This window comes from Mya arenaria, chromosome 11 (assembly GCF_026914265.1).
Source record: "Mya arenaria isolate MELC-2E11 chromosome 11, ASM2691426v1".
In the NCBI taxonomy this organism is placed as follows: Eukaryota; Metazoa; Mollusca; class Bivalvia; order Myida; family Myidae; genus Mya; species Mya arenaria.
The window spans coordinates 4,866,592-4,938,680 of NC_069132.1; the positions used below are offsets into that span (position 1 = coordinate 4,866,592).

The following is a 72,089-nucleotide window of genomic DNA, read 5'->3' on the forward strand; positions in this document are numbered from 1 at the left end:
TGGTAAAATAGTGAAAACACAAGACCTATGTGATTCAACAAACACGTATAATATTGAGAATTACGGCCATGCTGCATAGACTGCCTGTCTAGACCTAACATCTTAAAACAAGCAGTCTGGCAGGATGTCCGTTATTCTCAATAGTATACGTGTTTGAACGTTGACCTGAAAGGCACTCTTGTTTTTTCAATCGCAGGGAACATTGCAGTTTCATGACCGACCATTTGTAAGAAATGTTTAAAAAATCATCTCGAACCAGTGATTCTTATTTTTAGATTATTATTCTTGTCCGAATCGGTCTAAAATTCAAGGCTCAAATCTGATGATCAGTCATTAAATGTGCAGTTTTGTCGCTTAAGGTATCGTGTGGGATTGATGCAAAAACGTATAACAAGAATTGCTTCACGACCCCTGACACCCTACATGGGGAGAAAGTGACACTTGTGTACTATACATTAAACAACGTTAGAAAAAAGTAATTTTTTATATAAGAAAATTATAAATGGTTGAAAGTAATCACTGTGTATTCGATAAAGTGACCATATCCGGTTTAGGTCACGGTACACACAATGCGGTGGAAATGAAAACAAAAAAACTACTGTCAGCATATCTGTTATGTTTTCAGAGGCATTCGAGGGGTAAAGAGTTTAGCTATTTAATGATTGAACTTTAAAAACAAACATCATTAAAACACATCATTAACATGAAATCATACAATAAAGAACTTCAGTCCATAATAAGACCTTATGATGCCCTTCCAAAGTTTTTACCGAAAATTTCAAAACATATCCATAATTCTAATGCTTAAACTCTGGAAGCAGTTTAAAATGTCACAATTGTACTGTTTGGGGGAAAAAATAGTAATGCAACATATATTTTGGTCTTCCTTTTTGCACTCAACCCAGCCTATTTATGAAAATATCGTAAATAAATGTATTTTGATTTGGCAAAAAATGTGTAAAATGAAATTTTAAACGCATGTTTTGGTAACGAGTGCACTAGGTGTTCATAAAGTGTCAAAATGTATTTAAATCAACGTTCTATGAAATAAACAGGATAAACCTGTCTAATTGGCAATACATAGGATAGACGTCCACGAAGCCATAGGAAATAAAAGGACATATGCATATGCGAATCTTTTCATTTAGTAATTGATTCCGTAAAGGAATAAACCAATGTTACTATATTCGTTTCATTATGCCATATTTTGATAGTACAACACATTGTTCAGGACTACGTATTTTCTTACCATGTATTGTAACAGGATCTTGTTTCTTTACTATTCACAAGTATTGTCCACTTAACCCCTATTTTATATGCTAGCATATGCCTATACGGGCGGATTGGTCCACACAAATATTATTTTCGGGAAATGTTATAATACACATGCTATTGAATATACTTCATTTTACGATAGTATGTAAAATGATTCTTATGGCATTATTAAAAGCTCTATTTTCATGCAAAGCTTGTGTTACGTTCTAGGAGTTTTAGACACGACGTGTGACTTATTACAAAATACGTTTACATTGAACAATACACAAACTGTTTTTATTTCATACATAAACAGTACTTTTTGAAAAATAATAATTAATATGGAAACTTCTTGACAAGTTAACACGCCTACCTTTAACAAAGACCATGTTTAATGACACAATAATACGGTTAACAGACACTTAACGGGACACGCATCACCTGTAACCAAGACGAACAGAACACACATGGATACTACAATGATGGGGCCACGTCAACAAAAGATAAGCTCTGAGATGTTTGACTTTGAAAGCTCACATTGTCAATTATACATGTAAGTATTGCCAACTTATTATCAAAGTACTGCAGGGAACTGTTGGCAATGTGACATCCCGTGACCCGTTTCAATAAAGATTGTTATGCTAAAGATCGTTATTTTGGGCGTACGGCCATTCTACATGCGAACGGTTTAGTTAGATGACATACATCAGATACATGTACCAGGGTAAAATGGTTAGCTCTTTTCAAGAGTTTAAGTAAAGGATATAAATAGTACATTTTAAACAGCAAAGATGTAATTAGCATTATGTACATGGGAATTACAGCATGGTAGAGTAATGTGTAGCAGGTTCACAAATGCTATAATTTAATATTCAACGTTAGCTTGCATGATTATTTTGTTTTGGAAAAAATGCTAAGAGGAAGTACTTACTTTATCGTGTAATTTAAAGAACATTTTTTTTGCTGACAGTATCAGAACATGTACTGTACAAAGACATGGTTGCATCTATGATTGGGCAAATCCCTACCTACAGACAATTATCAATATCTGCCCAGTCACTGTCCTGACAGCAGTAATACCCCCCCCCCCCACACACACACACACACTTTTCTCTTTCAGTATACAAGTGAGATTTCGTGTCAATATGGTGCAACAAATATGCATAAGATACGCCTGGTACTATTTGAGACAATATTAAGCCAAACTGTTTCCCTTATACGGCTTTTTAAACGTATATATTTAGATCCTCTAACATTAAATCATTGTGTAACTATGTTTATTGTGTTCAAATTGAAATTATCTTAAAGAAATCGTTGTGGCAGTGATCGCGATAGCGATAACTTAAACTTTAAAGGGAAGTCACTGCTGCACCTTTTGGAAAGCGGCTGACCGTTTCGCTACTGCCTTTGCGTCTAAATACTCGAATTGTAAACAAGAACTAACGTTTTATCAATCAAACTTAAAATATATTTTAGTTAACCATTGAAACCTAAAAACAGTTTCCAAAATGATTGATCCAGACATGGAATCGAAGGAGGATAAAAGAAAAATGCCGAAAATAACAAAGGTTGGAAAATATTTCTCATTTACGTTTTATGTCATATGTTTTCGCGATGCAGGTCAATCTCTCAAAGATTGCAGTGGTTTAAAAGCCATATACTCATTTTTTTTAATGGAGAATTTTGATAAGTTTAATATGACGCCACCTCAAAATACATCATCGTCGTATGACACAGTTAGATTGTGCGGTATAATGAACATGGTGGAGCTACCAATGTATTGCACATTCAACAGGATCCCTGATAAACGTTGTTCCAGTTTGACAGTTACTGTTTTAGTGCTGAGATTATAACAGTGCTCCAGCTAGCCCATTTATAGGGTGCTCCCCCATGCCCCTTTGCCTATCACCCTGCCACCTTAAATCTTGGAAGTGCCCTTTTCACAATTGCTCTATTACCTTTTATCCCAGTATTTCTCTTTTTATTATTGGAATCATCACCAAAGATCATCAGCCCTGTAGTCCACTGTCATAATTTAGACATATTGCGCAATACAGGTGATAGTAATGTTTCCGCTAGGTGTTTTAAGCATGGCACCAGCATCATGATGTAGAATGCAGAAAATGTTCTGAGCTGGCATTTCACCTTTCCATGTGCCTTGTCATTGTGATGTCATATGGCAGCTTCTTGTGTATTTGTGTAATATGCAGACAAGAGGTGTTATCATAATCGGTAATCTACTAATCCGATAATTTGGTTGTGTCTGGGCCAATAAGTGGAACATCGCCAGTAGGCAGAGCTATTGAACGTCGGCCATTTAGAATGTACATTGAAAACGCTGTCATTAAATCATGAAAGTTCGTAAAATGAAAAATGTTGTCAAGCACTAATAAACCTTTTAAAAATAGTGATAAATGTATTGAACCAGACATGCAATTTTAAAAATTATTGCTTTTGAAGCAAACATTCATTGGAGGTATTTAGTAAACATTGGCTTGGTAGTATAAAGAAAATCAAATACTTCACCCTTAATTGACCGTATGGCTTAATGTTTCTTCATGAAAAAAATTGACATAAAAAAAAGTATATGCATGAAAAGATGTATAGTGCCAGTCAGATAAATCATGTTTTGATATTCACTTGAATGTTTTAAAAAAGGATTCAATTTGCGAATCTAAAATTGAATTTAGGTTTAGATAGTATTACTTTTTTTGGAATTGGATTTACAGTTAATTGATTGGCATTATTACTCAAATTATAAAAGTAAGTTCTAAAAAGTAATTCATTTCACAAGTGTTTTTTTAATGTTTTTCTATATTTTACACCTGCAGGTGAAGAACAAGATGCCGGCTCCTGTACAGATAACAGCGGAACAGCTGCTGAGAGAAGCCAAGGAGAGAGAGTTGGAGCTTGTTCCACCGGTATGACAAACATATGAACCAGTCTGTGTATTAAATAACCAGTAGGCTAAGAGACCAAGACTACCTGAATTTTATCCCAATTTGATAAATGCAGATTAGGCTATTGAATAAAAAAGCAATAAATATCTTGAAATATAAACAAAGTCTTGACAAGACTTACTTTCACAGCATAATGTATGCATAAAAAAGTTAATACATGTAAATTTGCCATTTTCCCCAAAATACACTTTTTTCCCAATTTGCAAGGCACAGGCGGTAAAAATAATTTAAAAAAAAATCACTGCTTACAAACTAGATAAATTTCATTTTCAGTCTGATATTAACAAGTGAAGGTACAATGAGAATGAATCTTAAAAAAAAAAAAAAAGCAGTTTATAATTATGAAATTTATTTTTGTCTCAATGATTAAATCTGACATTACTTAAGACTTCCCTCTCTTAGTTGTACAAACTCAAAGACCTATTTTCAAAAAATGTGTTCTGTTTCTTTTGACCACACCTGCTCAAAACTTTCACTTTCTTTTATTTGTATACCGGGGTATGCTGTTTTTTGGTGCAATTTATAATAATTTTGATTTACTTTCAAATAACTTCTTTTTGCTGTTTTAGCCTCCAAAGCAAAAAATATCTGATCCTGATGAGTTGCAAGCCTACAGACTTCGCCAAAGAAAGGTATGACCATTTCTGATATGATAGTTATTAATGGATAAATAGAAACAGAAGTTAACTCAATGGTGAAAATCTGTTTCATAACTGTTCTTTAACATAAATTAATGTTAAAAGACTTTATCAATTACCAGGCTGGTAATGTTATGAGTAATGCACTGGTAATATGTCTTCCTGGCTTGCTCAAATTCTGAATTTTATATAGCAGGGCATGTTAAAAAATTTGATGCCAAGCAATAGTATTGGAACTCGGGCTTGTTCATCCAAAAGTCTAATTCTGATGACTGTAGTAGACTATGGAAGATAAAGCGTAAGCACCAATACACTTTTTATTAAGGAGTTATCTGTAATTGAGGAAAACCAGTCTTTATGAGTTTAATTAATGAGTTACTAGTATTATAATAATATAAATACCTAAAACATGGTTGTATAACGACCACAATTTACTAACTAATCATTTATGACATCATGCCAAGAGTTATTATGCTATTTATTTATATGATGCTGACATCATTTATGAATGATATTAACTAGTTTATCCAGAAGGTAATAACCATTTCTACTTACTGCAGATGTTTGAAGACAATATTAGAAAGAACAGAGGGCAAATAACAAACTGGATCAAATATGGTGGATGGGAAGAGAGCCAGAAGGAAGTACAGAGGTAACATTTGACCCTTAAAAACGGACATTTTGTATGATCATTTTTTTCATTGATATTACTGTGAAGTATAAAATGTAAAAACGGAACATAAGTAGTTGGATTGGTCAATTTAGTCTAAGTTTATTTTATTTTGTCTGTAAAATGTTCAGTAAAATTCATAAATCTGATTAAATATTTATCTGAAATTCTTGGTATCACTACATTTTGTTTTACACTCATTGATAATGTGACCCTAAGTCTAATATGGCTTTTTGCTTTTGTTATATTTGAAGAATTAAATAACTAAGTTTTAACTCATTTGTGATAAATAATAATTGAATACTTAAAAGCTGCAAAGAGTTTGTCAATATATGTACTGTGTTATTTTCTTTTTCAGAGCAAGGTCGGTGTATGAGAGAGCGTTAGATGTTGATCATAGGAACATCACACTGTGGTTGAAATACGCCGAAATGGAGATGAGGTAATGGGGCATGCAATTGAACATTTACCTTTAAAGATGTTTAACACTTTGATTTTAAATTAGCATTAAAGTGATCTGTCCTGGGTTGTAATGCTACATAAAGTTTGTAGCGTTAACAGTTCCTTAATGGTTAATATTTAATTATGTTTATCATCAATATCCAAATCAAATCTATTCAGTCATCTATCATTCATCAAATTGCCTGACACAATGATTGCCAGAATGAGTGTTCTTCTTCAGAGTATTAATTATTATGCCCCCCTTCGAAGAAGAGGGATATATTGCTTTGCACATGTCGGTCGGTAGACCAAAGCTTGTCCGACTGATAACTCAACAATTTTTGAACGTATGGTCATCAAACTTGACATGAAGGTTGGGCTTGACCAGTAGATGACCCCTATTGATTTTAGGGCTCATCGGGTCAAAGGTCAAGGTCAGAGTGACCTTTAATGGTAAATAATTTTAAAGCTTGTCCAAGTGATAACTCAACAATGTCTACATCTATTGTCATCAAACTTGATATGGAAGTTGGGCCTGGCCAGTAGATGACCTCTATTGTTTTGGGGGGTCATTGGGCCAAAGGTCAAGGTCACAGTGATATTGAATGGTAAAAGGTTGTCCGAGTCAAAATTCGACAATGCCTGCACCCATGGCCCTCATACTGGACTTGGAGGTTGGGCCTGACCAGTAGATGACTTAGGGGTCATCAGGCCAAAGGTCAAGTTCATTTTGACCTTGAATGGTAAAACTAAAAAGGTTGTCATGTGATAATTGACAATGCCTGCACCCATGGCACTCAAACATAACTTGGAGGTTGGGCCTGACCAGTAGATGACCCCTATTGTTTTTAGGGGTCATCGGGCCAAAGGTTAAGGTCACTGTGACCTTAAATGCTAAAAGGCTGTCTGAGTGATAACTCGACAATTTCTGCACCCATGGCCCTCAAACTTGACTTGGAGGTTGGGCCTGACCAGTAGATGACTCCTATTGTTTTGGGGGGGTCAAGGTCAAAGTGACCTTGAATGATAAAAGGTTGTCTGAGTGATAACTCAACAATGCCTGCACCCATGGCCCCTTAAACTTGACTTGGAGGTTGGGCCTTACCAGTAGATGACCCCTATTGATTCTAGGGGGTCAAAGGTCAAGGTCACAGTGACATTAAAAGCAAACTTGATCATTCCTGGACCTATGGTCATCAAACTTGACATAAAGGTTGGGCCTGACCAGTAAATGACCCCTCTTGACTTTGGGGATCATTGGGTCAAGGTCACAGTAACCTTTAATGCAAAAAGTTAACAAATCTTCTCCCAGTGATATCTGAACAATGCCTGAACCTATGATCATCAAACTTGACATGTTAGTTGGGCCTGTCCAGAAGATGACCCTTATTGAATTAAGGAGTCATTGGGTCAAAGGTCAAGTTCACAGTGACTTTGAATGCGAAGATGTTTAGAGTGATAACTCGACAATGCCTGCACCCATGGCCCTCAAACTTGACTTGGAGTTGTGTCTGACCTCTAGACGACCCTTTATGATTTTAGCGGTCAAAGGTCAAGGTCACAGTGACCTTGAGCGAAAAAAGCTTTGTCTGTGTGATAACTTGTCAATGCCTGCACCCATGGCCCTCAAACTTGACATTTAGATTTTTGGTGATCAGCTGATGACTCCTATGGATTTTGAGGTCATAGAGTCAAAGGTCATGGTCATAACACACTCTATTCTCACACTTTGAATGGTCATAATCTTAAAACTGCCTCAATAGCATCCAATGTCAGTGACAAATCAGCATCATTTGGGTCAATGCATATTTCATTCATTTGTCCATATAATCCTGACAACATGGCGCTCAGGGGGGCATAATGTTTGACAAACATCTCATGTTATAAACTTGTAACTGTAAATCAAATGAATATGAATCCATGAATATATTGGTTCTGTGATGTACCTTGAATAGATTATAATTAGTTCTTTCCAACCATCAATAACAGTTTGTACAATAGCATTGTAAGAGCTCTTCAAATCTGGATGGATTAATTTTGTTTTTTGAAACTGAATGTTGACAGGATGAGACAAATCAACCATGCCAGGAATATCTGGGACCGAGCCATCACAGTTTTACCCAGGGCAAATCAGTTCTGGTACAAATACACATACATGGAGGAAATGTTGGGAAACATTGCAGGTACTCTCTAAACAAGGGACGCACTGTATACATGAACCTAAATTACCTGTAATGTATATATACAGGATAAATAAATGTTCAGCTAGAATCATAGCCCTTGACCATGCTTGAGGCTTGAATTTACCAGGTAGTTTAAACTTCTTTATTTTACAACAATTGTGAAACAAGTTATTGCAACATTATATTAATCACTCTTGTTGGCAAAATGTTATGCTAGAGAATGATCTTGTGTTGTGGAGGAAACCCACATGTCCGTGACCACAAATCAAACACACATGTGCCTGGGTTGGGAATCGAACCCGAGTTGTCTTTAGGTGAGCGAGTGCCCTAACCACTGCACTTACCAAGGTGGATCCCTCGCGCTCAAACTAAATATTTTATGAAAACAAATAAAACATTACTTGCTGAGTTAATATATGATTATGTGTTCAGTATTAGGATTTTTGTTGTAGTATTATACCAGGAAGAAACCAATGAAGATAGTTCTTGGATTGTGATCACAAAAATGTTACAGTTTTTCTCTGCTGCTGTCAAAGAGTCTACCTGATAAGCTGGATTACTCGACATAGGACCCTATTACCAATTATCATATTGTACAACCAATAAAGCTAGCACCTTTATTCAATATACAAATTAAGATAATTTTTTCATTTAAAGGGATTCTCACAAAGTGGGGTAAATGTTATGCTGACCCGAATATAAGTATCTTAGACTGTTATAGTAATAAAACGCAGAGTCAGAAAGCTTACACCACAGCATCAGAAAATGTCTATAAATGTCCAAAGCTTTCTTTAAAGTCATCAATGCAATTGGATTTCTATCGATCAATGAACCATGACATGCCACATGACTGCTGGTGCTTGTGCTAAGCTGAAAACAGTTTCCCTGTAAATGCTGATCATACTGGTATATTTATTTGGCCAAGATAAACAACATTTTAAAAGAACACTTTCAAATATGTCAATTTTGTGTGATTTATGTTGATTAAAATGATATTGTATTTAGCTGGAGTCCCTTAATTATCACAAAATGTGAAACTGTCACAACAATAACATTCCTATCAGGAGTATGTTGGAAATAAAAATAATATCACCTCTTTGTATAATGATTAACACCATTATAGAGAGAAATCAGAGGAAAATGATTATGAAATCAAAAATAGTTTGTTTTTAGAATTCTTATAGCAAAGCATTTTGTATACCTTTTTGTACATGCAGGTTGTCGCCAGGTGTTTGAACGCTGGATGGAATGGGAGCCGGAGGAGCAGGCGTGGCACTCATATATCAACTTTGAGCTACGCTACAAGGAGCTTGACAGGGCAAGGATGATCTATGAGAGATATATCCTTTATATTGAAATGGTTAATATTCTGAGTACATGAGTAATTGCAATCCTCTTGCTCATGGCGTTATTGATGCTCAAAAGGGTCAGCAATGCTCTTTTGCTTTTCTTTCATAATAATAAAATTAGAGTGTAGCAGGATTGCTTGATTAGATGGTTATTAGTTTAATATATTCATTTATTTCTTAATTCAAAATGGTTAAGAACACTAATTTTGAAAATATGGGTAAGATTTTTCATTAGTTACATTCCATTTGTGATGTAGTTGTTTTCACCATCCAAACTCCTTGTGGTGCTTAACTGAACAATTGATTCCTATCACATTTTATGGCAGACATCTGATAAACCTGCCCAGACTGGTGAACTTTGAAACTGTCTGTTAAAATGTTTGCCAATTTTACAGAAAAAAGGTAGAATTAAAATGACCTGGAATCATGCTAAAACTAGAGCGGGTTGTCTCTATCTGGCCTCTGGCCTATAACCTAGCTCAAAATTATGCCATGAACAGTTTGTATGTCATTCTTAATAATTCATCATCAAAAGATGCCTGTTGTTTCCTTAACTTTCCATACTTGTTATTATCCACCCTGAGGTAAAGAACTGGATAAAGTATGCCCGGTTTGAGCAGAAGAACAGCTATATCAACAGTGCACGCAGCATCTATGAGCGGGCGATTGAATACTTTGGGGAGGATAATATGGATGAAAAACTCATCATCGCTTTCTCAAAGTTTGAGGAGGGACAGAAAGAGGTATGTAAAGTTGCTGGAGTTTGGGACTAGAAAGCTGATGAACAAATAATGCAAATTGCTATCCTATTTCTTGATTGACATACAATCATTTCAGAATTTAGGAATATGTACTTATATAATTACAAAACTGTATTTAAATATTTCTGTTACCGAATTAAAGATTTTACCTTAGATATCTCTATGCAATATTAAGCCCATATTGATATCAGAGTGGTAAGAGTTTAAAGATATGTTTTAAATAAATCTTCAATTGTAGCATGAGAGAGCGAGAGTGATTTACAAATACGCCCTTGACCATCTACCGAAAGACAAGTGCCAGGAGATCTACAAGAACTACACAGTCCATGAGAAGAAGTTTGGATCTAGAGCAGCTATAGAAGATGTGATAGTTAGCAAGAGGAGGTTCCAGTATGAAGAGGTTAACACAATAGATACATTTCAGTGCCATGGATTGAATGATAAACTAGGTCCATATATCAATTATTTAGGTATTGACAGTGAGTGCAAAAATATTTTGAAATATGACAAGGATGGTTGTCATCCAGTCAGTTTTAAACATCTGACTTGCACAAACTAGCTATTAAAGTAAAACTATTTGAAAAAGCCAAGACTGTATCTTCCAAGTGTTACCTTGACAGTCTTTGATTAAACTCTGTTCAAGTGTTAAGACTTGCAATTTATTCAAATGGCAATCAAATGAACAATCGTATAAATAGGTCTCTATAAAAAATTGCGGGTGACCTATAATAATTACTCTTGTCAATCTGTTCGTCTGTTTGCCTGTCCACATATTTTTGTTTTCATGAGCCGTTCAAGATATCAAAATTCATACTTTCTAAACATGGTCACAGATAAGTTTTATTCAGCACATGATGTATGAAATTGGAATGTTTTATGTGTTACCAGGAGGTGAAGAGCAACCCATTAAACTATGATGCCTGGTTTGACTACCTCCGACTGATGGAAGATGATGGGAATGTGGACCATATCAGGGACACATACGAGCGTGCCATCGCCAACATACCCCCTGCCCAGGTCAGTATGGATATAGCTAGTTCATTATGGTATTGCTATTGGACACATACGAGCCCGCCATCTCCAACATACCACCTGCCCATGTCAGTATGGATATAGTTAGTTACGGTATTGCTATTGGACACAATAACGTATGAGCGTACCATCGCCAACATACCGCCTGCCCAGGTCAGTATGGATATAGCTAGTTCATTACGGTATTATGATTGGACATATACTAGCCCACCTTGGCCAATATACCACCTACCAGGTCAGTATGGATATAACTTAAACTAGATTATTATTCCCCCTTCGAAGAAGAGGGGGTATATTGCTTTGCACATGTTGGCCGGTCAACCGTACATGGGTAGACCAAAGCTTGTCTGAGTGATAACTCAACAATTCCTAGACCTATGGTCATCAAGCTTGACATGGTTGGGCCTGACAAGTAGATGACCCCTATTGATTTTAGGGGTCATAGGGTCAAAGGACAAGGTCACAGTGAACTTGAATGCTAAATGGTTGTCCGAGTGATAACTAGACAATGCCTGCACCCATTGCCCACAAACTTGACTTCGGCGTTGGGCCTGACCAGTAGATGACCCTTATTTATTTTAGGTGTCATTGGGTCAAAGGTCAAGGTCACAGTGACTTTGAATGCAAACTTGACAATTCCTGAGCCAATGGTCATCAGACTTGACCAAAGGTCAAGGTCACAGAGACCTTTAACGCAAAAAGGTTGACAGAGCTTCTCAGAGTGATAACTCAACAATGCCTGGACCTATGGTGATCAAACTTTACACAGAGCCTGGTTCTGACCAGTAGATGGCCCCTATTGATTTTAGGGATCATCGGGTCAAAGGTCGAGGTCATAGAGACCTTGAACTCAAAAAGCTTGACTTTGTGATAACTTGACAATACCTGCACCCATGGCACTCAACTTCACATTTAGGTTGGGAGTGACCATTAGATGACCCCTATGGATTTTGAGGTCATACAGTCAAAGGTCAAGGTCACAACTCATATAGGTCATTAAAATGTATGTCCTATTTCTTTATTTCTTTATTCTCTGCTGCTAACAGGATACATGTTTATCTGCAACTATCAGTCATCATCTGAACATGATTAAAAACTGTACCTACTAATCCTCACACTTTGAATGGTCATAATCTAAAAACTACCTCAAAGACACCCAATGTCAATGACAAATCAGCTGTCATTTCAGTCCATGCATATTTCATTCAATTGTCCAAATATTCCTGACAACATGGCGCTAAGGGGGGTATAATGTTTGACAAACATCTCTTGCTACTATTGGACACATACCAGCCTGCCATGTCCAATATACCGCCTGTATGTATCATTATGGTTTTGCTATTGGACAAATAAGAGGGTGTTATCGCATATATACTGCCTCCCCAGGTCAGTTTGTATATAACTACCGGTACTTCATTACAGTTTTACTAGTGGACACATACAAGCCTGCTATTGCCAACATATTGCCTGTAGAGGTCAGTATTTATGTTACTAGTTCCTTACGGTAATGCTATTGGACACATATTGCCTGCCCAGGTCTGTAGTGTAGGGATATTGACTAGTTCCTTACGGTAATGCTATTGGACACATACTGCCTGCCCAGGTCTGTAGTGTAGGGATATTGACTAGTTCCTTACGGTAATGCTATTGGACACATACTGCCTGCCCAGGTCTGTAGTGTAGGGATATGACTAGTTCATTACGGTAGTGCTATTGGACACATACAAGCTTTCCATCACAGCCTGCCCAGGTCAGCGTGCCATTGCCAGCATGTAATAATAATATCACTCGTTATGGTAATGGCTCATAGCAGAAATGTGCATAATCAAGGTCCTTGAAAATATTTCCAACTGATTTCATATAATATGACAAACAGTTACTGTATCTTTAATAAAATGAGATAGTCTGAAAGAGGAGTACTTGTTAAGTTCACAAATAATCTGGCTTTTATCTTGAATCTGGTCACTTATCTATGAAGTATTTGAAAATAGTGCTTCCAAATTCAATATTTGCTGTATTAATGTACACCCTTATTTATTGGCCACCGAGTATGGTCTAGTTGTTAAGGTGTCAGTCTCTCAACAAGAGGTTATTGGTTCAAGGGAAAGTTTCTGAAAGCCTTTGAAAATATACACCTGCACTGGTTTATATCTAGAAAATAGACTCTATAGTGACACATACCAGCTTAGAGCAGTTTTACTATCAAGCTAATATTAAATATTACGAACAAAACTCACTGTTTCTGTTCCATTATCCAGGAGAAGCGTTTATGGCGTCGCTACATCTACCTGTGGATAAACTATGCCCTATATGAGGAACTGGAAATGGAGGATGCGGAGAAAACCCGCGCCGTCTACAAGGCCTGTCTTGACATCATTCCACACAAAAAATTCACATTCGCCAAGATCTGGCTTCTGTTTGCGCAGTTTGAACTGCGACAGAAAAACCTTGTTAATGCTAGAAAAATTTTGGTAATTTTCCTTTATTTTTTGTTTCTTTAATTAGGGTATTGTTTATTCATTATATACTAACAGCATGATTCAAAGTATATCAAATATAATGTCAAGTATTTCAATGAGAACATTACTTTTGTTTCAATTATATTACAATTAGAATGGAATAGGGATACAGAGAGGTTCATTTATATGCTCAAATCATGACAGTTTTCCAAATAACTGACATTATCTTTAAAAATGAGAAATTGCTATTTCCAGGGTTGTTTAAGAACCAGTATAGTATTGCTTGCCCCATTTCTTTACTCTGCTAGTATATATTGGGTAAAAGTGATGATCATAATTTATTGTATTTGGAGAACTTTTATTTTACTTTGCTGTTTGTGTATCAAACAACATTTTCTTTAGATTGGCTTGTATATTATTATGTGTCTTTATAGGGTGTTGCAATAGGAAAATGTCCAAAGAACAAACTGTTCCGGGGCTACATAGACATGGAACTACAGCTTAGAGAGTTTGAGCGATGTCGGATATTGTATGAAAAGTTTCTGGAGTTTGGTTCAGAAAACTGCACAACATGGATGAAGGTACAGGAAGCTTTTGCAGATTTGGCTTCATGTTTTCATCCTTGCTAGCACACTTGTTTTCCAAAGAAAATACTTGGTCTATTTTAATAGCCTTAGTGTTGTCTGCATGCAAAAACAATGGCCATGAAACAAAATCTGTTCAAGATGTTTAAATGATGAAAATTGTTGCCAGAGACGGTGCACACATTTGTACCTCGGCATACAACTTAAGTTTTAATAAATTTTTAGTTGATCCTTCAGGTGTGCATGAACATATATATTATGGAGCTAGTTAGTAATTATACCCCCCACAAACAAAGTTTGAAGGGGGTATATTGGAGTCACCCTGTGGTCGGTGGGTCGGTTTGTCGGTCGGTCCGTTGCAATTTACCTTGTCCGGAGTATAACTTAAAAACTACTGGATGGAATTGGCTTAAGCTTCACACAATGGTAGAGCATAATGAGAGGAAGTGCAGTGTACAATAACCATAACTCTATTCTTGCTTATTACTGAGTAATTGCCTTTTGTTACTTTTTTTTTTGTCTGGAGTATAACTTGAAAAGTACTGGATGGAATTCATTGGAACTTCATACAATGAGAGGAAGTGCAGTGTTCAAGAACTGTAACTCTACTTTAGCTAATTACTGAGTTATTGCCCTTTATTTCTTTTTTTGCTGAAAGATCATTATGAGAGGGAGTGCAGTGTACAGGAACCGCAATTCTATTTCAGCCAATTACCGAGTTAATGCCCTTTGTTACTTTTTTCTTGTCCAGAGCATAACTTGAAAACTACGGGATGGAATGTAATAAAACTTTATACAATGGTACAGCACAATGAGAAGGAGTTCAGTGTACATGAATCATTACACTAATTTAGCAAATTACAGAGTTATTGCCTTTGTCTGTGTTTTTTTGTCAAACTTTTGTCTGGACAATAACTTGAAAACAACTAGATCAACAATTATAAAAGCGTTATTTTCTAATTTTAACAATAACAATCGGAAATTGTACAAAACAAAAATAACCCCATCCATAACATTTTATGTGTTTTCCTTTCTAAATATGTTTATATAAACCATTACATTTAAACTACTGGTATAAAAAAAGTAACTTAACTCATTAATAGATGGTCATAGGCAATCGTATATTCTGTGCTTTAGGACATCAAATATATCAGTAATAACATCTCAGTATTAGCATCACTGATATTGTTTTAAGCCTTTTTTCTAACTTTTAAAAACATAATCAAAAAATGAATAAATGACGATAGTCCATAAAGTAAAGTTGTCATTTATAGGTTGGCTTTCCAAATAGTTAACTGCAATTTCATATCAGGGCGGCGTTCGGGGGTATTAATCACCTTCAGTGATAGCTCTAGTTTTATTTTAAATTCACCTAACCATTAAGTGCTTGATGGACCATCCTTCAGCTCCAGCCAATTCAAAAATCCTAGTAGTAATCTTGTTCTATGAAGTAGTTAAAACAGTGCATTACTACCTTTGAAAAATCACTCCTAGGTAAGAGAGAGCTCCTAGGATTCTAGATGAAATGGCCCGCAGATGTTTATAGTAAACAAATTATTAGAATTTATTGATGTCTCCACATATACTGCAAGGCCATTTTCTTTGAAACCTGTCCTGAAGCTTCCTTGCATTGACCTCTCATTTATGTTTAAATGTTTCTGGCTCAGTGATGGTTATTCCATTAATAAATATACCTCATCCCATGAAAACAAAATATAGAAATTCTATAGGATTAAGTTCCTGTTTGTTATTTTGCTTCCAATAAGTTAAAATAAACTGCTTAAGGAGGACGGTCCAATTATGGGAAAGGTGTATTTATGTCTCCCCCATTCATGGGGAGACATATTGTTTTTGCCCTGTCCATCAGTCAGTCCATCAGTCAGTCTGTACAGCACACTTTGTTTCCGCTCAATAACTATAGAACGCTTAGACCCAGGAACTTCATACTTGGTATGCTAGTAGGTCATGACTAGTAGATGACCCCTAATGATTTTGGGGTCAAAAGGTCAAAGGTCACCATGACCTTGAGGTGAAGAAACAGTTTCCGCTCAATAAGTAAAGATCCTTTGGGTCCAGGAACTTCATACTTGGTATGCTAGTTGTTCATCACTAGTAGATGACATTTTTTGATTTTGAGATCAAAAGGTCAAAGGTCAAGGTTACCTATAGGTAAAAAACGATATGTTGGCAGTGACCTTAAGCTTAAAAATGGTTTCTGCTCAATCATTAAAAAACCCTTGTACCCAGGAACTTCATACTTAGTATACTTGTTGGTCCGGACTAGTAGATGACTCCCATTGATTTTTAGATCAGTAGGTCAGAGGTCAAGGGCACCTTTACCTTGAGGTGAAGAAACAGTTTCCGCTCAATAACTAAAGAACGCTTGCACCCAGGAACTTCATACTTTGTATGCTAGTTGGTCATGACTAGTAGATGACCCATATTGATTTTGAGATCACTAAGTCAAAGTTTAAGGTTGCAGTGAACTTGAGGTGAAAAAATGGTTTCCGCTTAATAACTAAAGATCCTTTGGGTCCAGGAACTTCATACTTGGTATGTTTGTTGTTCATGACTAGTAGATGACCCCTATTGATTTTGGGATCATAAGGTCATAGGTCAAGGTTACCTTTAGGTAAAAAATGATATGTTGGCAGTGACCTTCAGCTTCTGCTCAATCACTAAAGAACACTTGTACCCAGGAACTAAATACTTGGTATGCTAGTTAGTCATGACTAGTACATGACTCCCATTGATTTTGAGATCAGCAGGTTAAAGGTCGAGGTCACCGTGACCTTGAGGTGAAGAAACGGTTTCAGCTCAATAACTAAAGAACGCTTGCACCCAGGCACTTTATACTCGGTATGCTAGTTGGTCAGGACTAGTAGATGAACCCTATTGATTTTGAGATCACTAGGTCAAGGTCAAGGTCGCTGTAACCTTGAGGTGAAGGAACGGTAACCGCTCAGTAACTAAAGAACGCTTGCACCCAGGAATTTCATACTTGGTATGCAAGTTGGTCATGACTAGTAGATGACCCCTATTGATTTTGTTATCAGTCTGTTTGTCAGTCAGCCAGTCCTTCAGTCTTTACATCACACTTCATACTTGGTATGCTAGTCGTTCATGACTAGTAGATGACCCCTATTGATTTTGCGATCAGTAGGTCAAAGGTCAAGGTTGCCCTAACCTTTAGATGAAGAAATGGTTACAGCTTAGTAACTGAAGAACATTTGCACCCATGAACTTAATACTCTGTATGCAAGTTGGTCATGTAGATGATCCCTAATGATTGTTTGATCAGTAGGTCAAAGGTCAAGGTCACGATGACCTTGAGCTGAAAAATGGGTTCCAATCAATAATTGAATAATGCTTGCTCCCAGGAACTTTATACAATGCAAACTTTGTTTACATTTCCAAGATTAATCAACAACACTTTTTTCTCTTTACTATTTAATACAGGTTAATTAAACTTCACTGTTGTTTCATTTCCAGTCCAAAATTACAAATTTCATGGCCATCATTTATTTTTTCTCAGCTACGACCACACAATAGGGGAGACAAACGCTTTTTCAAAAAAGCAATCTCTTGTTTTAAATGAAACAGCCCTGTCAGAACAACATGGCAGCCAGAGCTGAAAATACTATTGTCCTAAACTGCTTGCCTAAAAAAAGATATTTGGTGTGAAGCACTAACTAGAGGTCCATTACCAAGTTCCTCCAAATTTTACCCCTGAGGATTGGCCCTTCTTACCTTTTGTATAGATTTACAGAGCTAAATGCTTCTTGCTTATGGCCGGAAATTGTGGACATAAGATGTAAATAGTTTGCATCAAAATGGCACTGGACAGGATTTTATTTTTCAAGTGAGCAATCTGTTGTTCTACATGTACATGCTTGCATACATAAAAGATGAGATCCTGTTTAACTTATTATAATTAATTCAGATGCTTCTACAGCTAGTTATAAAAATGAAACTTTTGTAAGTACTACTACATGTAACCCACTTGCAGTATGCTGAGCTAGAGACTATACTTGGAGATGCGGACCGTGCGCGGGCCATATACGAGCTTGCTATCGCTCAGACCAAGCTGGATATGCCTGAAGTTCTTTGGAAGGCCTACATCGATTTTGAGATAGAACAAGAGGAATTTAACAACACACGGAACTTGTACAAGAGGCTGCTACAGAGGACCCAACATGTCAAGGTCAGGAAGATCATACAATCTGCAGTGTTAATCAATTTCTGTACGCTATTGATCGTTACTAATCTTTCTACTTTCATGTTTTTCATGTAAAGGAAGGTTAGACTGGCTGCATGCTTGTTTAGGACATGTATTATCCTTTCATTATGCTCTTGCTTATCAAAGTGAAGTGAGGGCTGTATAGGAATGGTCTACATCAGAATATCTGTCCCATCTGTCTATCCTGCATGTGTGTCCAGTCCATAACATTGTTGTCATTCATGGTGGGATTTCAAACTAGTTTGCCAAAATTGACTAGCATAAAATGGTTGACTCACTAAACTGTCAGTTTTGCTATATAAGTCTTACTTATGGAAGTGGTTCGTGTCCAGTCCATAACTTTGTCATTCATGCGGTTCATGTCTAGTCCATAACTGTGTCATTTATCCTGTGATATCATAATAATTTGACATAAGTGACTGCCAAAAGATGACCATATTTCACACACTAGACCGAGGTCTCTTGCTTCAAGATCAAGGTCACTGTGGACCTCCACAAAACTTAGTCCGTTTTGCTATATAAGCTGTACAAATGATAGTGGTGCATGTCCAAACTTTTATTCATGGTGGTATATTGAAATAATTTGGAATTAGTTACCACCATAAGATGACGATGCGTCATGCCACACTCTAGCTTCAACATCAAGGTCACTGGGTAGCTCAGAACTTATGTCATTTTTGCTATGTAAGCCTTGCTGGTTATAATGGTTTGTGTCTGGTCCATAATTTCATTTAGGGTGGGATTTGGAAATAATTTGGTATATGCATCCACCATGAGGAGGTGACACCCAGATTTTGAGCTTCAAGGTCAACGTCACTCACATGGCTGTGTCAAGGTCTTGTGACAAATTAAAATTGAACTAGAATTATTTTCCTTTATAGTTTATTTAAACATATATTACAAAACCATTATTTCAATATTTGGCTGATTCTAGCAATGATATATTGTGTCAATGCGTTAATTGTGATCACACTACTATATAAATCATTTTTCTTATTTGTTTGTAAAATTACCCAGTCCTTCTGACATGAATTTTATGACATTTCATTGGTTCATTGTGTAAATTCTGACATTTCATGTGTTCATTGTGTTAATTCTGACATTTCATGTGTTCATTGTGTTAATTCTGACATTTCATGTGATCATTGTGTTAATTCTGACATTTCATGTGTTCATTGTGTTAATACTGACATTTCATGTGTTTATCGCTTTAGTTCTGACATATCATTTGTTTGATGTGTTAATTCTGACTTTTCATTTGTCGATTTTTTTTCTCTAAGGTGTGGATAAGCTATGCTCAGTTTGAGAAGACAACAGGAGAAGTTGAGTATGTAAAGAACACTCGGCGGATCTTCCAGGAGGCAGCAGCCACCCTCAAGAAGGCAGAGGAGAAGGAAGAGCGACTCATGATCCTAGAGTCATGGCAGGCTTTTGAGGTAATAGGCCTCTTACATGAGCATGCATGACAAGAGAAAAATAGTTTGTTGCTTGAATGATGGCATAAAGATATTAAGCATTACTTTTGGCATTGATAGGGACGGCAGCATTGACAACAAAACATTGCATAGAGTATTTATTGTCCATTCATAATGGAACCATTTAACAATGTTTGTGGGCACAGTTTCTCAGTCAAGTTTGATCGTATCAGTAGAGTTATGCCCCTTTATTATACAATTGTGCTAAAACTTTGTGACAGTGTTTGTGGGCATTATTTCTCAGTCAAGTCTGATAGTGGGTTAAATCATTATAAGAAACTCCATAATTATGCCTTTATTCCATTATAATCAAAATGAAACTTGTTGACAGTTGTTGGGGGCTTAATGTCTTGGTCATGTTTGATCATTGGGTGGATTGATTCAATAGCTTCAGAGTTATGCCCCTTATAAAGTTAAAAGAATAGAAGAATATCTTGTGCAGTATCTATTACCCAATTATGGTGTATCTTGGTGACAGTGTAGGCATAAGATCTCTGTCAAGTATGATTCGCCTCATTTTCTGAATTTACTTAAGTTTTGCTCCTTTTACATATATATATGTTTTTGTATATGATTGGTTGACTTTGATGAGTGCTTATAACAGGTGGCATATCCAAGTCTGTGGATACCAGTTAGATTCATCATGTTATGATATAACCTATCAGGAAGCAAGCCGTCTGTTTAATTTTGGTACAGGTTTCCTGAACTTTCATTCACTTACAAAGAAGAACTAAAAACCACTCTTGACTATTAAATCTGTTTGAAATGTATTACTGTAAATCACACTTCCATAACATTACATTCAAGTATAAACCATCCCAACATTGATTGCATAATACGCCTGTTAAAATGGTGGCCACTTGGTGACTATCAGATTTTCCTGTACTTGTACCAATATAGCCTTTTTAAACACCCACATATCATGTTTTGTGGTGTATATACAGGCTGAGCATGGTGACGATGAATCTCGCAGTCGAGTGGAGAAACTGTTGCCTCAGAAGGTGAAGAAGAGGAGGAAGATACAGACAGATGATGGGGTAAGCAATCTCTTCCATGCTTATTGGCTTTTGAACTTAGCTTATTTAGTTAGTTTGTCTTTGGAGGTAACTTTCATTTTACATGCTTTTTTTATGCATATAATTAAAAGAAAGTAATATTGTTTAGATGCAAGATCACAATATATTTCACCTCGTGACCACCAAAAGAAAACATTTGATGAGTTGCAACACCATTATATTATATAGCTTTTGATGCTCATTTAGTTAATTATATTGTGATCTTACATTAAAAAACTATATTAATTTTACCTATCTATAGGTAGCTTTTCTGTGTCAATTCATTAATTAAGCATTTGTCTTTCATTACATATCAGTCTGATGCCGGCTGGGAGGAGTACTACGACTACATATTCCCAGATGAGACTGCAGCACAGCCAAACCTCAAACTGCTGGCAATGGCTAAGAAGTGGAAAAAGGCCCAGGACACTGACGAGACAGCGGAGGAGGAAGCAGGGGCATCAAGGGAAGACAACCCTGAGGAGAGTCATGTTGCCATGGAAACTGAGGGGGACTGAATTGTTTGCCCTAGAGATTGTGTTGGAATATATTGTGACTATAACTGATAGAGGAAAGCACTAGGCCTGGTGTCTTTGTTATTGTTCCTCGCCACTTGACAAGAAATCATGTTACAACACTGATGAATGGATATATATGCTCTCAAAGAACATGTCAGACTGTCCATTTCTTCATTTGAACACTACCACTTTCTCATTAAATTTCATCATTATCATCTTCATAATCCTCACTACATCGTCTTCATCATCATCATCATCATCATCATCATCATCATCATCATCATCATCATCATTGTTGTATCTTTATGTGGCAACAAGGTGTCTGTATTACTATCTGATACAATAAATTAAAGAAAAGTATAGTTTATAGTTCATCATATTTATTTATACAGGTAAATAACATATCAACTGTTTTTATCCGAATCAGGTTTACGATCAGTCCAAACTCTTCTTAAAAGTGACACACAACCTGAAAGAAAGAATGTAAACTCCATAACAAGGGAAGTCATCAGTTTTCACAAATTGATTTACCAGTGGCAGGTCTATTGCATTATAAAAGTTGTATGTTTCCACAAACCTTACCAATCTTTCTTTTAACATGAGCCCAGTGGGTACCGGTATTTGTTTTCTTTTTACAATACTTCAAGACCATCTAGAGGCATAGATTTGTTTCTAAAGACATGAAAGAACAGTGGAAAAAATAATCCTACTGACCTTTCCTATTTTTTTTAAAACAGTATTAAAGAAAACAATTATTTGTATGCCCAAAATATTAAAAAGTGATGCAATAATTAAAAATAAAAAGATCTAAATATCTGTTAACAAAGTGTGTGTATGACTTACAGAAAGCTAAAATCAATGTGCTAATTGTTCTTGTTGTCCTTTCTGGCTGAGGATGTTTTAATTTTCTCGCTTGGAAACTCAGAAGAGAGAATATTCCAATCAATGACATGGATGAGACAATCTTGCATCCCAGGCAGTCTTTTGTTGAAAGTCCAAGTCTATCTTTGATTGTAACATCAACCTTGTCAACAACATTAGATGCCGATTTCATAACTTCGAAGTCCATAAGTTCACTTGCTCTGTCACTTTTTTCTTCACATTGGTATCTCCGAAATGGTAAATAGTGTGTAGACGTGTAGAAACTGCTCAACTCCTGTTCACTCTTTTTGAGACTATCAGTTTTTCTTTGCAAAAAGTGCTTTAATTTGTACATTTTTGTTTGGAACTGAAAATAAAACAAATAAAAATCATATAGTTTTATACTGTATTAGGGACAATTTAAAACATGTCTATTCTAGTCCATGGCCAGGGTCTCAAAATGTATTACCACCATACTATTTTCATCCCACATCCTGCATTAACAAACAATATTTTATAATTGATAGTCTGGCACTGAATAATGCCTACATTGTTTCTTTGTATGCTGTAAGAACTTGAATCCCAATTACACCCTATAAAGCTCCTGAAAACATAATAATGTAACGGTCCGCTGCAGGCTGCGGATGTGCGTTCATAGTACAACATTCCATTACAGACAGAAGGACGTTCATAGTATGTATGATTACTTGGTTGGTAATATGCAAATTAGCAAAGCCCGGGCTCTGTGTGGATTGAGAATTTACTGTATATAAAGACCAGTGGACCCCTTCAGGGTCGAGCATGCTTTTCTCGGAAGGGATCTGCTGGCCTTGTTTGACATCGTATGTTACACTACTATGAATGGTGAGGGTCCTTGTTCAGCTTTATATGAATAAATGGATAAAGCACAACCAAATATTGGAATAATTACAAATTAAAGGTTAATGAATCCTTTCAATCACACCAAAAATAAGAAGACAAAGGCAAGTCTAACTAAGAAACATGAGATTCATTTACATTTCTAAATAAAATAAGAAAGACCTCTTTTTAGATTTAGGTTTCTTTTGTGACTTAACATCATATTAAGGTATTTTTTTCCTATTTTTGCAACAAATGTCTGAGAAAAATACTTTAAAACTGTACAATAGCCATATGTAAGGACCAACCAATACGGATTACAATACAAGTCCCTGAAAATTTATCTTAAACTTGAAGACTTTGAAACTGACAACAACAAACTTGGACAGCTACTTAAAGACACCAGATTATACAATTGCAAGAAAAAAAGAAAACCTACATAAAATTTATATCATGTACAAAGAATTGAATCTTTCTGATGTATCCTGTCGCTTATGAGTATGACACATAATTATTTCGAAGTTTTAGCACAGTTTTTCAATTCGAAAATTTTTAGGGATGTCTACTATTTTCATATAGGCTAGAATATATAAAAATAATTTGTTTCTGCCCTGGTGCTCCAGTCATTCTAAAATGCCGTCCAGGCTTTTTTTTTAATGATGGTTAGCCTGGACTAACAGGCTAACCATCATTTAAAAAAAAGCCTGGACGGCATTTTAGAATGACTACTGGTGCTCATACTTTATTGCTGTTGTAAAGTGCCTTTTTATGGGTTTTTTACTTATTAAAAAAAAACACCGCACTTTGTGAGTTCGTTTATTTTCAAATCATTCACATTCTATATTAAAAGTTAATAGATAAATATTTATAGGACAAATATAATGTCTTTCAACGAGTAACTCAGTTTGTATTTTATATATAAACTGCAATGTAAAGCTCGTCCTTAAATTAACAATAAACAATTGTTTGGCTTGAGGAAATATTGTATTTTCCTATTTTGGGACCATCTGGTGTCTAGTTTAGAGTAAACAAATTGTATTTTATCTGAATTGTTTTAATAAAATCAAATGTAAGTTCCGAATGACTTTAGGTCTGGAACGAATTGATTATCTAATTGGTACGAAATAACTAGGGTACGAAATTATGGTAAACATAATTACGGTAAGGTGCTAGGCTGAAGACGAAAACATAGTTTTGTAGATCTCTACAGTAGTGTACACACTTCAAATATAGAACTATATTAGTTATGATAGTAAATACCTGATCAACCTGTCAAATTAGCGACTATTTGGGTTCATGTTATTTTGTGAAAGGTGAAGGTGAAATGAACATGGTTACATTAAACCAAATAAAGTAAACAGTTGTTATCCAAACCAAAGAAAGACAATTACGTACGACTCATCCTCGATATTCCGGTCCGGGGAAAATAGCGGGGACTTTGACTTTCGGTCAAAATCCCCGCCAAATGTCCCCACATCCCAGGGACCCTAGGTCAGGCCCATTCCCCGCTGTTTTTGGCACGATGACAAACCGACCCGGCATTGTGGGGCCACCTTGATGATACGGCCAATTTCCCCGGCGATCACCGGTATACCCCTCGGACCTGGGGGGGGGGGGGGGGGGGGGGGGGGTACTATTGACTGGTGCATAAGTACTATAATCAGGTCGCGATATTCATTGTTTGGGTGTACATTACTACACCACGATACCATTTTCTATCCATTGGCGTCGGAGAGTATCAGTCTTGTTGAGTTTGTGGGCATAGTATAAATATATTTTTCCAATGTAACCCGGTTGTACTAAATTGCTACGTACCCTGGCTCTTCAACACATACTGTCAATGAATAGCACTGTCACACGGGATCTCGTTTATCGTACCTCCCGTGTTGTAGTGGTAATTATAAGGCCCTGTGTTAACAGATCCGTGTCTTATGCACCAGTCAATTGTAACCACGCCCCCCCCCAGGTCCGGGGGTATACCGGGGATAGCCGGGAAAATGGGCGGTGTTTTTACTTTCCAGGTGGCCGCGCAGTGCCGGGTGACCGCGGTGGTTTTGTCTTTGCGCCAAATTTAGCGGAGATTGGGCCTTATATAGAGTCTCTGTGGTGTGGGGGCATTTGGCCGGGGTTTTACCATCAGTTCATCCCCGCAGGGCGGGGATTTTACCCGGGGTTGGCTGGACCCGAAGTCAAAGTCCCCGCTATTCCCCGGACCTGGGGGGCCCGTGGTTAATTACAATTGACTGGTGCATTACCACTTGACCGATTTTGTTACGTGTTGTGTTTTTTTTTTAATGCGGCACACTGATCAATGCATTTCTAAACAAAATGGATTTGTGGTACCCTGAAAAACTGCGATTCGTCAGTTAACTTTTTAAAGGGACAACAAAACATCTACAAAAAGTATTTTTGCCACTTGGTTATTTTCGAATAAGTTAAGGTGCAATAGCTACATGATAACAAGTTAAGTTTTCTTCTCGGTGCTTCACCTAGTAAAGAGATCGATTATTCAGTGAATACGGTATGTGGTTTTGTGTAGCTTGCGAATGGATTACTTTGTACGGCGTCGTTGTCAGCATCACACTTTCGTTTCTGATAAAATACTTTAGAACAACTTAATTGGTATAGTTGTCAAGCACATTGGTCATGGTCGGTTACGCACCCAGAATGACTTGATGTAGAATCTTCAAACTTGGTACGAACATTGTTCATGTTCAGTCGGTGACGTGTATTAATTTGGGGGTTTATTAGTCGAAGATCAAGGTCCATGCAAATGCGACCATTACAAGAACACTAACGGGCGCTTTCGTTTTCCTATCAACATTAGTATGCACGGTTGATGTTGGACAGATAATGACTTTACTTTTGGGGTCAATTTATGTAGGTCAGTCATGGTTAACATTTTCACTGGTCAATTAATTTTAAGGAGATTGGGTATGATTAGTTTTCTCAAATTTATCAGCGCCGATCATTGGCAGGTTCGCCAAGTGATGAAGTGATTTATTAAAATATATTAGTTCAGTGAAAGTTTTATAGTTACATATGTAGGTTTAACAATGACAGCATTGTTTGTGTGTTTTGTTATATCCCTTGTAAAAGGTGTCGGGTCAACTCGGTCCATTTCGGCCTACTTTTTGTATTGTAGTCCGAAATGGTAACTGGGCCGATTTCGTCCAGGCCGAAAAGGTAATTGGGCCGAGTTGACCCGGATTCTTGTAAATATATGTGTGACATCGTCTGCGAAAATTATTCCTGTAGATTCACTGTTGCCATCAACCAAATTTAAGTGTTTCATTAGTGTTTTTCTCCTTCATATCGCTATGTAACACAGGTGAACTCAGGGCCGGGCCAATTCGAACCCAGGTTCATTATTTGAAAAATCTTGGTAGAGGACCTTTCGACAAAGCTACACACCAAATTATCTAATCTCGATTTTTTTCTCAAAACTGTAAGCATGGTCCAAATTTCATTGCTGTAGGTTCAACAATAAGAAATTAAGTCGAAAGGTCACAATCAAGTTCTTTCAAGAACAACATTGATATCTGTTTTTCAAAACTGTACACTTGGTCCAAATTTCATTGATGTGGCTTTAAAAAAGAGACAGTAGGTCAATACGACCCAGTCTAGGTCATCTGAGGACAACTTGATATTTGTTTACAAAACGGTGCAAATGGTCCAATTTCTTTCTTGTCGTGGCTTCAAAAATAAGAAAGTAGGTCAAAAGGTCACATTGAAGGTCATCCAAGAACAACATTCATATTTGTTTTCAAAACTGTACGCATGGTCCGAATATCATTGATGTAGCTCCAAAATTAGAAAGTGTGTCATAACGGATCGGACCAGCTTTGATCCCAGGAGCATAATTGAAACAAACTTTGAAAAAGGTCGTCATATGATGCTACACACAAATATCAAAGGTAATGTGGTTTGATACAATAATATTTTCTCATTTAAGTCTACAAGAAACTTGTAACCCCCGATACAGGGGCAGTTTGACCTCAGGAGCATACTTTGAATTTATTTGGTAGAGGACCACTATGCATGATGCTACACACAAAAGAACAATTAGAGTCTGGGTCTTGTGGCTAAAGACAGGAAGATTTTCAAAGATTTCCCTGTATAAGTCTATAGGGAAACTTGTGAGCACCATGGCCAGTTTTGACCATCCACTCCTGTGCCATATAGCCATGTTCGTATCAGTCCATATTGCTCACACTATTTTAACACATCAAACCAATGTTTAAGAAATGTCATTTTATACCTGTAAGGAATGCTTTGAAAGATATCTATAAGATGCATCATGTCAAAAAAGTCATAATTTAATCTGTGTACTGAAACATGTCCATGTAGAGAATGTGGCCCACAGTTGGGCTACCTCTGACCCAAGGGGAGACATACAAACACAATTGGAAAATGATATCAGCTGAATGATGCTACATACCAACATTTATTATCTGGACATTATGCCTTTTGTTTTCTGTCAATTATAGTTTTGAAGTTCTTTGTAACATGTCAATATGGCAAAAATGTGCCCAAGGCAACAGCTTATTTTAAACAAATTTAGATGAAACTACAATGAATAAAGTCATACCAAATGTTGTTATCAAAGCATTATGTCCTGTAGTTTGGATCAAAAAGAACTTTGAAGTGCATTTGCAAAATGTCCATAGAGAAAGAATACGCCCAAGAGTCAATCACGACTCAATTAGCAGGATTTAAACAACCTCAGTAGTTGAATTCCTTCGTATAATTATAAATTATACATGTATGTACAAAAGTGTTAATAGTTTTAACAACTGCAAACGGTAAAAAGGTAAAAATCATAAATTAAACACTAAAAGTCATCTTTGCTATGATTCTTGATGTCCATGATCTGTCTGCAATGACTTTTCGGATTCAACAACAGATTTCCTTATGTTGTTTCGATTGATGTTAACACTTTTTATTTTATCAGTAAGGTATTTCATCGATGCATCAACATCTTGTGGTAGTATCTCACCATCAGGCCCATATTTCACAACAGAAGGCAGGTAATACTCCAGTAGCATATAATGACTCCAGACTGAAACAAAATTAAATATACTTTAATATGTACATATATATATATTCTTAAATGTGACTTTACATGTTCCATTGATACATTGGTATCCTTATCAAAGTGGAAAGAAATATTACATACTAATAATAATGGGCTCTTGAAACAAATGTCTTCTTAAAGTACATCTATTTCATTACTTTAGTACTGTAACTTTAGACTGCATGGCTTTTTAAAACTATTACCAAATAAAACTATAAGAGGCTATGTTTTATACAAATCCATTCTGCTTTTTTAAACATTTTTTCCATAAAATAACAGTTGACTATTTACTCTTATAAAAAGTACTGCAATCAAACGCCTATGGCAACTCTTGGCCATTCATCTCATTTGATCAAAGGTCGAAATAATTATTAAAGCCAGCAAATTTCCCTTGTTACACATACAACAGCATTCAGTATTTTTTGCTGGTAGCATGTGAACTATTTTCATGAAGTTTCCAATAAATATTTCGAGCTATAATTGAGCTATGGCCATTTAATAATGATTTGAAGGTTTAAGATTTTGCATGACGCCAGCACTGCATGATGACGACACTGCATGGCGACAATACTGCATGACTGCATGGCAACGACGCTGCATCCCAACGACATTGCAAGAACACCAAGGCTTTGTCATTACCTTATTTTGTTTCATTTGAATAAAATATGGGCTAAGCCTATGATCAGCAACTGGCCAGCACAGATGTATGTACATGTGGCATTTCTTCTTTGCTACTTGTAATTTATCTTACTATACGTACCTCCAATGAAGAGAGTTTTCAGAGCCTTCAAGTGACGTTGGGTAATTCCAAGCTTACGTGTAGCATAAGCAGCGTGTTTGTAAACACTAAAAAAGCAAATAGTTAATAACGATGTCCTAAAAACTTTGTGGTTCTCAGCATCTTTTGCTAAATTTACATTTTCTTGTATTTCTGGAACAGTTTCTATGGTACCAGTGAGATTAATGTGACTATCTATGGAAGAAGACAAACTGTTGTCTAAGTTTGTAGGTGTCCCTTTCGATTGATTTTTGCACATATCGTCTTTCTCTTCCCCCTGCAGCATATTCTCTTGTGCTGTTGATAAGGATGGCATAGCTTCCTGCACAGCACTTTCCTGCTTTCCAAACAGCCATGTTTTTATACTTTCCATATAGCAATCATGTGATTATACCTAAAAAAGAAAAAAAAATGAATCTTAGTGAAAACAGATAATAGTGTGGCATTGCATTTAATAGCATGTAGCTGGATTGTCAAATGACATTACCGGTATGCAGTTATGATTTAAATACATGTACATGTATAGTTTGATTTAAATACATGTATAGAGGCAAGATTGCTCCCTTTGAAATATCACAGTAAAATAGTACTAACAAGAGGCCTTCTAGTGCCTATGCCCTTCTGGCATGGCTTGTTTAGTCATTTTCTATCCAGGGCATGTTCTAATGGGCAACATACTAATATTTCACTTAGAACACTTTGTGTTAGTTAATGGATTCCAAAATTACAATCGAGAGCATGCCAGAAGTGCAGGATTCGTCAACCACCGCCGATACTTCAATAGCAGCGGAACAACCACAGCAACCACCAAATCTACAGCTACAACAACAGCCGCATCAACAACCACAACCCGAGTGCAAACCGCGAAACAAGGATTACGTGTGTTAAAAGATTCTTGCAATATGGTTGTGTATCAAAAGGGCATAATAATCCCTTACCATCCATAAGTGTCAAGTATCATACTAAGCTGATATTTTCTTTCATAAATTGATAGAAAATTAGTATACTGTGAAATCATTAATGTTCGTGGGGCATTAATGTTCGTGGTTTTCGTGGGTAGGGTGATCCACGAATTTAAGATCCCACGAAATATAGACCCTTAATTCACTTTTTCAACTGCCATGTTATGTACATACACGTTTATATGTTACAGAAGTCGCAGTATCCAGCGTTTAAACCTGTCTCACTGTATATTTTACTATCATTGTTTTGTTAATATATTATATTGCCTTTAACAAGTAATAAACCAAATCAATTAAATGTGTTTTATGAACCAAATGACAGAGGCGCGTGATTAAACGTGTGCTGTTAATGAAAATCTCCAGTTTAACAAGATGTGCATGATGAGTGTCGGTACTCGATTTTTTTCTTCAATGAAATAATTAATCGATTACATTGAAGGTTACTGAGCACCCAACATGACAAAGTACAAAACAACGCATTCAATATATATTTAGTAAACAAAAACGTGTGAATAAATATTGAAATGATCATGTTTACTCAAATATACGCACCTTTTCGGTGTTTCCAAAATTCTTAATTGGTATTCAATGGCTTCCCCTATCTGTATTTATGATCAGGGTACATATTCTTTTATGACCTTAATTCCCAATTAAATCGATAATTGACATGGGTATATGCACTAATTGGCATCTTGTACCTCTTTAGCGAGTGTCATTAACCGTGTGACCTAGAAAACGGAAATCATGGGCTAGCGCGTGGAGATTATGCAGACGATCTAGAACAATCGCATATTCGATTTTTTTTTTCAAAAATTATGAAAAACCACGAATTCAAGTACCCACGAAATTGTATTTTTTCAGCAAACCACGAAATTTCATGCCAACGAATATAAATGATTTCACAGTATATCAATATTTATATACTAGTATATGCTATTATAATTAATAACCATATATTCTTCTGTATATATTTATTACGGTATGTGAATGATTGCTTGAAAGGATCAACATTTCTTTGTATATCTACTAAAATTAACGTTGGAATGTTGGAAAACTATTTTTACTAATCTAGGACATTTGGTTATCATTTTCATGTACATTTATTTTCATGTACATTAATAGTGTTTTAATTAGTCAACAACCACATTAAATTGACGTTTTGTTATTGGAGTATAATTGCCAAACCTATACATGTGATAATTTCTTAAGTCGATTCCGGGACACTCGTCGTAATGTCAACGCACACTAGGGGTGTCGGGGGGCATGCCCTCCCCCGGATTTTTTTTAAATGGGGAACTTCTGTGGTGCATTCTTGAGCATATCTGGGGCTATTTTAGTCGTTTTTAACGTCGGGAAAATGTACCTATTTTGACTGCCAAGACGTATTTTTTACTTGACATGGTTTGTTTTTTTCTGCATTTTCTTGAAAAAAAAAAAACACCAGATATTTTCCCAGGCTTTAAATGAAGTGCTAACCAGGAGGATATGCAGTCTACTTTCGGTTCATCAAAACAGGAAATAAACAACTATACGGGCACCTGTTTTCCCGCGCTTTTGAGAACATGCGTTATGATAATCCAAGATATGAATAATATACACAACATTAGTTCGAAAAAAAGTTCAAAACATTAAAAATCCTTATGGACGCGTGAGTTGTTTTTAAGTTGCTTAAAGTATAATGATGTATCGACTTTGAAATTTGAATGGAATATGGGATGTTTTGCGTGTATTAATTTTGTTTTTTTTACTCATTTTGTCACTTACTTTAAACTTACTTTCATGCTCGTTTGTCGGTAAAATGTGTGAAAAATATCAATTCATCAATTAAAAGCTACCATTCATAAGATCAAACAAATCCATATGAATACAATGAATTTGTATACAAGAACCCTGCCCGACTCATTAAGCACAACAATAGGCCAATAGATCAATTATCGGGTGATTGACGATGACCTCGATGACACACATACCAATTAACGGATTAGTGTCAACATGTCCTCTGTTTTTCGACCAGTGTCCCGGACAGGCAAAATAGCTGACTTACATTGGTAGAATTAAGATAATCGATTCCCAGATTTTTTTTTCGTTTTTTTAAGACTTTCCGGGACAAACATGCACCCTCCGTTATGCTGTGACAGAGATACGATTTCCGGGATAATCCCGGACGTCCGGGACGTTATCGCATGTATGCCAAACCGAGGATTCAACTTACAAATGTTATCAAAGGTTATCAAAACAAGACAGTTTTATTTCATGGGAATTCAGGGAAAACTTCTCGATGGATTCATGGATGAATTCTTCATTTAGAGGGGAAGGATGTAGTAATGTCAAATAGACTATAGGTTGATATTACTTATGGTTTGCATTGTCTAAATTCATTGTCAGTTGTACTGTGATGCTTGTCGAGAATAGATGTGTGTAAAGCTCATGAAATCTTAAGTTATTACAAATGATGACAATAGTTTTTTATTTAAAGCCTTATAAAAAAGAAAAAGAAAAAGCCTACCTATCCTACCTGTTTTTGAAAATGATGTAACCCTAACCAAATCATTGTTTTTTTGCCATGGCCCTTGGCAGACGAATGAAAACACTGCGCTGGCCTGCAGTGGTGAAAGGTATTAATTCATGCAGAAATATTTGATTTGAGAAGGTATGATAAATTACATAAATTCTATACAAACGAATACTTGTGAATGTAAATATGACTTAGTATATCGTAGTTCTGGCTTCCATAACTTTAATGTTGATATTTATTTTTTTGATCTTTACAACACATTAACACGTCCAAAAAGGTTATATATAACGTGTTCGCTGAAGTTCTTTAGCTAAGTATATCGATGTATTTCGACTATGTGAATGTCCGAATTGCTTATCCGGAAGACACTTAACTTACGCTTGAGCTAAATTGCGTATTCCATCAATTCCTTTCAATAAAAAAAACATATTGGTCAAACATTATAATAAAACAAAGACGTCTTTTATAATACATTTTGTAGATTTGCGATTGTCAAATTCTACCTACAGGTATCTTCAAGAGCCGGTGGTATGTCGAATAATGGCATTGTTGTCGCCTATGATATCGATGTGCTTTCGACTTCAATTGTCGTTATCGTCTCGGTGCTGTCACTAAAAATATTTTTCCTTTCTTTTGTAGTAAAACGGAAAGTTGCCAATGAGATTTATTATAACTAATGTCCAAGATTTGTGGTTACAGACCACCAAATAAATTCCCTAATAATTTCACGCAAGTGACTGGCTTTGCCGAAATTTAAAATATAGATATATAAATGGTAACTTTCTATTGTTGTGAAAAAGTTATCCATCAAAAGGACGGCACACATTGGCTCGTAGGAAAGCGCACTTGTCATTCAGATTACAAAAGCCTCAACTTAGGAATACGTACTTGTATGTTTTATCAGTGTAACGTGCGACCGTGAAACACCAAATAGCATAGCTTTCTGCCGTAATGAAACAAACACCAACAGATCCCTTCAGGGAAAAGTATGCTTTCTAGTAAGTGCATAGAAGTGGAGACTATGAACGCACATACGCCGCATACAGCGGACCGTTACATCAGCAGCTGTAGGTTCAATCTCATTAAAATCAGATCCCCAATACACGCTTCACGACGTTACGCTATGACCGTTACATGTTGGCAATTAAGTTTGTTTTTAGTAAATAGCTATAGAATCTCACATTGGCGTTCGGCAGCACCTATTTAACATATGTTGTTAAATGTTGCACGAATTCTTTATATCAACACATTCATATTAATTTAGTCTTTACTTTGAAGTGATAACTCGATCGCCATTTCCGATCATCACGTATTCATTAGGGTCTACTCAATTTCTTTGTGGTCGCCATGCAGTATTCGCAAATTTGGTAGGTGACCAGACCGGCCTTAAACGACCCTTCAAAGTCCAGTCGTGCGCTCTTTTAAATGTTTCTATAGTTTCTGCTGAATCGTTATGCTATTGTCGTTGCTGCTGGAATTAATGTTATTGCCGGTCATTGCTGCTGAAATGATATAATGGTGTCGTTGCTGCTGAAATGCTATATTATTGTCGTTGTTGCCGGAATTCTATGCTATTGTCGTTGCTGCTGAAATGCTATGCTATTCTCGTTGCTGCTGAAATTATATATGCTATTGTCATTGCTGCTGAAATTCTATGCTATTGTGGTTAATGCTGAAATGCTATACTATTGTTGTTGATGCTGAAATGCTATGCTATTGTTGTTAATGCTGAAATGCTATGCTATTGTTGTTAATGCTGAAATTATATGCTATTGTTGTTAATGCTGAAATTCTATGCTATTTTTGTTAATGCTGAAATGCTATGCTATTGTTGTTAATGCTGAAATTCTATGCTATTGTTGTTAATGCTGAAATTCTATGCTATTGTTGTTAATGCCGAAATGCTATATATTGTCGTTGTTGCTTTACTGCTATTTGCTATTGTTATTAAAATGCTGTGTTGTTGACTATTTGGCCGCGCTAGTTATGTTGTAGTTATTTTGGTCAAGGATAGCTATTGTCGTGACACCTTTTTACGAAAACAGTTCGGTACACTTAATGATTTCTCGACACTAAGTTGAACCTGCAACTCACCGCTGGGCAAAAGCGTGGGCAAACAAGAACGGGACATACACTGTGATTATATGATTGCGTGTGCTACTATCAACGGGGGCTCCTTCAGACACCCAAAACTGATGGATAATCTCTCCGTCATTTTTTAGGCTCTCAGCAGCCATTTATAATTTCTGTCTTCTGATGCTGTTCATAATGCCGGAAAGTGCAACGTTTTAAGTGGCAGTAGACTTAATAGAAGAAACTTCTGCGGCAAATGTATAACTGTGGTTATTTATAATAACAGGTGCCGGTCTTGAACGTGAGGTTGGCAGGGATGTTGCTTTTTGCACCAGTAATGCATATATGTACACACCGACTACCAAACGCGCCTACAATAGTCATAGGAACTCGTCATTTATCAGTATGCAATAAAATGGGATATTGTCCTGTTCCAGCATCTTCTTCAATCATATGCCGCTACACAGCTTTTTTAGCCAACATCTTAATATTCAACTAAATAAAACAAATTTAAATATAATTAGACTTTTTCCGCAGAAATGGAATACGCCAAACCCTCTAACATTCGACCAAAAACTTGCAATGTATTTTTAGGGATTCGTCGTCAGCTTGGCGACAACATTGTTCAAAAACACCCTTAAATGATTTTGAAAATATGCCATTTTTCTTTTTCCTAAAATGAAAATATTTAAAATTTACTTAAGATGCTTCTGTTATACGAGGCAGCCCTACGTTGTATCACAAACGTTCCAGTACAGTGTTTATTCAAACAATTTTATTCTTGCCATTGGTTAAGTATTCAAGCGTGTGAAATGTATTTTAAATAACATGAATGCTCATTTTTTTAAATAAATACCATTTAACAACATTAACATGTTTTAAATAGATACATTTCCTTTCTCATCAATGCTCTTGGGCTGGTATTTATAAAAAATCTTTAGTTTCCTAACTTAAAGTGACACTCTTATTCAAAATCAATACATACACATGATAACAAACATAAATTTGGAGTGATAAACCTTTAACTACTTACTATATAATGTATTTATGGAAAATATTAATTACTGATAACAATATTGTGACCGTGTATTTAATAGCAGAAAGCGCAAAAATATTAACTGATTGGTGAATGCTAAAATATTAACTGTTGTCTACTATAGTCTCATAAGGCAGAATTACCGTGTTTTCTGCTCATTTCTTTCAAATTAAAGTTGGTATTTTCGACGTTTATTAATCTTTTGTGGACTATTAAAACAATAGTATCAATTGTGGTAAATCTTATTTGGGAGTAAGAGTGCACCTTTAAGTCATTTTCCTAGGTTTTGTATCTCACTGGTCATACGATGTAGAAACTTAATTATATCTAAAATACTTTTCATTATTTATGTAATACACACGATTTTATGTTAAAATAAAACTTGTATTACTTTCTTAATTTTACCATAAACATTTTAGGAAATTAACTTAAGTTAAGAAATGACTTAAAAAGTTTTATGAATACCAGCTTTTTTTATTAACGTACTACCCCTGGGAAGAGTACAGAATTTTCCTCATTCATCCAAAGCTTGTGTCACACTCAACTCACAACTAAAACACTTGGGTGTTTTATGCCAATGCGTAGGCAGGTTGATAATAACCAGAAAATAGTCTTTTAATTTTGAGGTCAGTTAGTCAAAGGTCAATGTCGTGGTGACATTGGAGACAATCCTCAGCTAAAAATCGGTTTTCGATCAATAAATGAAGATCACTTAGGCTCAGAGATCTCATACTTTCTGGGAAGAAAGGTCATGACCATGATATAAACTTTATTGATTTAAGGGCCAGTGGGTCAAAGGTCAAAGTCGTGGTGACCTTCAGTTAAATTTCGGTTAACATTCAATATCTGAAGAACGCCTTTTATCAGGGACCTCAAACTTGGTATTATGATTTGAGGTCATTAGAACTATAGTCAAGATGATTGTGTCTGTAAGCTGAAAATTGGTTTCCGATCAATAGCTGAAACATTGCCAATGACCTCAAACTGTGTAGGCAGGTTGGTCATGACCAGCAGATGGACCATATTGCTTTTGAGGTCAGTAGGTGAAAGGTAAGTTAAAATACGTAGTGTTCTATCAATAAATTGAAAAAACTTAGAGACCTCGAACTTAATAGAGGTCCCTCAGACATGGCCAGCAACCCTAATAATATGTTGACGTCTGTTGGTCAGAAGTCTAGGTCATGATGACCTTGAGCTAAAAATCCGATTCCGTTTAATAACTGTTGAATGCTTGTAACAAGGTATCTCAAACTTGGTATGCTGATGAACTGCATCTGTGTCCTTTTAGTCATATTCCCAAAACATCCGTGACGTCTTAGATGCTAATTATTCTTGTGAATTAATATGTTTTATTTACAACTCCTATGCTAGTTTAATTAAACCTCGAGTTAAAAAATAAACCTTGAAACCTTGACCATAGTTACCCGGATCCATTTAATGGTGCACAGATTTGCTACTAATTATAATGTCTCGACAAAAAGAAAAAGAGCGACAACTGTCACAAGTACGCTCGTCCTTGTTTTAGGACACCAAGTTTGATGCGAAGTTGTACGTTAAGTCAAATCTAGAGAGCGAAGATCACTGTTAAGACAGTTTTTGCCAATTCAAGTGTCAACACACTGGAGTGACATGGGCGAAATGGCTGGTAATTGAACCTGACCAAGATATTCTGCCCATACACATTCTGACCAAATTTGGTGATGATTTGAAAAAGGCTTCTCGGGTTATTGATTGAACAAGACGGATTTTAGGTATTTTTCTGACCAAATTTGGTGATGATTGGACAAAGGATTCTGAAATTAGTTGTCGGACTATAACAATTATATGTATTTTCTTTAAATAAAGGGCGCTAACTCTCAAATGACTTCGCCGTTAAGGCTGGTTTTCAATTTGTAGGATATAATATCGTGATTCTGAGATCTGGACTGTACCAAAATGTGGGGTTTCAGCCTAATTTTGACAAAGTGTTGTTGTTTTTTAACCGAGCGATAGCCTAGATAGCGCAAGGGGTTGGGATTTTTGTTACTGAAAAATATCGATATCACTGATTGGTCATTTGAAACAGTGTGGCATAGTCAACATGGCTGTTTTTGGTATTTATATTTCTCTCATGTATCTCTTTCCCCATTGATACTGAATAATATACGCTTAACAACTTTTCTAACGCTACCAGTAGCATTTTCGCATTAACTTTAAAACTACCAAAAGGAACTGAATAATATTTTCAGGAAATATAGATTAATACAGAGGACATTGTTTGATATAAAATTTACAATAAAATAAGTCTAAAAGATAACAGATTTTATTAATTATCCAATGAAACCCATTTTTTCATAGTCGCTAATTTAGCCAACTACTCAGTACTCCACATTATTTACTGTATTCTTGCAAATTTATAATAAATTAAAATTCGTTTTTATTAACGCAGTTCTTATTATATTTTAATGTGATTTTATATTTATCCCCCCCCCCCCCCTAAAAAAAACAAAAACACACACACGATAAATAACTGCTTAATTGCTCATGCGGGCATCGATTTTATTTTTCTAAGAACTCGTTTTAGAGGCGCGGTGAACGTGAAACTTGTTATACGTGTACTTTCTAAGTAGTCTAAAAATAAACGGTTAAATTCGTGGACATTGACATTTGCATCAGTTATTAAGAAAGATTTTTTGAAATGCCAAAACTGTCAAACCAAGAAAGAGCAAGAGGGATTGGTCCAATTGAAGGTGGTGCGAGTTACAATGTTGTAAGTGTTCGTTTACTTATTTTTTGCCAGTCATTATAATTTCGTTTTCGATCAGACTTTAAAAAAAATCAAATATCACTTAGGCCATTTTCAGAAACCTGCAAATTTCGTTCATTTTCAGGTTGTAAGAATGCTGAACGTGCACCGCACATCAGTAATACGTTTGCTTCGTAAATACAGAACAACAGGCTTTGTCCGAGACCTGCCACGCCAGCCAAGAGGACGAGCTAATACAAGAAATCAGGACAGAAATATTCTGAATGCACACCTTCAAGACAGGCGACGTCGAGCTACTGATACATCGAGGGTAACAGTTGGAACGCATGGTCGCCCTATCAGCGCCCAGACTGTGCGTAGAAGGTTGAGGGAAAATGGTGTACGCTGCAGACGCCCATTTCATGGGATTATTTTAACTGATCAGCACAAACTAACCCGTTTACGCTGGGCTCGTCGTCACTTACGTATGACCAGAGCGGACTGGGCGGCTGTATTATTTACCGATGAATCACGCTTTAATTTATACGATAAAGATGGTCGTGTACGAAATTACCGAATGAGAAATGAACGATTCAGAGATAGCTGTATAGTCGGAAACACCATTTGGCGAGGGTTCCGTAATGATTTGGGGAGGGATGTCAATGAACACAAAAACTGTTGCCGTCAGAATTCACGGTAATTTAAATGCTGACAGGTACGTTAATGAGATTTTGCTTCCCGTTTGTATTCCTCATATACGGAATAATAGAGGCATGCGATTGTTTCTCAGGCCACTTGTCGAAATTACGTCTTGTCCATGCGCAGCCGATGCAGGGCGGTCATCCAAGCAAATGGTGGTCATACCAAGTATTAAATAATGCCGAGAGTACATGACTAAAACACTGGATACTTAATGTAATCGAGCTTAAAAAAGCTTTAAAGATTTAGTACAAATACACAATTTAGTTAAGTGCGTCATACACGGTGGACAGCGTGTTGTTACGTTTCTTTCAATGTGTCGGAATGACACGCGTCATGTGATATAAATTTTTACATTTACGTTATACAAAGATGGTGATAACAATTTACATGTTTATTAAATCTACTGATAATTTTGTTCTTAGCATTCCAAGGACTTTTTCAAGATTGGGGACCTTGACTTTCATTTTATTAGTAATTAACATGACGCGGCCTGTCAGTCAAACTGGCCGGATTATACCCGACTGACCAATCGGCGTCCACATTAGGCGGGGCTTATCAGTTGCCCGTTGCTATCCGCCATGACCTCCGACAATCTGCACTTATCAACAGTAGTGTAATTACTCTGTTTTCTATATATTAAACACAAAATATGTTATCTGAGAGATAGTAAAGACAAGGAAATCCATAATACTGTCATTTTCCCCTATTGCTGCTCAAATTATTCAAATTATGCATTTTTTTGGAATTTGTTTGATAACAAAGTGACCTTTCGGTAGACAATTTCAACCCTCCAAATTCTTAATGTGACCGTACATAATATACGTATCTTTTTCGTTAGTCGTAAAACAAGAAATATAATTATGAGTATATTTATATATTAGTGCGTAATATTGACGACATCTTCCGATTTATTTTATTTTGATTTTTTTCTCCTTCTTGTGCGTAAAGTTTTAAATCCGAAGCATATACATTTGTTTGTTTTACAAACTGTTAGTGAAAAAGACAATTCAGTTAATTTGAGTTACATTTATTTATTAAATTTAGATAAAATATCAAATATCATATATCTAAAGGTCACAAAACGTAAATACGTATAGATAAAACAAAATCATCTTCAATCGTAAATGACGCAAATCAATGTATATAAACCTATGCATTTATAATGACTATGATCACTTCTAACTCTTACATGTATGTTCCTTGCAGGAACAGTTTCGCATTTCATTTAATACGGATATTAATTCATTGAGAGAAATATTACGGTAGTTATCTCAATAATATTAATTCACTAAACTTGTATAAAAGGTGATTTTTAATGGAGAAAGGAAGAAAAGCAGCAGATTCAATTTGATCTAAACAAACGTCAACAATAAATTGACTTTCGTAAAGTAAATTAATACATGTTTTGTTTTTATAAATTTGAGGTTTACAATAGCCTGTCTACTGAAACAAAATTTCGATGTTATTTAGAAATTAATTATTTTAAAGTTTAAACATTGAATTATTTCTACCTGAATCAAACATTGAATTTAACTTATTATAATAATTAACTAATTTAATGTCGAACTAGCTTTTATTGCTATGTTTTACCATGTTCCATACATTTTTTATCGGATTGTCAAGTAAACATTCTGTATAGTTATCGTCTGCATCTGTGTTCATGTCGGAGGGCCCCTACTGAGGGGTCACTGTAGGCGTAGCCTTATCGTAATCGGCGTGGTGTCAATTGTATTTATCCGATAAATTTTGCGACTTTGTAAAGTGGGGGTTGCATCGAATAAAATACAAAATCTTCAAAATACGGAAATGTCTGTTGTTTGTTTTCCACCAAACAATGTCTGATATATTTATTTAACAGCCCTGAAAATTTCACGCAATTATCCTCAGTAGTTTTAAAATATTGCGAAAAGGCTACTGGTAGCGTTAGAAAAGTTGTTAAGTGTATGTCAGTATATATATATGCTTTCAAGTCACAAAATTATTGAACAAAAGCCCACTTGTGAACTAAACATTAGGCAAGCCTTGAAGGTTAGAAAATGGCTACAGTGAAAATTTCAAATGACTGAAGTCGTGAGGGTCAATGCCACTGTTACTGAATGTAGAAAAACTGTTTCCACTCATTAACTTCATTTAATTTGAATTGACAATTTGTAATAAAATAACAGAACAAGCTAATGCTGAGACACATGCTGAGGTTGCATTTAGGGTTTACCCAATATGAACATGGTGACAGTCACTGCTTGTATTTGGGCATGTTGTTCCGTAATTCTAACTTAATTCTTGCAGCATAGGTAAATTTAGACCACTTGGATAGAAATTTCAATGAGACAGTAACCATGTATTTTTTTTATTAGATTCTTCCCACAGTTGTATATAGATCCATAACAATAAACATTTCATGATAACAATATTTCATAAATAAACTAAATTCAAAACAAAACAGTGGTACAGAAATTATGCAAACTTCTAACCAATTTGGAAAAATACAAAATGCTTGCTGTTAAAATTCTTATGTGATGCTTAATACAAAAATATCAATGAATACTGGATCAAATCGAAATCAACCTATTACTCGCATCTTTTTGAATGATTGATTAAAACGTAATACTCTTCAGTATCTGATGGTAAAAAGGCTGTATCTTATCTTTTATGTAGTAAGTAATATCTTGAAAGTCAATTTAAAATAGATGCATACAATCTTTCATCTGATACATATAATCATTGTGTCATTTGAAATCTTTGAACTCTGTTCGTTTAATACCAGTGCATTATTTTTTTCAAACCTCTTATCTATCTTTGAATATTCCGGCATTATTTTAAGTCAGATGAAATGAGAATTTCATAAGGGTTTACAATTCCAGGCAAATATCAAACCTATAAGTTAACTAAAGCGTTACAATATATTAAGTCGAAATACTGGTGACACAAATGTCATGAAAAATGGTAAATATAAATAATTCAAATAAACTTTGGGACTGTAAACTTTGACAATTTTCATAAAAGTGACAAGAATAATAAGGGATATATACATGGTTGGCTTATATCAATATTTACATAAATGGAAGTTACAGTCATGAAATGTAGTATTCAAGTGTATTATGCTTTGATGTTTTATTATAACTGATACATGTAGGTATATTGATTTTTATAAAAAGAATGTCGTTCAAAACAAATCCCGAACAAAATAAAGTATTGACATTAGGAAACCAACACAAAGCTTCAACCAATACAAGAACCGTAACAAAACATTGAGTCATCAGTTAAGCAAAATGGCAAATCCACATTTACAATTAACATTTATCAAAAAAAAATTTATTCATTTTCACAAATGAGATTCATGTAAACAATGGTTTGGTGTTTGAAGAAAGACACTACATAAGCTTAATGGTTTCTGTACGAAGTAAGTCAAGCTTATGTAACAAAATAACGACTGCACTCTGCGAATACTGAGATTCATATATTATAAGTAAACATTAAATAAGCTAATTCATAACCAGCTTTTAAAGCTTTGAATCACATGACTACATTTGGTGAAATTATGTTGGTACAACACTTATATAGAGACTATAACAAGTCAAGCAGCAAAAAAAACTACCGTACTTTTAAAAATAGCTGCAACATTGCTCTTCCTTGTCAGTAAAAGTTTAACCATTTGTAAGGACACACAAGGAACTGTTCAGAAACAGGTCTTGTATTCAGACAATCAAATATTTGTTCATAAAAAATACATTCTCATACAAAAAAAGTCTGGATAAAGGAGACTGTATGTAAATGATATAACAATACAATAACATGAGTACCACAAAGCAAACACCATTGCTTGTCTGTTGTTTATCAGAAAAGAGGCATAACTTTACAACTATTAACGCCAGAGACATGGGCTTTACTAAAAATATGTATATTGTCTCTGGTAGCATCAATACCAAGTTTCATTTGAATATCATGAACTGTTTTTGAGTTATTGCCAAGGATAAAGTGTCTGTACGCCAACAATGATGCCCCTTACGCCACCAAGGCCATCAGAACTTCAAAACAATTAGATTTTTCCCCTCAAAAAACAGTTAAGCTAAAGACGAGTATTTAAAAGAGTAGACTTTTTGCCATATGAAACTTATGCAATGAACAGACCAATTTGAAAAATATGTAACTTAAATTAACATTTCGATTGACTAGCCTAACACAAATGCTATATAAATATAAACATACATGTACATGTACATTACCAGCTTCAAATTAAGATATACCAAGAAACAACAACAATACTTCAAACAAACCTTACTAGTGATTAAAATAAATAATAAAAATAAAAATAGTTTTGGTTCTGTGTTTATATTATATACATAAACTGTACTACTTTGTAAATTAAAATATAAACATACCATGAATTTAAACATATATAACGAACAAACATTTTAAATAAGCTGTTTTGGAACTAGTTTGATTTATATTCAATGCTTTTTAGCAAAGGTTGATAGTCATAATTTGCTAATTCAACAGTTTCAATTTTCTATATTTCTGAATTCCAAAATTAAATGTATAAATCCCTTTATTTACAAAGGTGAACATGGACCATTAAACATTGGCCGAACTTCTTTCCGCGGCCTCTCTCGCAAGCTTCACTGCACGAGCTCGTTGGTTCGCATATATTCTTAGGAATAAAGCTATAAATACAATAAGTACACCAACAATGCCGAGAAGGGTGAGAGGGTGACCATAAAATATACAAGACAACATAATAGCAAAGGCTTGTCGCAGGGTCATAATAATGGTAAAGGTGACTGCCCCAAATTTCTCAATGGTGTAAAATATAAATAGCTGTCCACATGCAGAGCAAATACTGAGTATAACAGCATGTACCACAAATGTTGGGTGGGTGAACATGAAGGCAACACACTCTACAAACCCACCTTGCTCTATCAGAGCTACGCTGGTCAACATGCACGAAAACATGTTGACACCTACCATCATCTGAATAGACGACATTTTATACTTTCTAAACAGTTCACCTTGCCAGTTTGAGGTAAAGCTATCAAATGACATGTAGCCGACCAGCATGATTACACCAGAGATAGTAGTGGTTCTGCCGCTGTCATGGGTGACATCTTGGCTCGTCATCAGAAAAACACCCACGCCAAAGGAAATCATGAGAGCAGTAAGGTATTCATGGTACTCATAAGTCCTTTTAGACACAACCTTGCCCATTAGCATCACTGGTATGACTTTGGAGGCCTTGGCCAGCACTTGGGTAGGAAAGCTCACAAACTTAAGTGCTTCATACTGGAACCAACTGCTCATGATGTTGGAAAATGAACTGAACGAGTATTTAAACAATGGAGCTGTGTGTGGTGGCTGCTGCTTAAGAAACAGTACTATGACACCAATCATGAAGGCCAGAATCCTATTGATAAAAACCAGGAACGTGGAGTTCTTAAACTTCTCACCCTGGCCATTGGCAGTTTCCCCGTACTCAAATGTCATGATGCGTTCCTGGAGTAGCCCCCAGGTAAGATAGGAACCCTGCAATCCAAGGAAACAGAAGACAAGGAGCCCTGCACTCTCTGAGAAACCCCCGCTGTCCCCCTTCTTGGCTGGTGAGCCTGTGTCCACCTGGTGCTCGTTCTCCTTACCAAACACACACAGCTTGGCAAGTTGCTGGAAAAACCCGGGACCTACAATATAAAAGCCACACAATTGAACTTGGGTATCAAGAATAACTTGCATTTCATTAAAAAAAAATTTTTTTTAATTAGATCGAACAGGCAGTACCATTTATTTATAAATCAGAAGTCACTTTTATCAACCATTGCATACCAGTTTTCTATAGAATGGCAAAAAAACTACTCTTTGAAGGAGGATGTTTACTTCAGTAATCAATTCTGAATCAAATAAACTGACTATATCTAAGCTTTTGAGTCGTTTGTTATCACATGATTACGCTAGACGTACCCGCAGTTTCATCGTATCTGATTTTGCGGAGGTAGCGTATCATCATGTATCCGGGTACAAATATGGTGGCATAACCCAGCAGGTTGAAGGCCAACCTCACCAGCCAGTAGTCCATCGGAGTGATCTCCCCTGCCTCGACCATCGTGGATTCCTTGCCCAGCACTTGTGGAGCCACCAGATTCAGGATGAAGATCACCAGTCCAACGACACCAGCGTTCACCAGCGCACTAGAAAAAGAGGGGAAATTTAAATTTTTGAGACATGAACATCATCATTTTAGGCACCATTTCTCTGTGAATTATTGTATTTAGCCATGAATGTCAACCAAAAATGCTGGTAAATGTATTTATAATTGTAGATGAATAAGTGTTGTGAATGAATTGTTCCCGCGCTAAAACTCCGTGCCTACAGTAAGGGGCACAGTGTTAGTTGAGAGGCCATGCAGGCATTTTGTGACAGCAATTTCATCTCATTCGGTAATTTTTTTCTTGAATTTGGGAAAAAATATACATATTTGGCATTGGGAATGGGTGAGATATTCTGACACAAAAGGCCTGTAGACATAGTTTTTCAATTGAATCAATATAAGGTTTCATGAACTTATAATCATAAATGTATTCTTAGTTTTACTCTAAATTTTTAAGCAGTCTTAAGCAGTTAATTCTATGAAGGTTGAAAGGTGCCAAAGGCTGGTCTCCATGAGGGCAGAAGGGTATAAACAAAAATTTAAAGGGTGCAGCATCCTTCTTTAACTCTCTACCTCAAACCCTATACACATTTAACTGTTTCAAACTATATTAAAATCATATTACAAGGCATTCAAGCTTCACAAAATCTAGTATCAGAACATTCTGCAACTGAAACTACTGTAATAAGCCTTGAAGGCATAGAAAGTCAAGCGTTGTCACCAAACATGTCATATATCAATATTTTTTATTTACATATTTATCTCCAAAAATAAGTTTAAGACCTAGGAAACAATATAAACATGAAATTAAAGCAATTGATAACTTTAGATTTTGAAACAATTATTAACTTGAGAATTTGAGTAATAAAATCACAACATAGTTTAGCCAAAAATGTTAACAAGCTGCTTTTAATATTAAATCACACACACACCAATGATATGAGATAATGAAAGTGTTCATATCCGGGCTTGGGAGTGGGATTCCAAGGTCAATTAGGGTAAAAAATAACACAAAAGGATTATTATTAAGGAATTTAGATTTTAACTACCATCCAGTCCTTACAAATTAAACATAATTTGACCGGTCAAGCTCAATGGTTAGCCCAATGCAACACAAGGCCAGCAATTCCATTTAAGCAAACATTGAAGGTTTGGGCAATAGAACAGTACATTTGAACCACAAAACTGTCAGGATTAAGGCTTTACATAAAAATATATAAAAAAATCCTCTACATCTTCTAAGATGGTTACATAGGTAGATAGAGGGTTTTATATTCATGTATTCTTCACCAACCGATCACATTGCAAATTTATAATCTTTAATTGATGTTACAAAATATTCATCTTCCCATCATTTGCAATGATTTAATCATGAGATCACAAATTTTTAACCCCCAAAACATCTAATGTCAAATATTCACAAAAGTACATGCATTCACGATAAAAACAAAAACAATAATTGATTTTAAACTCCAGATGCTTTAAAAAAATCCCAAACAGTGATTTCTTTGTCCCCTCAAAAGTAATAAACAAAATAAGCAATTCTAACAACAACAAAAATCTTTAATAATTTACCAAAAATATCATCAAAGAACAGAAATAATCGTTTACCTTACAATAGGGCTTTTTTCCATCATTCTTATCATTTAATTAAATCCCAGCGAACAGTTTGATCCAAATACATTAAATTTAAATTGATATTTAAGACAGGTTCTCTGCCGATGCACCAACAATAAATAAAACACATGGAAAAAACATGTCCCCAAAACTATGTGTTTCACGCTGAAGTTCTTGTTAAAACTTGTTTTTATTTTACCATTAATTTTAATCTTATTGGAAAAACACAACAACCATTCTTTTCAACCGAATGTAATGTATTATGTGTGTGGACTTCCATAATCCCAAATTCTAAGGGCAACTAGACTGACCACAATACAGTATTAAGTCCAAATATTTAAACCAAATGAACAAATCACAATTTACAAAATTAAAAAGACTTTTTCCATTAAAAACGATGATACAAAATGGACGATATATGAGTTGATTTAGTAATTTAGTATCATTACTATGTATTACTATTATACACTTTATTACGGTAATTGTGTTTCCATTTTAATTCAATAACTTTGGGTAGTTAACACACTGATGATGGGTGAAAAAGCTGAATGCAAACATTACTGTTTTCTGAATAGCTACAGAGGTAGAACTTTTTATACTAATTATACATTCATGTCATTGCTTTAATATAAAAACAAACAATTATTAATAAAATACCATGTAGAAATACCTAAGCAGATTAAAAAATAATACAGATATTTTCACCTTGAAATGTTTGTATATTATTTGTATTAAATGAATGTAATTTCAAGCATTTCCATTTTGCAAAATATATTGTATTTTTTTATGAAATGAACAGTAATAGATGCACTTGCATGTGATGTCTTTTCCCAACAAACCTCTGGTCTGGATTCATTTCCATTTACAGCTCTTCCATGTGAATGCTGTAACTGATTGTTCATGTGTATTTGAAGCATGCAATGTTAAGTGTCTGCAGAGATCAAGCTTAAAGAACAGTCGGGAGAAGAAAATGTCACACCTTTCTCTTTCTACAGCTTAAGAAACAGTTTTTCTATAAGGCCTTATAAAAAAATACATTTGGTTCGGGTTACCCGACCCTACCTAGTAAATAGGCGCCGACCCTATCATTTTTATAGTCAGGTTGAAAAAAGAAGAAGAAAAAAAAAAGAAGAAAAGTTTATTGCTTTTCAATATGTTGTTTAAACCCTTGTATGCTTTATTTTGAAAGGGATGTTACCTTAACCAAACCTTATTAAAGGCCTAATAACTATTGAAGAAACACTAGTACTTCTTCGAGAGTTTTCCATTCTCCCGAATTTCCTTTTCTTGCCCGACCCCTGCACTAATATACATGTAATCAAAGGGGGTTGTCTCTGGACCTAGTTTTGGCCACAACTGACCCTAATATAGGGTCCTCGCACCGTGACAACCCCCTTTGCATGTAATCATTAACATATTTTTAACATTATGTTTTTCAGTGGATTATATCTTCCTTATCACAATATAATGTCACTGTATCTCTAAATTTAGCGCTTTGAATGGTAAAAACAACAACAAAAACAGTCTTAGTCCTTGGAAGAAAGACCAGTGATCAATTGGCTAAAATTTTGCTAATTTTTCATTTAAGAAAATCAGTTAATCATAATTTTTGATAATTTAGCACAAATTACCGTTAATGACTGGGTATTAGACGCATTTTTCCCCTCAGATTTCGATGTTAAAAATGCCTGCGTATAATACCCAGTAACAAGCTTTTAAACTTTTTTCTGAGATCAGGCCAAGAGTTTGTTTAGATTTATGTAGCAAGGGAAGTTACTCGCGTCATATCGATTCAGTATATATGGGTTAAAACGGCAGTTGAAGATCGGGATACGGTATATCGCAGGATGTTTATAATTTAAAAAATATATTGTACGATTAAAATTATTAAAATTATTCAATATTAATTTGAATAAAACAATAATTAAACATGCATATAAAAAAGCAAAGTTGGGCACTGTCAAAATATTTTTGTCAGTTGTACAATAAGGTGTGAAAAATTCACACTGCCTTTAGACCTGTTTAACATACCAATACTACAAACTGACGCAATAATGGTCATGATTTTTCGCACTTTTCCATGTTCTTTATTCTTTTCTGTAGGTGTTGACACTTTGAGAACTAGAGCTGTCACAGGAGTGACGAATACCCCCAAATGCTGCCTGGACACAGGAATGGCAAACCATTCCTTTGAAAAGAGGCCATAAATCCAGGGTTACTGCACACTGCATCTTCTTTTATCATGCATGTATTGTATTATTTAAATCTGTTGGGTAATTTAGAAGTTACACTGCTGACAAGAAAAACTAGCCTTTCATGAGTTATCGTCCAGAAACTGTTTTTCTATTTTTAGTAACAGTGACCTTGACTTTGGCCCCACCAGCCCCAATATCGAACTTGACCTGTATCTTCTGATGTTACACCTGTGTACCAAAAAATTTTCAAATCTGTCAAGCCTTTCATGAGTTATCGTCCGGAAACCGTTTTTCTATTTTTAGTAACAGTGACCTTGACCTTGGCCCAACCAGCCCCAATATCGAACTTGACCTGTATCTTCTGATGTTACACCTGTGTACCAAAAATTTTTCAAATCTGTCTAGCCTTTCATGAGTTATCTTCCGGAAACTATGAAAACCGACAGACAGACAGACAGACCGACCGACCGACAAGCTCACTCCTATATACCCCCTCAAACTTCGTTTGTGGGGGTATAACAAGCCTGTACAATTTAAAGGTTTTTCATACAGTAACTTCCCTATTCATTCTCGACAGGTTATCGTTTACGATATACTGTCAGAAAGAAATCTTACAAATAGTCATAAAAGGTACATTTCAGTGCCATCCAGAAACAAATTGTCACACTAAGTAATTTTTTAGTGCCTATCCTAACATGAAACGAATAAAAATGAAACATATTTTGCATTATCATTGTATGGTTTTAAAGTTAACCATCGCCATTTTCACGAAAATAAATAAATTTGTCACTGTCAACAAACATGGTGGTCAAGATTGGCAGACGATTTTGACATATTTTCTATGCGTTCTTTAACGCAAAACTTAGATTTAAAAAAAAATTCTCAGATTTTTCACAGATTTTTTTGCCTACGCCTAATACCCCCTATCGTCTTATACCCAGTCATTTACGGTAAATAGAATTGTTTGTTGAACTTCATAAACACCAAATGTAAAAACTTAAATATAAAAAAGAGAGAAATATATTGCTATCTAACACTGAAACAAGCAGTTATATGCTATTTATTTCAATGGTACATGTATATTTTCTTGCATTCACAATGTTGTGCATAAAAGTCTACTTGCGATGAATTTGCATGGCATTTTTATGTTTTTTTATCCAGTTTACGCTGCTTCTTTTTTATAGGTAGACATGATAAGTGTTCTTGTTACATACACAGATTTTCCTGGCCTTTCTGTCTACAATATTAACATTAATAATACTAAAATGAAAACCAGACTGTAACAGATCTAACAAAGATTAAGCATACTAAAAAACAATGGGTCGATTGCCCAGAACTTTGTTAAAGTTCACAATGTTATTAATGTCATTGTTTTAACGCTTAAATCATCTTTTCATGTTCTCATCGTCGGATACCCCCAATACACACTATTCTATGCTTCGTTGTGTACTGTGGGCAGTTTGGCTAGGAAAATCTCGTAACCATGAACCATTAAAGAGGCAGTTTTATTGGTTCCGCAAAGTAAAAAATGCTTTACTGTTGAAAAATATTCTGGCTATTGCCGGAGTTGAACCAATTCGCCTTCTCAGTACAATTATATTTGGCAGTAGTCAAGACTTGACCGCAAGGCAATGTAGGCTACTGACACTGTACAGTTATTGAACACTATATAAGTGTAACATGAAAATTAATTGGCAGAAGAGCTGTACAAAAAATTCAAATTTTGAAGTTCACAACAACAATGTTAACTAACAAAGTTCTGAACAATCAACCCAATGTCTTTTGACATGGACTGCAGTTTTTGTCCAGTGTTGATGCCTCTGAGGTCTAAAAGCAGTCCTGATGAGTGTTGTGAATCGGTTCCAGATTGACTGTCGATAATCGGTTCCACTCAAGTAAAATCAATAGTACAATGGGCTTTTGACATTTCCGTTTTTGTACTTTTATTTCTTGTTCAATACTACATTATCCTTATGCCATGTGCATGTACAAGTTATTTAGTGTTGTTGTTGCTTTCAGCCATATTGTTATCGATAACAAATGAACACTTCCGAATAAATAAATGAACTCAAATGAGAAAATTGGAGGAAACTAACAGAACACAAATTACGAGAGGAAAGTAGTAAGACAACTTTCCTGTTGAATTGGTGATTGATTATGACCAAATACAAATGATTGTTGCTGATTTCAGGCCCAAAACATTAATATTTGATAATAATCGATCATCAGATCATCACTAGCCTTGATGATATAAATAAAATTTCCTTCTTGTTGCCTGTTCGGGCAAGCCAAAATAAATAAACTTGCCCATATTAAGTTGTTATTGTATATTTGTTCATTCGATTGCATTAAATAGTGTTAATTGTTTAATTCATAATAGTGTGAGACACAGAACAGTAATAACCATATCATCTTTATAATTATATAATTTGTGGGTAATTTAGTAGCAAAGGTAACATTCTGGTTTTAAAACCCATTTCAGTGTGTTTGTGAACTCACAGCCTTACTTTTAAATTGCACCTGCCCACTTCAGCAAGCTGTCTATAATTTTAACTTGCTCTTTTTAAGTGTCCACGACCACATTAATGGCTGCCCCTTCTTATTCTAGTTGTCCTATCAGGCAAAAAGAAAAATAGGTATTGAATACAAGCAAATAGGTTTAAAACAATATATCTACAACACTGTCGACTGAGCTCTTTAAATCTATGCATTATGCTTGTTTAGAACTCAATTTGCATGCACAAGAGGAATGCCATGTTTGTTTTTCATAGAGGTCATATTTTTAGAAAATGTTGGAACCCAGGAGGAGTAAAAAAAATGATAAAACCATTGACGGCTATGTATAAATAATATTAAAAAATATTCTTACACAGATACATTTTAATGTTATATTGTTAATTTGTTATCACATACCGTATGTTCAATTAAAACTGACAAGGCAAAATACAACAAAAATTAATGCAGGGTCAGTCTCAATTAACACCAGCTTCAAGGCCTATGTTTTAAAAAGGGCCTGTTTCCATACCAATAATCCTTTCTTATGGATAGAAAATGAAAACTTTTGCTCTTTTATAAATAAGCACTGACAGTGTCATAGAATTTAATTGCATATTTGCTATACAGAGGTATATCTATTTCATGTTCAAAGTAGACTTGTTTCTTTCAGATATGGGTGTTAACATTTTGTGATCACCAGACTTCAAATTTTATGAAATTCGAATTGGTTAATGGACAAAACACAGGACTATGGTATAAAATTCACATTTTAAACTATATTTCATTACATTTTTGCAATTCATATGGCAGATTTTGAATTGATAATAAACATAATCAGTCTTAAGAATCATTGGTTATTGTTCTGTATTCAATGATGGACATATAGATACACTTTTGTGATGTATCATTAATGTAATAACTTGAAAAAAAAATTCTCAAGAATTTTTCTCAAATTTAAATCCTAAATATTCATATAATAGATCAAAATGTTTTTGTTGTTGACAAATTAAGTATCTTACAGTGACAAAAATGTATTTACTTACTATTTAGGGTATTCTTAAGACATATTTCAAAATTCATATAAGTATGTTAAGTATTTAGTATGTTATGCATGTTTTAAAAATGTATATATTTCCCAGAAATTGTTACACTTGTGACAACAATAGTGCTTAAAGTAATTTCTTTAAATAAAGAAGTCTTTCATAAATTATCATTATACCAAGCATATGAATGTAATGATTACTGATTAAAATGCATTATAACACATAACTATTCAACTTTAAACTAACAAAAATTACAAAAGCATATGTCTAACATTAAAGCGTTCAACATATGACAGTCCTTTTTACATGTTGATAAGGAGAAAATGACTGTCATATGTTGAACACTTTAATGTTAGACATATGCTTTTGTAATTTTTGTGCTAGCCCATGCATGAGATTCTTTTGGTAAAGTTTTTCTTGCATGTTCTGTTTGTTTTGTGGTTGTCTGCCCTTTCACAGCTGATTTTGACCTTAGTAACTTAACTGATGACATACTTGCATTTTCAGCAGCTTCTGTTTTAAGAGCAGCAGCCTTTCTATGCTTTTTCTGCCTTAATCTGGCTTTGGCTTTTATTTCTGCATCATATTTAGAGTTGTTTTTTCTCAGCTCTTTAACCTTCTGTCTATATAATTCATTCTCGGCCTTCAACTTTTGTTTCAACTTTTCAAACTTTTTCTTAAGTTTGGGATCTGATTTTAGTTTCTCCCTGTACCTTTTTACCCGTTCTTTTGAGCTTGAAGAGGGCTTGCTTTCACTATCCCTATCCTTATTCTTAAAGTTTTTCCCTTTTAAAGGGAGTTTGACCATCAGTCGCATGTTTAATTGTTATTCTTTACTGTTGACCTGTGTAAATCAAAAGTATTATTCATAAAAGTCAAAAGATGAATATTATGTCACAAGTGTAACGTTTCATGGCATGTTGCAAAACTTAAATAAATTCTATAATCATATTCATTTCATATTTTTTTTTATTTCTGAGCATGCAAATTATCAATCATTAAATTTAGTTTTAAAAAAACTTGACTAAATAGTTTTAAAAAGAAAATGTTCCCTTCTGCATTTCTACAAAAACAAATTGTCATGTATTTTAAATGGTACTCACTCAAAACTTGGCTATGCTATACTTAAAATATATTTTAATGTTCCTGCATGTTAACTTAACACAACGAAGAGTAATGGAGTTATGGATGTCTAAAAATATGCCACATGCTCAAAATGCGTTACACTTGTGACATCAGTTATGATCAGGTAGTGAAGTCATTCACTTCCCCACTTGATCATTTTTTCTATACATGTTGTTTTTGGACTTCCTGAAAGTGAAAAAAAGAAAAAAAATGCATTGATAAATATGAATGGAAAAAAGGATGATGTTTAAAACATATAATGTTACACTTGTGACATTCCTATGTTATGTTAGTTAATCTAGACTAGATACAAATTCTCTTTGTTTTGAGTTAATATGCTAGTTGTTTTACAAAGCCAACAGATTGTTATTCATCAGAAAAATAGTCTCTTTATATAGTGCCTTATAACTATTCAAGGCAGCTCCAGTACTTTGAGAACTCTGAAATTCTGAATGATTGAAAATTCAACAGGTGTGAATTAAAACATGCTAGTTATGAATTTAACTAGTAAGAATTATAAGTGAAAGTATAAAACTGTTTGAAGTGGTTATAGCAAATTTTCAGTTACATTGAGTCATTTTTTAATACAAAAAAGTTTTGAACTTTAATTAACAACTTACACAAAGGGTAAAAGCGTTACACTTGTGACATTTTTGACTACATATTTCACTGTAACTTTTTAACAGATAATGCTACATCTCTAAAATTTGGCACAATTATAAGCAAACAAGCACTCCACATAATAGTACACACTATCTGCATATATTTGCTATATGTCTCATTAAAACATTGATTAAAGGAAAGGCTGCATTTTTTTTTAAAACACCCATATGTGTGTTGGTGTGGTTTGTGTTAGCAGTTTGCAACAAATCTATTGACAATTCTAAAATGGTAAATCCGTACCTCTTTATCACCTGATGAAGGTGCGGCTTTATGATCTTAGAATTTTATTTTTCCAATAAACATTTGTTATAGCTTTAATTTTATTTCGTACAATACAAAATGACAATTTGAACAAGCAATCGTAGAGATTAAAGGTCATGTAAATTTTAGGTAGCTTTTCTTACGACAGTTTTCTACCACCTACAGTTTACAACATCTGCAGTGACCTTGCTACAATAATGTTTATACATTGATGAATGGACAGATATAATCTTATATTATGAAAATTCATCAAAGCGTGAATTATCTTGAGTTGATATTTTCATAGCTTTTTTAATATCCAACATTACCAGGGCTTTATACATCCTTACTGATACAATTAACAGTTTTCAAAGATTGATAAAATCTTTCTTAATTTTAATGGTCATCACATTGATTTTTTTTTTAAATCCCACCATACACTGTTTAATTTCCACTTATGTGTAGACTACTGTTGTCATTCTTGGTGTTGTACTTTTTGAGAATATTATAAAATAATTTACAAAAACACATTTCAATGGCTAAATCATACCATGTTTTTGACAGAAATTATAAAATATAAAATTATGAGGTCAGGTGATTTGATTGCTCCCTCACAGTGACTGGTCAGTTTTTTAACAAGAAAAATGTGTGTGATCAATAACCCAAATTCCACTTTATTCTGTTGAATATAGGGTAATCTTTATTTAATTAAGGAAAAAAAAACACATATCCAACTCAGGCAGTCAGATTCTTATACCGATAATAACCAAATAATGTTCATTAGAAATAAGTGACCTGAAGAAAATACTAAATATTGATCTTGATCTATATACCCGCAATAATAATATTTATCGTAGTCAGCAAGGAAAATGGGTCTAGCTCTACAAGTGTACTGTATTACTAACCCAGATGTTATGAACAGAGACGAAACGGCACTAGTAAAAAATGTTGCTTAGCTTATATACTGTACATCTAGTCCATATAAATAGCTGCTTCAGAGCCTTGACGATTTTTGTCTTGGCGACTCTACGCATCCATATCCCACTTGTTTCCTAGCCAAGAATGACAGGTCCCAGTGCAAAGTATATTGAGCGGAATGATAACAGGCAACTGCTAGATAGTTAAAAAATGGCGATGCTTTGTTGACAGATCGATCTCAATTTGCGTTTCAGAAAGCACTTGGGAGCAAGACAAATCGGCCCCTTACCAAATCGGCCTACTACCAAATCGGCCCCTAAGACGTTTCGGCCCTGCCATTTCGTCCCCTTAATTAAAATGACTCGAGACGTTTCGGCCCCTTAGTGATTTTCAATAGAGACATTTCGGCCCCTTAATTTTATTTTATTTTGAGTATAAAGAAAAACATTGTAGGTCGTCTTATAAATGTCAATGAGATCTGTTAATAAGTTGTAAATAAAATCTTTAAATTTAAAAATAGACAGATATGCATGAAAAACATTGATATGACTGATATAAAAATATAATAAAAAACTAAATAACTATTAACCCTGATTTTTAATATAAAATGTTAGAAAATCGAAGAATTTTTATTTGTTATAACTGTTAATTATTAATTGATCATTAAAGACTTCAAAGAAAATTTGTCTTTTAACCATGCGTTCTTTTTTGCAAGGCAAACTGTTAGTGTTGTGGGTGTGAAAAAGACATTCAAAGACGTGTGAATGAATAATTGTCTTTAATTTGTTAATGTTATTTAGAGTTGATTGAAGAAGATTTGAGTAATATAAACAACGTAAGTATATATATTAAATCTTTTCTAAAAGTGGGTACCATTTGTTTTAAACGTGTTGCGTTTTTTTAAAAATGCCTTTTACATTTTAACCATTAATTTGTTATCTATGTGGTATACTTTTGCTCCAGAATAATTATTAATTATTATTTTTGACAATTAGTGTTTTATCTAAACATAATTAGGAAATAATGTTTGTTTTATAGATATGAATTGTAAACAAGATACAACTTGATAGTTCAAATGCATTTTAAAAAGAGTAAAACAATATATACGTAATAAAAAAAGTGAAATAATATTCTGTTTGAGGTGCGAAGAGATAATTGGTATTAATCTTTAAGTGTGAGAATTAGCGGTTGGGAAAGTCGGAACAAACCTTGTAGACGTATTTATAAGCTTGTAAACACAAAGTGTCACAATTTCAACGCCTGATACCTCTGTGGAATGTGACAATTCGCCATAAGACCGTCTGTCTAAAATCACCGTTTAAGCCAGTATGGTTTTGCATACGTATTCAATATAAGATTAATAATAGTTTTTTTTTCATCCTTATATATACCTGATTTGAATATAAATAACTGAATTTCATAAAATTTATAACTTATATCGAGAGCGTTACAGGGACATCAACGCCAGGATCATGGATAAGTGGGACTCATACGATTCGCATAAGGTCACCTGCGAGGAGTTCCTGAAAAATGTTGGTGCCCTCTACGGCGGGCGATAGGTGTTTGGTCAAGACTGATGTTAGACAATGGACATGTCATTATACATAATATAAGCAACATAGTTATGTATAATATATAAAGATTATTTTAAAAAAAATGAAGTTTAAACATTTCTTCTTCAACTCTATTCCGTCTTATAAAAATATCTCGTGAATAAATCTTTACATGTTTTCAAGTGTACAGATATTTTCTTTAAATCTATTTTTATCTATATCTTTGTATGCATGTATATAGCTTTGTCTCTTAAAATAAAAAAAAAAAATGAAATTACATGTGTTTTACTTATATTTAGAAATAAAATAAAAATATGTTTTCAAGTGTACAGATATTTTCTTTAAATCTATTTTTATCTATACCTTTGTATGCATGTATAAAGCTTTGTCTATTAAAAAAAAAAATGAAATTACATGTGTTTTACTTAAACAATAAATTTAGATATAAAAAATAAAATAAAAATAAGGGCCGAAACGTCTCGGTAATCAGGGGCCGAAACGTCTACGGGATGGGGACGATTTGGTAAGGGGCCGAAAAGGTAATCGTTTGAGCTAGGGGCCGATTTGGTAAGGGGCCGATTTGTCTGGTAGCCAAGCACTTTAGTGAAATAAGAGAAAGGTATTGGCTAAAAATAATTTATGTGTTACTTTTGTGTATTTATTTAACAGTGCAGTGTAAAATATTGTGGAGTTACAGTTGAAAAATATATCTAACATTGGTATGAGTCAGTTGACTTGTGGCGTTTAGGGAACCAAAAGGAAATCCAAATGTTAAAAAAGTTCCCTATATGCGGTGGACACCTGTGGTGGCTACTGTATACATCCCTTCTCAAAATACAAACCATATGTTGCAAAAACACCACATAATTTTGCACAAATGCCTTCTATAATCACCTACAAGGCAATCCTTTTTCATGAAATAAAACTATTTAAATCCGATTTCTTGCACATTGAACATCGTGATTTGCTACTGATTATAAATACAAAAAAAAAACAACAACAAACTTTCGGTGGCTTGACTTCATTTTCCACGCGATGCATCATAAAAAACGATGCTCACATGAACTAGCCAATTGTTTAAGCTAATTAAGGCTCACGGTTCAGTAATTACAACGATAAAGGCGGTATTACCTGCTATAAAATTCTTTGACAGTCGAGTTGATGAATCGTCTTGATTCGTGGCGACAATCCAAACTTCCGGTATATATTCGGATACTGTAGTTGAGTAAGTACAACAAATTAGGTCAACTTATACTATTAGTTACTAAAAATAGCAACTACAGACTTTTAGAAGAAAAAAAAATATCCGAAATTCACGACACATATAACTGTCTATCTGATGTTTTCCTCCATTTATTGACCAAAGATAGGCTCGAGCGAAGACGTATTTAAATTAAATGAAAAAAGGGCATTTATTCAAAATGCCATCAACGTCTTATAAAACTGGTATAAACGTGTTATGTAGTTTAACCGAAAGATCATATCTGGGCGGATATTGTACCGCCCATATCAGGGTGGATAAAACCGCCCATATCAGGGTAGATAAAACCGCCAAGCCGCAACCGCCCATAAATGGTTGGATAAAACTGCCCATTCACAACACAATGCATACCGCGAATATAAACTAAACATTGTTTAATCAAAGTCGTGATATAAAAAAAAGTTCATAAATTTTGTTAGATCTATATTTAATGAGCCAATATCACATTGGAAAAATATTTATTTTTTAATTATAACTACCAGACCCTCGTATATATGCATGCTCCGTGATATCATCTAAGAGACCGTGAATAGTCACTGAATGCTTGTCTGACCAAACTTCAGGTTACTACTCAACTCAACTCAACAGATGAGCTGAGTTCGTGACTTCAGGTAACTGTGGTCTTTTTGTGAAAAGTTTTGAAACGCACACAGACTATTCTTGTGCATGATATTTATTGCTTCATGTATTTTTGAAATATTGTTATATCATACTCCTATGCAATTACTGCATCTTAGGCACTACAAATGAAGTTGCAATACTATCAGTAACAAGTATGCACTTATACCTTAGATTATGTAAAATCTGATATACGTATCCTTTATCAATATTATCACACTTGTTTTAAATAGAAAATCATCGTCCTCCCCATCATCACGTACCCCCGTCCTTGACTTTATTGAATTAAAGTTGTTACGTTCATCTTGTTATTGGTACCAGGTTTTATTTGTTTAATTCAAGCAAGCGATTATATTGTAGCATAATTTATATCAGTGTCTGTTATTTTTATTCTGCTAATACTGTCCTTAACTTTGGCATGGCTTATGCTTATAAGTATTTACACTTGTCGTATATTTGCGTACAGGCATATTGACGTATATAGCCTTTATATAAAACAATAAGAATGAAAAAAAGAATGACAAACGAGGAGTTAAGCGATTTCAATTGACTGGCATGAGGAATATTAATATGTATATAGGTAATTGTTAATTTGGAGCTCTTTATGGAAATTAAACGTTGAAGCCATTCGTTTTCCATAGTGAAAGTCCTTCAAATAAATGAACATAAATGAAAAAAATAGATTGGTTGAATATTTTTAATGACAATAAAGCCACTCCCCTTTCAATCGAACTTGTTTCGCCTCAATCGCTGTAGGCGTAAGAAATTGCGTGTATCAAGTTTCAAGTGTTATTGGCAAATCGGCATCTTGCCTTTGGCCATTTACACATAGCATAAATATCGATATGGCCAAGACACAAACGTACATAAACAAATATACAAAAGTGAAATAAAATGCATATGAAAATGTATATATATTGACAATTGAAGTAATTAATATAATTAACGAGTTGTACAAACTATATCATTATCAATTATTGAAATTACTACTATTATTATTTAAGCAATACAAAATTTGGAGTGTTTGCTTTCGAAATTTAATAGCATCGGAAATCAATCTGGCAACATTGTTAATAACCTTAACATTTTAACAGAATAAATTCTTAAATTCAAGTAAGCTAGGCCAGTTTGATTTTATTCCATGTTTCTGCGTATATCACTATAAGCGGGACAGCATAGTAGAAAGTGAAATTCTGTCTCAACAGTATTCTGTGCACATAGTTTACATTTACGTTCTGCCCTAATAACATTGTTGAATCTACCTCTTTCAATTTCCAAATTATGTGAAGATTGTGACAACTTTTGTCTAAGTTTAATATTATAAATACAATCTTTTTCGTATTTAATTTCGCATTTAAATGTTTTATAGTATTAAATTTGGGGTTGATTAGAAAATATATCACTCAATTGTTGTACATACTGATCTCTGTCGTTGCACCAAATTTGGTATTTTATTGATATCAGCATTAAATTCAAAGAAAATGTTACCATGGCCAAGATTATCTAACACCCGTTTGACTGGTGAACACCATAGGTTTACATCTGTATTATTATCGATATTTCTATTAAAATCATTATATAAATTACATGTTCAGTAAAAACGCTAAACATAAGTGAATCTTGGTTGTTCTTGAACTTAGCTCAAAACTCTTTGTTTACATTTAATAGACAATGGTATTTTACCCAGCTCACCAAAAACAGCTGCAATTGAAGTATGGGGGTGTACTCCTAACAGCAATTTACCCAATTTGCATGAATATTGATATATGGTGTCTAGTTGCCTTTCTGCACTGGTAGTGAATAACGCAATATCGTCTGCAAATACTAGCAAAGATATGGATAGTACGCGTACGTCTTTTTCCGTCATGTATAAATTATATAAACAGTAATGGAGACAAGGGTTCGCCCTGCTTAAAACCAAGGGTAACATTAAACATTTTAGAATATGACATACAAGCAGTATCTTTTATACAAGAATTAACATTGAGATGAATAGCTTGAATCATTTTAAGCATTTTACAACTCATACCAGATTTCAAAAGTTAAATCCAACGCATTCATGTATGATAGTATCAAACGCTTTTTCATTGTCTATAAAAACACAATACAACTTGAATTTATTATTAATATCATTCTGAATAATAGTATCTAATATAAAGATACAATCAGTTGTGCTACGGCTATCTCTAAACCCAAATTGTGATGAGGTTAATATATGTTCTCGTTCACACAACTTTTTTTTATTCTATTCCGTAAGGTTATTGATAAATGTTTGCAATACTATTTATTAGTGTTATCCCTCTATAGTTAGCAGCACAAGAACAGTCACCTTTTATAAAGATAGGAACTATGACGCCTTTACACCAAGCCTCAGGTAAATTCCTTTGTCATAAATAAAATAAAAAAATCTTATCAAGATAGGGGGGAAATGCTAAGAATCAATTAAAAAAAGAAGCAACATTATTTTGCATATCAGGACTTTTATGTCTTTTAAACTTAAAATAGTTTTTTATTTTTTTGTGATCGTAATAGGGCAGTCTAATTCATCAACAATTATTGGTTCCTCTCTGGTTACAAAATATAAATTTGTTTTCTGTGTCAAGATGCCCCAGACTAACAAATCAACAATGTCATGTGGTTTCTTGATGATATATTGTTAAATAAAATAGATATTTAATAAAGTAATGCAAACAAGTGCATGAATTCATTTCTTGGTGACGAAAATGTAAAGTATGTGTTTTAAAATAACTACAATAACCAAATAGCCACGTGTCATGGTTAATTGGGTCGTGTTGAATATTTCAACATTTGAAAAACATATTCATTTTGTATAAAGACATTTCCGAAAAAACATTTCAAACATATTCTTTGTATAAAGACATTTTTGAAAAAAATGCAAATCCTGCTTGATTAAAAATCTGATGAAATGTTCTTCCATAAAACTCCTAAATACACCTAAACATGATGCATCGGATGTATTAATTATGCTAGTATATATATATATATATATATATATATATATATATATATATATATATATATATATATATATATATATATATATATATATATATATATTGAACTTAATTTTTTTTTTTTTAAACATTTTATGTTCTGGTGCTTCAAACGAAATGGGAAACCAGTTATGTTTTATAATATGAGGTAGCACTAGTATGCTTGATTACAGAGTAAGGATATAGCGAGCGTTTTACATGTACAGGAATTATAGGATACATGTAACATGTAGGCGTTTAATAGAAGTATATTTAAAACCAATATTAAGGGCATTTAAAGTACGGTCAGAAGTAGATTAATCAATTGTTCAACCTGTGAGTGGCAATGGGTGAAACGAAGCAGTTATTTGCAGTTTTACATTGACGGTCAGTGTAGGCACACAGCAGAAATGGGCAGGAAAAACCTTTTGGAAAACAACCGGGCGAAAGGTAATTTTATTAATTTCTCATTAATTTAAGTAAATTTAAATATACTTTTGAAGATATTCGCATATCTTATGCAGATATTTCATATATTTTCACCTATTGTAAATAAAGCAGGTATATTATGCTCAACTAGTATGTTGGTTTGTACTATGTCTGAGTTTGTTGTTGCATGTATTAAACAGGTAGTAGGTTCGTCATTTCTAAGTATAGGAAAATATGTAATTGTCGGAATTTGACTTTTAAACAATGCTGTAGTATATGTTAAAGCTGCACTATCAAACTTACCGTTTTGACATTTTTTGTATTGAAGTATGCCAATATTTGCGTGAATGTCTGGAAAGTAGAAACATGTGATATAAGACTGCTGAAAAAATCAGATTGCAGTTTTTCATATTTACGTTCGAAAATTGAAAAGCCACGGTGTTATGGCTTAAATCGTTACAAACGCTTTAGAATGACGAGGTTTTCGGCCGTTTTCCAATCTGAGGTCTGTTCTATTGTGAGTTATGTTATGTGACTGAATTGCAGGCATTGATACCAAAGCAGCTGATTCTGAGACAAAAATATAAAATAAAAGTTAAAACTGTCAATCTGGGAGAGTGCAGCTTTAAGTAAACTATGCAGTGTTTTCTTAGATATTTTTTTTATTTGTATGCATGATAGTCATAGGCCATTCATTACCTAACCACAATAATGCGCGCTAAGAATTTTTTTTTTAACATTTCGACATTGCAAGAATCTGCCAAGAACAAAATTCGTCAAAGACTGATAATGGCGGCGTATCCCAGTCAATGGTTTCAGACCGGGTTCGTGTCACGACGCATATTTTGTTTATAAGCTCTGTCAACCTGCCAGTACGCACAAATGGTGCATTTCTGTTGTATACTGGTAACATGATACAGTTTACAGAATATACTTATTATAATTGACAAACCTAGAACAGTTACGTTTTCCATGGCACCCATACGTTCGCCTGGGCACACCTCACAATTTGTACGTATACATACCAACTGGACTGTCTTTGTAATTGTGAGTTGGCGGTCGCGGGAGGAGCGGCTTCTGCTACATATAGATACAGGCAGTTCATGTTCATGTGTATGTGGCCAGTTAAGAATATACGTTTGTATTGATTTATTACAACCCCGGCTGTTGATCGCCCCGTATGCTATCAAATAGATGGCCTTACTTGGCTGCATGTTACGGCCACGGGCGGAGATGGTTCCTTGTGCGAGTAGCTTTTGATAACTTCTATAGTTGTGCCACGTAAGGAAAGTATGCACACAATGTACGTTACAATATCTTGACCAACGTGTTTTATCCAACAAATGGTCTTTCGGGGTGGGAGTTGACGGCCGCTGGCGGGGATGGCTTCTGGTGCGAGTAACTCTTGATAAGTCTTGTACTTTAGTTGTGCCCTTACTGTTGATCTTGACCAACGTGTTATATCCAACAGATGGTATTTCGGGGTGGGAGGTGACGGCGGCTGGCGGGGACGGCTTCTGTTGCGAGGACGAGATATCAGGATGTAAGGACATCTGCGAATGTACGTCCGTCAAAGGTAGGCGATCAGGGTATGATTGATTGTTGCATGGCAGTTTGCCTAAATGTTGTTTTCAATGTGTGCTTGACATAAAATGACATATTAGTTGTCAAGAGTTCAGTCCCCGTATTGCCAATGGGTTTTATAACTTCGAGCGTTGAAAACAAGCATCTTGCAGATGCGTGTCTGAATAATAGCTCTTAAGTGGGCATACACATTCAAGCATAATCGTAGACGTGTTTTTTAACCTTTGACGTTCAATCAACTTCTTTTGAACCAATCGGTAGGGAAATAATCCAAAACGTGATATTTACTTGGTTTTTGTACGTTTTCCTGGCATGTTTGGTATCGTTCGAACAAATGCCATGCGTGTTGTACCCTACTAATATTACTTAAAAGTGTCAACTTACTATTTGGAGCATTCCTGTTATAGGGAGTTGCGGCTACTGGTGCACGAGTCATGACCCGTGCGAAAAGCGACAGCTGGTAGACTTGCTGGATAAGGGTATTAGCGACACTAAACTGGACGGGAAGAAGCCTCCTATTACCGTCAGAGACTGGTAAGACGTACATATCTAGTCAACTTATTCTTTTAAAGGGTCCGGTTACACTTGTCTAGAGTCTGTCCATACATATACCTTGCTTTTCTTGCAGTGGGACAATGCAGTATGCAAACTTAAAAATACAGCAAATATTAGAGACTGTCTGCTCTGGTTGTTTTACTCGACTATATGTATAGGTTAATTGATTAGAAGAGAAAGAGCACATCCCAAGAACAATGTCAAACATATAGCTCATAACTTATTGTATTATGAGATCATGATATACTTTTAATGTAAGATCTGTAAAGGTTTTGAATTTAAAAATATCCACATGTTTTATACTTTGAAAATGCCTGTGACTGAAAACTGTTTCGGTCACGATCGGAGGATATGATATTAAGATATTTGGGTAACCAGCATGCTATTTATTATCGCAGACATATATCTGGGTGAATATGTTTATTGTAATCTAAGTCCGGTACATTTCATAGATGGGAGAGAAACGTTCGAAACTTGGTTCTCTATATATCCAACACTCCGACTAGGTACTGTACAGGTGCGAAGTAAAGTGCCTCGGTTCTTGTGCTATGTCCATTCTTTGCTTTAGGCACTGTTCCAATGGCAACTAACAGTCGAAGTCTACACTTGAGATATTCGAATGCTACAGGAAACATGTGTTGCCAGAGGCAATACAAACATGCACAATAGCACCGACCATAACTCTGTTTTTAATGGTACAGTTATGTCCCTTGTTTTACTGAGACTCAAAGCGTTCTCGCCCCCAGGTACTGTTCCCGGGGGGACTGCGGATGCGAGTACTGGGTGAAGGTGCGGTTGTTGGGGGAGGACCGGGAGACGGAGTTGGATGCCTGGGAGTTTAAGGACACTCTCGAGGAGGGCGCTGATTGGAAGAAGGTACATTATTAACTCTTTATACGACGATATTTTTCCCAAGGGGGCTTTAGAACCATTAACAGAACATACCAACAGAACAGAATGTTCTGGTTTACTGAAACATTTACAGTTCACCGTTGTTACAAATATTTAAACACATGGCATGACAATAACAAGAACATGGCCCTGTATAATTCTAGTATAATCTGAGACGTCATCGCCATATATAACTAAAATATAAAATAAATGACAAAAAAACATCCAATATCTAAGGTTTATATACAAATGTCAGTAAGGTATTTGTTAAAAGATTCAGATAAAAAAATGATTTCAATCTGAAGCTTTTATCCCGGTATTGAGCATTCTTTCGACAAAAATTTGGCACAGATCTTTACCATTGACACACTGTCTGCGTGTTTGCATCCGCTGTCCGCCGCGGATCCGTACATTAAACAACAAAAATGTTAAAGACCGTTGAATCTGATCTTATTCCACGGCAATCGAAACTGATTCCACGATTGTATCCGTTTTGGATCTGCACGGAAACGCACTGTTAGCGATTTTTTTCGTGGATGTTGACAGAAAGCAGGTTTTGGCTTAAAACGATAATAAACAGTGGCAAGATGCTTCTTTACGAACAATGAATGAACTTGAATGCAAAAAAATAACATTGCCATTAGGCAAAGGTATGGGGATGATGTCCAAAAAATCTGTAATTGTGAAAAACAAAAACGACAATTAAGAAAAAAAGCCTTTACGTATCAGATGATTTTTCTACTGAGAAGTACGGTTTTTCTTAATTCATTTTGGGGATACATTGAATATGTTGTCCGTTTTGAAATGCGGATGTGGACAGTGGTTTCGAACAGCGTTTACAATGTTCGTGTTCAATGTGCATGTAATGAAAATGAAACAAATTTAGAAAATATGAGTGTGTTTATATACAAGGCTTTCGAACTTAAATATTGCATATATCAAGCATAAGTGTGTGTGTGTGTGCGTGTGTGTGTGTGCGTGCGTGCGTGTGTGCGTGTGCGTGCATGTGTGCGTGTCATTAGTAATTCAAAAGTCACGTGATATGCAAGTTTCGTAATGACGTGCGCCCTAAATTTAGATTATACCAAAAGTACATTTCGGTTTTCTTGCATTTTGTTATTTAAATAAATACCAAACCGGGGAGTTCGGGGAGGTAAAAATGTCAAAAAAAGGTTAAGAGAAGTCATTTGGATATACAAATGTACATACAAATAATAAGTTTACATTACTAAAAAATAATCGAAATTTAACAATAAATGAATCAACAATACAATTTTTCTGGTTCAAGTTTTGAATACTTGTAATGTCTAAATGAAAGCTTAAAAAGTATTATATTCATATTCTAGTAATTCTTGTATAATATATTTCAATAAAATGCAGTTATATAGGTTATGCATGTATGTTTCCTTATTCACTTATCATATATCGCTTCTGTTTTCCACCAGTCGAGGCACGTGTTTAAGGGGTACCCGGATGGAGTTCGGTTTGTGGAGTTCAGCCACGGGGGTAATGACTCTCATAACAGGGAGGGGCATTATGGAGTCAAGATGACGAACTCGGCGGTCTTCGTCGGCAAGAAGAGGAGTAACAAGAAGAAAAGGGTAAGAGGGACTCGCACTCGCTTAGATATTCACTGAAGTACACATGTATTCTAGAAAGGTTGTGTGATGCCCCTTAGTTTAGAAACTTCATTTAACAGCACTCATGTGGGAGTTTAATTATGCCGACCTTTTAAAAAGGGGCGAATATGTTTGTAAATGTCGGATGGTCTGTCGATCGGGTAGTTGGTCGTTCTGCCTCCTGACCGGTAGACCATGTCCTGTTCGCATAATTACAATTACTCAAGAACGGTTTGGCCTAGGACCATGAAACTTCAGTGGAAGGTTGCCCTTGACCAGAGAATTACCCATACAGTTTTTTAGGTTGGAATCAGACTTATATAGATAAAAGATCATAGCTCACTAGCGGGTGTAGCCCCCTCCCCACCCCCCCACCCCCATCCGGCGCCACACCAATACCTAAACCATGCATAAAATTTACACTCTAGAATACATGGGGGGACCAAGTACCCCTGATTGTTGTTTATACCTGTGGGTTTGGGCACCAGGCATATTTGCGCCCCCTCCCCTCCCCAAGAAAATAAATGCGCTCCATCCAATGTAAGATCTTATTCGCCCTTCATATATTGTAACAATTGTGTTCGTGTGGATGGCGCACGCGTTGGGTACAACCAACCTCGGTTCGATTCAAGGTCAACGTAGAGCTTCTTGGAATGAAAAATGACAATAGGATAGCACGTCTTCTATATCATGTTTCATTTATTAAATGATCAGTATCCTATTGAATAAGATTTCTTGATAGACGTACTTCATAATCAATATGGAATGTGTGATACTGCGTTGAATTGGCTAGAGTCGTGTCTAAGACCACGGAATTGTCGAGTCAGTATTAATACGTCTCTATCATCACCCCGTCCATTAGAATGAAGCGTTCCACAAGGAAGCTGTTTGGGTCACTGGCTATACCTAACCTATGCTGGTACTCTGTTTGATGTCATCCCTCCGTCGATTTCGGTGTACGGGTTCGCTGAAGATCATATCGCCCGCAAATGCTTTAGTCCGGTGTCCCCATTAGCTGAACAGCAAAATATTCACGAACTAGAAACATGTGCAGTTACGATCAACAAGTGGATGAACGCAAACAAACTAAAAATGAACACTTCCAAAACAGAATTCATTATGTTTGGTAGTAAGGCTCAACTTAATAAGTGTGTCACTACAAATATAGATATTGCTGGTGATGTTGTACACCGAGAAAGCTGCATTAGATACTTAGGTGCCTTTCTTAACGAAAATTTATCCTTTAAGGAACATGTGAAGCGTAAATGCCGCACTGCAATGTTGAGCTTTTTCAGGGTGAAGTGTATAAGAAAATAGTTAACCAGAGCTGCTACCGAAATCCTTGTACTTTCACTTGTTATCTCTCATTTGGACTACTGTAACCTAATATTGTATGGTATTTCTGACATAGAGTTACCAGCATAGGCTAGGTATAGCCAGGGACCCAAAAGAGATCCAAAATATGTGCGCAAAATTAGTTCTTAACCGAGGCAATTATGACGGGGCCAAGCAAGCTCTCTATGATCTGCACTGGCTGCCAATTAGGGCTAGAATCAATTTCAAGATATTGACAGTTATGTTCAACTGTGGTACTGGTAGGGCCCCTGTCACAAGTTATTTGACTAAGTTATTGTCTGACACTGTTAGTCGTAGACAAGGATTAAGGTCACCCAGTGACCCTGGTATCAAGTATGATGTACCATTTAACAAGAGAACACGGTTTAACGATATAAGTTTTTGCACAATCGGACCAAAACTATGGAATAATTTGCCTTTGTATATTAAGCAGTCATGCAGTGTCTATAGATGTGTTCAAGAAAAACCTCAACACTCACTATTTTACACAGTTTTGTGACTTGTTTTAAAACAGAGAAATATCTGATATCATATTTGATTTTTAGTGTCTTAGAGTTTTTTTTACATTTTTTATCGTTTTCTTTGACCAGTTATGATTTTACTTAATGTACATATATAACTACTTCAGTCACCTTTAATCTAATGAAAGTTGCAAGTTTTAATATCATTATGTTTAACTGGTTTATATTGTTTTATATCAATTTATGTTCAAATTGTATGTTGGATATATAGAGTATGCATGTATTGTACAACGCCATTGAATATAATGTATAGAAATAGGCGTTGAATCAAATAAACACGTTTAACGTTTCAAGATTGTTTGTATATGTCCAAAATGGATCACCACGTACCAGCGAAGGCTGAACTCAGTTTGGAGCACTTTGCCTGCAGTTCGCCAAAGGGCGAAATGTGGAGGCCATTACTTTGATAACCTGTCGAAGACAGATTTAATTACTGATAATATATATTTAAACTCTTTTATGGAATAGAAAAATCATCGGTTCACGAAAATAACGAGAGAAGATTTATCAGATTTTAGATTTTTAAAAAAGCATTTGCAGTTTTTTGTGTCAAAATGCCCCAGGCTACCAAATCAACAATGTCACGTTGTTTCTTGATGATATATTCTTTAATAAAATAGATATTTAATAAATTAATGCAAACAAGTGGAATAAATTTCTTGGTGACGAGAATGTAAAGTTATGTGTCTTTAAATGATAGCTGCCGCTGAATCACCACACAGTCACGTGCCATGGTTAATTGGGTCGTGTTGACTATTTCGACGTTTTAAACATATTAATTTTGTATTAAGACATTTCCGAAATACTGCAAATCCTTTTTTATTAAAAATCTGATGAAATTTTCTTCCGTAAAATTTGCCCAACTCCTTAGCACACATAAACATGTTTCAACAAATGTATTTATTATGCTTATATTATTGGAATATTGAAATTAAAAAAAAAGATAAAATGAATTTTAAACATTTTATGTTCTGGTTCTTCGAACGACTTTTGCACTGTGGAAGGCACTTAACGAAATGGAAAACCAGTTATGTTTTATAAGATGAACTAGCAAGATTTGCTCCCCTTTTCAACATATTCATCAATACATGAAGTAGGTGTAGTATGCTTGCAAACAGAGTAAGGATATGTATCGAGCGTTTTACATGTACAGGAGTTAAATAGGATACATGTAACATGTAGGCGTTTAATACAAATATGTGTATAACCAATATTATGGGCATTTAAAGTACGGTCAAAAGTGTAGATTAATCAAATATTTAACCAGGGAGTGGGAGAGTGGGAAACGAAGCAGAAAGTTATTTTCAGTGTTACATCGACGGACAGTGTAGGCACACAGCAGAAATGGGCAGGAAAAACCTGTTGGAAAACAACCGGGCGAAAGGTAAATTTATTCATTTCACATAAACTTTAGTAAATTTTCTGTATCTTATCATTGCCTTTCCCGCTAAATTAATCAACAAATGAAGATATTCGCATATTTTATGAAAATATTTCATATATTTTCACCTATTGTAAATAAAGCAGGTATATTATGCTCAACTAGTATGTTGGTTTGTACTATGTCTGAGTTTGTTGTTGCATGTATTAAACAGGTAGTACGCTCGTCATTTCAAGTATAGAGAAATATGTCACTGTCGAAATTTGACCTTTGAACTATTCTGGAGTAAATGTTAAAGCTGCACTCTCACAGACTAACCGTTTTGACATTTTTTTTGTCTTGAAATATGCCAATGTCTGAAAACAAGTGATATAAGACTGCTGAAAAAATAAAATTGCAGTTTTTTCATATAATTTACGTTCGAAAATTAATAAACCACGGTGCCATGGCTAATTTTAAGCGTAACTAGCGCTTTAGAAAAACGAAGTTTTCGGCAGTTTTCCAAACGGGGATCTGTGCTATTTTGAGTTATCTTATCTTATATATAATTGTTACTGAATTGCAGGCATTGATACCAAATCAGCTATTTCTGAGACAAAAAAATAAAAAAGTCAAAACTGTTAATTTGTGAGAGTGCAGTTTTAACTTAACAATGCAGTGTTTTTTTAGATACCTTTTTTTCATTTTCATTTGTATTCATGATAGCCATAGGCCATTCATTACCTAACCACAATAATGCGCGCTAAGAGATATTTTTACATTTGGACATTGTAAGAATCTGCCAAGAAGAGAACTCGTCAAAGGACTAATAATGGCGGAGATTAAGTGGACTAGCCTATCCAAGTCAATGGTGCCCGACCGGGTTCGTGTCACGACGTATATTTGTTTATTAGTCCTGTCAACCTGCCAGCACGCACAAATGATGCATTTCTGTTGTGTTCTGGAAATGTGATACAGTTTACAGCAGTGGATTTAGAAATCTCTATTTGCATGAGTACTTATACATGTAGCTTCATTGTTTCTCACACTATTTTTACAAAAGCTTTCAGACGGCATTTGGTAGGCTGCAGTTCAGAATGAGTTTATCAAATGAAACAGCAGAGACAAACACAAACATGTGATAATGCCCTTACCAACTGAAAGTATGTCGTCCGCCATTTACATTTAATTGTGAGTTGGCGGACGCGGGTGACGCGGCTTCTGCTGCATTAAGCTGCAGATATTTCATGTATATTTGTGGCCAGTTTAAATCATACGAATATATTGATTTATTGCAAGTTACAATCCCAGCTGTTGATCGCCCCGTGTGCTATCAAAAAGATGGCCTGACTTGGTTGCATGTCACGGCCGCTGGCGGGGATGGCTTCTGGTGCGAGTAATAGTCTTGATAACTTTTATAGTTTTGCCACGTAAGGAAAGTATGCACACAATGTACGTTACAATATCTTGACCAACGTGTTTATCCAACAAATGGTCTTTCGGGGTGGGAGTTGACGACCGCTGGCGGGGATGGCTTCTGGTGCGAGTAGCCCTTGATAAGTCTTGTACTTCTATAGTTGTGCCCCGTAAGATGAGAATGTACACAATGTACGTTACAACATTTACTGTTGATATTGACCAACGTGTTATATCCAACAGATGGTCTTTCGGGTTGGGAGGTGACGGCCGCTGGCGGGGACGGCTTCTGTTGCG

At 35.1% G+C, this 72,089-nt stretch overlaps 5 protein-coding genes and 1 long non-coding RNA gene across 11 annotated transcripts in view; 3 read left to right on the forward strand and 3 right to left on the reverse strand.

Moving 5' to 3' along the window:
* The first annotated feature begins 2,668 nt into the window (after nt 1-2,668).
* On the forward strand, nt 2,669-21,981 carry LOC128207996 (crooked neck-like protein 1). Its single transcript, XM_052911240.1, has 16 exons — nt 2,669-2,822; nt 4,086-4,175; nt 4,784-4,846; nt 5,413-5,504; nt 5,881-5,964; nt 8,028-8,146; nt 9,364-9,486; nt 10,060-10,238; nt 10,495-10,656; nt 11,145-11,273; nt 13,547-13,759; nt 14,182-14,328; nt 18,341-18,535; nt 19,852-20,007; nt 20,991-21,083; nt 21,419-21,981. Exons 1-16 carry the CDS (start codon nt 2,763-2,765, stop codon nt 21,617-21,619), a joined length of 2,106 nt encoding a protein of 701 aa, XP_052767200.1. The 5' UTR covers nt 2,669-2,762; the 3' UTR covers nt 21,620-21,981.
* Nucleotide 21,982: 1 nt separating this feature from the next.
* Nucleotides 21,983-24,697, reverse strand: LOC128207999 (uncharacterized). The gene is made up of 3 exons (XR_008256810.1): nt 24,599-24,697; nt 22,463-22,847; nt 21,983-22,088 (listed from the first exon to the last, which is right to left on the reverse strand). It is a non-coding gene; the product is annotated as an uncharacterized LOC128207999 (long non-coding RNA).
* Nucleotides 24,698-27,641: 2,944 nt separating this feature from the next.
* LOC128209076 (uncharacterized) lies at nt 27,642-33,280 on the reverse strand. 4 transcript variants are annotated; one of them, XR_008256935.1, is made up of 4 exons: nt 33,178-33,219; nt 32,671-32,755; nt 29,176-29,587; nt 27,642-28,400 (listed from the first exon to the last, which is right to left on the reverse strand). XR_008256935.1 is itself a non-coding variant. In XM_052912917.1 (3 exons), the coding sequence occupies exons 2-3, from the start codon at nt 29,564-29,566 to the stop codon at nt 28,189-28,191; spliced, it is 603 nt and encodes a 200-aa protein (XP_052768877.1). In that variant the 5' UTR covers nt 29,567-29,587; nt 33,178-33,280; the 3' UTR covers nt 27,642-28,188. The 4 variants fall into 4 exon arrangements, 3 of the variants coding, with proteins under 3 accessions (XP_052768877.1, XP_052768878.1, XP_052768879.1); XM_052912917.1 differs by lacking the exon at nt 32,671-32,755 and having other exon boundaries at nt 33,178-33,280; XM_052912918.1 differs by lacking the exons at nt 32,671-32,755; nt 33,178-33,219 and adding an exon at nt 33,049-33,173.
* An 8,263-nt stretch (nt 33,281-41,543) lies between these two features.
* Nucleotides 41,544-58,378, reverse strand: LOC128209904 (adenosine 3'-phospho 5'-phosphosulfate transporter 1-like). 3 transcript variants are annotated; one of them, XM_052914165.1, is made up of 3 exons: nt 58,321-58,378; nt 45,153-45,379; nt 41,544-44,875 (listed from the first exon to the last, which is right to left on the reverse strand). In XM_052914165.1, the coding sequence occupies exons 2-3, from the start codon at nt 45,292-45,294 to the stop codon at nt 43,779-43,781; spliced, it is 1,239 nt and encodes a 412-aa protein (XP_052770125.1). In that variant the 5' UTR covers nt 45,295-45,379; nt 58,321-58,378; the 3' UTR covers nt 41,544-43,778. The 3 variants fall into 3 exon arrangements, with proteins under 3 accessions (XP_052770125.1, XP_052770124.1, XP_052770126.1); XM_052914164.1 differs by lacking the exon at nt 58,321-58,378 and adding an exon at nt 58,195-58,299; XM_052914166.1 differs by lacking the exon at nt 58,321-58,378 and adding an exon at nt 53,794-53,911.
* A 4,087-nt stretch (nt 58,379-62,465) lies between these two features.
* On the forward strand, nt 62,466-67,157 carry LOC128207823 (F-box only protein 6-like). Its single transcript, XM_052910969.1, has 5 exons — nt 62,466-62,511; nt 63,962-64,066; nt 64,482-64,608; nt 65,376-65,505; nt 66,966-67,157. The coding sequence occupies exons 1-5, from the start codon at nt 62,472-62,474 to the stop codon at nt 67,155-67,157; spliced, it is 594 nt and encodes a 197-aa protein (XP_052766929.1). The 5' UTR covers nt 62,466-62,471.
* Nucleotides 67,158-70,129: 2,972 nt separating this feature from the next.
* Nucleotides 70,130-72,089, forward strand: part of LOC128207597 (uncharacterized) — a 9,887-nt gene continuing 7,927 nt past the window's right edge. Inside the window, exons 1-2 of the mRNA XM_052910634.1 lie at nt 70,130-70,400; nt 72,036-72,089. The exon at nt 72,036-72,089 is cut by the window's right edge and continues 51 nt beyond it. Coding sequence (XP_052766594.1) covers nt 70,361-70,400; nt 72,036-72,089 — 94 coding nt within the window. The 5' untranslated portion in view covers nt 70,130-70,360. The remainder of the gene's footprint in view (nt 70,401-72,035) is intronic.

What these genes read in the sequence shown, in the direction of transcription:
- LOC128207823 (XM_052910969.1), top strand. Translation starts at nt 62,472, where the DNA reads ATGGGCAGGAAAAACCTTTTGGAAAACAACCGGGCGAAAG. An exon ending in GGAAAACAACCGGGCGAAAG is followed by an intron (nt 62,512 to 63,961) that starts GTAATTTTATTA and finishes TATATCCAACAG; the next exon opens with ATGGTATTTCGGGGTGGGAG. An exon ending in AGGGCGCTGATTGGAAGAAG is followed by an intron (nt 65,506 to 66,965) that starts GTACATTATTAA and finishes GTTTTCCACCAG; the next exon opens with TCGAGGCACGTGTTTAAGGG.
- LOC128207996 (XM_052911240.1), top strand. Translation starts at nt 2,763, where the DNA reads ATGATTGATCCAGACATGGAATCGAAGGAGGATAAAAGAAAAATGCCG. An exon ending in GGAGGTTCCAGTATGAAGAG is followed by an intron (nt 10,657 to 11,144) that starts GTTAACACAATA and finishes ATGTGTTACCAG; the next exon opens with GAGGTGAAGAGCAACCCATT. An exon ending in CCAACATACCCCCTGCCCAG is followed by an intron (nt 11,274 to 13,546) that starts GTCAGTATGGAT and finishes TCCATTATCCAG; the next exon opens with GAGAAGCGTTTATGGCGTCG.
- LOC128209076 (XM_052912917.1), bottom strand. Translation starts at nt 29,566, where the DNA reads ATGGAAAGTATAAAAACATGGCTGTTTGGAAAGCAGGAAAGTGCTGTG. An exon ending in GAAAACTCTCTTCATTGGAG is followed by an intron (nt 28,401 to 29,175) that starts GTACGTATAGTA and finishes ATTTTGTTTCAG; the next exon opens with TCTGGAGTCATTATATGCTA.
- LOC128209904 (XM_052914164.1), bottom strand. Translation starts at nt 58,214, where the DNA reads ATGAAGTCAAGCCACCGAAA. An exon ending in ATGAAGTCAAGCCACCGAAA is followed by an intron (nt 45,380 to 58,194) that starts GTTTGTTGTTGT and finishes CTCTTTTTCTAG; the next exon opens with TGCGCTGGTGAACGCTGGTG. An exon ending in CAGATACGATGAAACTGCGG is followed by an intron (nt 44,876 to 45,152) that starts GTACGTCTAGCG and finishes TTTATATTGTAG; the next exon opens with GTCCCGGGTTTTTCCAGCAA.